The 70,350-nt window shown below is 43.0% G+C and overlaps 4 protein-coding genes across 8 annotated transcripts in view; 3 read left to right on the top strand and 1 right to left on the bottom strand.

The window, feature by feature from the left end:
• The window catches only part of LOC113014802 (glyceraldehyde-3-phosphate dehydrogenase-like), a 6,690-nt gene extending 5,130 nt beyond the window's left edge, over positions 1 to 1,560 (top strand). The window contains exons 8-12 of the mRNA XM_026156537.2: positions 163 to 314; positions 434 to 512; positions 606 to 689; positions 872 to 969; positions 1,273 to 1,560. Coding sequence (XP_026012322.1) covers positions 163 to 314; positions 434 to 512; positions 606 to 689; positions 872 to 969; positions 1,273 to 1,342 — 483 coding nt within the window. The 3' untranslated portion in view covers positions 1,343 to 1,560. The remainder of the gene's footprint in view (positions 1 to 162; positions 315 to 433; positions 513 to 605; positions 690 to 871; positions 970 to 1,272) is intronic.
• A 644-nt stretch (positions 1,561 to 2,204) lies between these two features.
• Positions 2,205 to 22,765, top strand: iffo1a (intermediate filament family orphan 1a). Of its 3 annotated transcripts, none has more exons than XM_026156493.2 (10): positions 2,205 to 2,377; positions 2,707 to 3,799; positions 13,089 to 13,149; positions 13,934 to 14,029; positions 14,318 to 14,458; positions 14,534 to 14,718; positions 14,839 to 14,956; positions 19,472 to 19,561; positions 19,822 to 19,952; positions 22,466 to 22,765. In XM_026156493.2, the coding sequence occupies exons 2-10, from the start codon at positions 2,835 to 2,837 to the stop codon at positions 22,617 to 22,619; spliced, it is 1,941 nt and encodes a 646-aa protein (XP_026012278.1). In that variant the 5' UTR covers positions 2,205 to 2,377; positions 2,707 to 2,834; the 3' UTR covers positions 22,620 to 22,765. The 3 variants fall into 3 exon arrangements, with proteins under 3 accessions (XP_026012278.1, XP_026012277.1, XP_026012274.2); XM_026156492.2 differs by having other exon boundaries at positions 14,531 to 14,718; XM_026156489.2 differs by having other exon boundaries at positions 14,318 to 14,718.
• A 4,752-nt stretch (positions 22,766 to 27,517) lies between these two features.
• Positions 27,518 to 35,246, top strand: vamp1a (vesicle associated membrane protein 1a). The gene is made up of 5 exons (XM_026157264.2): positions 27,518 to 27,711; positions 29,929 to 30,058; positions 30,131 to 30,289; positions 33,297 to 33,348; positions 33,841 to 35,246. Coding segments are annotated over exons 1-5 (360 nt in total). The 5' UTR covers positions 27,518 to 27,709; the 3' UTR covers positions 33,858 to 35,246.
• Positions 35,247 to 36,515: 1,269 nt separating this feature from the next.
• Positions 36,516 to 63,378, bottom strand: chd4a (chromodomain helicase DNA binding protein 4a). 3 transcript variants are annotated; one of them, XM_026155826.2, is made up of 41 exons: positions 62,988 to 63,378; positions 62,419 to 62,570; positions 58,963 to 59,072; positions 58,527 to 58,769; positions 54,620 to 54,738; positions 53,759 to 54,024; positions 53,516 to 53,646; positions 52,958 to 53,096; positions 51,092 to 51,261; positions 50,492 to 50,725; positions 49,617 to 49,820; positions 49,327 to 49,535; positions 48,401 to 48,532; positions 48,225 to 48,324; positions 46,199 to 46,390; positions 45,285 to 45,485; positions 45,033 to 45,170; positions 44,629 to 44,750; positions 44,353 to 44,526; positions 44,124 to 44,265; positions 43,864 to 43,995; positions 43,652 to 43,769; positions 43,228 to 43,352; positions 43,058 to 43,150; positions 42,828 to 42,966; positions 42,573 to 42,742; positions 42,307 to 42,484; positions 41,388 to 41,477; positions 40,906 to 40,997; positions 40,587 to 40,720; positions 40,308 to 40,452; positions 39,122 to 39,275; positions 38,909 to 39,000; positions 38,580 to 38,826; positions 38,379 to 38,444; positions 38,111 to 38,290; positions 37,926 to 38,034; positions 37,685 to 37,817; positions 37,296 to 37,491; positions 36,967 to 37,136; positions 36,516 to 36,890 (listed from the first exon to the last, which is right to left on the bottom strand). In XM_026155826.2, exons 2-41 carry the CDS (start codon positions 62,477 to 62,479, stop codon positions 36,876 to 36,878), a joined length of 5,865 nt encoding a protein of 1,954 aa, XP_026011611.1. In that variant the 5' UTR covers positions 62,480 to 62,570; positions 62,988 to 63,378; the 3' UTR covers positions 36,516 to 36,875. The 3 variants fall into 3 exon arrangements, with proteins under 3 accessions (XP_026011611.1, XP_026011612.1, XP_080152319.1); XM_026155827.2 differs by having other exon boundaries at positions 38,379 to 38,441; XM_080296193.1 differs by having other exon boundaries at positions 42,307 to 42,481.
• Positions 63,379 to 70,350: the final 6,972 nt, after the last annotated feature.

Genomic DNA, 70,350 nt, shown 5'->3' with positions numbered 1-70,350 from the left:
AAAGTGTTTCTGCTGCATCAAGTAAATGTGGTCCCTCTACAACATCAACAAAGCTACTTGCCTCTGAAATTCTGTTTAACTTGTCCGACAGCTGCTCAGATTAGCTCACATTGTTGGGACGATCTGATTCTGCCTCTGAATAACCTTTACCTGCTCTTTCAGAGCACAGTCCACGCTGTCACTGCCACACAGAAGACTGTTGACGGGCCCTCTGGTAAAATGTGGAGAGATGGCCGTGGTGCCTCCCAGAACATCATCCCTGCCTCCACTGGAGCCGCCAAGGCTGTTGGCAAGGTCATCCCTGAGCTGAACGGGTACTTTTCCTCTAATTCTCCATTTTAAAATGGCACATGTGTCTTCCTGAAAAGGATCAGGACGGTGTAATGACTAAAACTATCAGCAAAATGCCCTGAGCTTTGAATGTTTGTTACAGTAAACTGACAGGTATGGCTTTCCGTGTGCCCACCCCCAACGTGTCTGTCGTCGACCTTACTGTCCGACTGGAGAAGCCTGTAAGCGTCTCATAATTGACATAAAGCTGATTCATGTTCCCTTATCTAGAGTTTGCATTTGTCTAATCTGAGGATTATAATTTCTCATCTCAGGCAAAGTATGAAGACATAAAGAAAACGATCAAAGCTGCTGCTGAGGGACCCATGAAGGGAATTCTGGGATACACAGAGGACCAGGTACAAAACACCCACATCTGAAACACCAGGCTACATTATACTCTTAAAAGGGGAGAATGAGACTGTTTCACTTGTGTGGCCACACAGGAGTCACTAGGTGGCAGCATTTGTCTAACTAGCTTTACAGATGTGCTCGAGGACTGGCACACTAACAGAACTACACTTGCACTCTTTCTGTTCAGGTTGTGTCCACAGACTTCAACAGTGACCCTCACTCGTCAATCTTTGACGCTGGAGCTGGCATTGCACTCAACGACAACTTTGTCAAGCTGGTTTCATGGTGAGACTCGATGAACATGTCTCTAGTATGAAACTGCATTTATTAAACTCAGTTGACCAAAGCTTGTTTGCTGCATTTAAATGAATTGATTACTACAAATGGAAATCTGAATCTCATGTAGTATGAAATGAGTAAAAATGTAATAGACTGGTATTCCTAGTCACCGAGTTTACACCTAGTGCCCCAAGAAGACAAACTTCTGTGATTTAAACAGTTAGCCATTATGCACTAAAGCCTGCAGCTTTCCCATCTTCATTCACGTTTCCACTGTTGAACCTTCTGCTCTCATTTTTGTACCTGCAGGTACGATAATGAGTTTGGCTACAGCAACCGTGTGTGTGACCTGCTCGTGCACATGTTCTCTAAGGAGTGAAATCCTGATTCATCATTCCTTCACCTGGATGTCACAGCATCTGCAGAAAGGACAAACTGAATAACCTGACCAATGGGGAGAGAAAATGTATTGTCCTGCTTAAAATAAGCTTGTCCCCTGTTCTGTCAGAAGTGATGTTTGTACAGATTCTTTGCAGTATTGTTACTAATCTTGTGGCTCCTTTGCACTTGAAAATAAAGAACACAATTCATGAGAAATGTGTAGTTTCTTTTCCAAAAGGAAAAACGAAGCAGGGAGAAACTTTGCTGCCTATGCAAACTTCATGGATATTTGAAGCCTTATTTCAGATCATGTTTACATTCGGTGTAAGAGCTTTCAGCATTAACCCTGGTATAAGGCATTTAAAGCACATTGTGATATGCAATTTAAATTGTATATAGTTTAGAATGGACAGGTGTAGCATTAGACCTGTCCAGACTGGCTTCTTCATACAAATCCAGCCCTTCAATGACATCTAGTCTGTAAAAGTCACTTTTGTGACTATGGAAACACCTGACATGTGTAATGAGTGTAGTTGACAAACGCTGGTTGTAACTGAACGTGAGCTGGCTCTATAATGTGCTTAGTTTTCTCCATGTCACCAAAGTGGTTTTGCATAAAGTTGAAATGCATTTGTAGTCTGACTGCTGGAAGGTCGTTAATGCATCTGGAGTTGTTCAAACTGTCTAGTTTCTATAAGTGTCATCTCTGTAAACAAGTGCGCAGATTGGCGATAGCTTTCTCTCAGATTTGTGTGCTTAAACTATTTTAAAGGAATTTTGGCTAATTGAGGAGCTCTAAACTTCGGTTGTTGGTATTTATACCAAAATGCTTTCATTTACGTTTAAGTAGATTCTCCTTTAGTCCGGTTATTACTGTAGTTGAAACGTCTTGGTGTCCTGCTTTCAGAATGAGTACGGTAAGCTGCAGCCGCAGTCACTCGCTTGTTTATTCCTGGTCTGTGTCGCACCGCTGATTCACTGACTTCGCCTGATTACCTGGAGCCACAGTCGGCGTTTACACCTCGGACTGTAGGTACGTTGCATAAATGTTCATAAAGGCAAAGTAATATTTATTTAGCGTGATGGGGTTTTTTTTCTTTTTTTTTTCCCCTCCAGTGCTTGAATTAAGAGAAATCACGTTTTGGTAGTGCGCATCGCGGCTCTATCTCGCTTTAGAAATTAGTCCTGCCTAAAAGTTTACCGTAATTCTGCTGCAGGGTGCAGTGGTGTATCTGCTTTTACGAGTTTTATGCTCCATTGTGCGCGCACAGCTTTACTGCAGTGCTCGTTTTGGATTTGATCATTATACTGCCATTTTGGGCCCTTAAAGCATCATTTTAAAACGCATCCTCTGACTTTCAGCGCACAGCTCCTCCGCATAAAGAGGGTCATCGGGTGTAATCGAGAAGAGGCTGCTGGGCCAAGTTCCACTTTGGGATCATAAATATATTAAATTGCCTCTCCGAGTGAATCTATAAAAGTCTGGGTTCATGCCGGATTTCGAGCACTTCAGATTTTCCTACTCTAGTATGAATCCGGTCCTGGAGGAGAGCGGTTTCCTGGCACCGCAGCAGCAACATCCCCAAATGCCGAGCCAAACAGATTCCGCCATCCCAGACCCGGGCTACTTCCTGGGGGACCACGGCAGGTTCGGGCTTGATGGGTTGTCCGGGCTGGACCTGGGCGCTCTGCCACCGTCGGGCCTCGCCTACCTGCACCTGAGCAGCCCCTTGCACCGCGTCCCCCCGGCGGCCACGGCTCTGCGCAACGACCTGGGCTCCAACATCAGCGTGCTGAAGACCCTGAACCTGCGCTTCCGCTGCTTTCTGGCCAAAGTGCACGAGCTGGAGCGCAGGAACAAGGTGCTGGAGAAGCAGCTGCAGCAGGCTTTGGAGGGCAACAGCGGGGGCGATGGACACCAGAAGCCCCTCACCAAAGACATAGGAGTCCAGACCGGATTCATCGGGCCTATCCCTCCAAGGCCGGGTTTCATCCCGCTCCTCAACGCCAACAATTCTGCCTACCTGCCCGGAGGCCTCCTTTCCCCCACCTTGAACCCCCCTCCTCTGTTTGACAACAAATACCTGAGCACGGATTCAAACTCCAACCTCACCACCTCCGGCTTCTCCATCAGCCCGGCTCTGAGTCCCATGGACCCAACCAAAACCATCACCAACATCAACGAGAAGTACTCCACCCACACCGGGACAAACACCTCCAACGCTCCCCCACCTCCCCCTCCTCCGCCACCTCGCTTCCTCCCCGGGACGATCTGGTCTTTCAACCACACCCGCCGCTTTGGCACCGGGAGGGAGTCGTGCGTCACGGGGCCCGGGGTCTCCTGGACGCACCCGGACGGCGTTGGAGTCCAGATCGACACCATCACGCCGGAGATCAGGGCTCTGTACAACGTGCTGGCTAAAGTGAAGAGAGAAAGGGATGAATATAAAAGGAGGTAAGGGGCGCTGGGTGATAAGATGCTTTACCTGTGATGTGGAGTTTTCACCATGGTGTGTGTGTGTGTGTGTGTGTGCTCGCGTGAGTGTGCGTGCACAGGTGGCTGATTACAGGTGGTTTATGACATCATGGGTCTGATTTTTGTCTTGGAGATTAAGGATTCGGCTGCTTAGACATTCAGAGATTTCTTCTGCATCACTGAGCATATCGTCAGGTTCCAAACAGTCCAGTTGGGCCAGCAACTGCAGATCAACTTCTCTATTATACTTGTCTAATAGACCTTGGCCATGGGGTCAGTGGTTCTGTTGAACTCTTAGTTAAATAATAGCTGTAATTCACAAAATAATAAAAAATAAATAAAACTGTGTTATAAAACAATAGCTCATTTTTTAATGTATTTTTTAATCTTAATAAAATTAAAGAAAAATAACAATTTGCTTTAAATTTACAATTGCAGCAACAGATTTGTATAAAATAATAACGCAATTTGGTCACACAAAAGAAGCAGTGATTCAGGTAATAGAAATTATTTATGCAGCACCTTTGAAGCTGAGTTTACAAAGTACTTCAAACCATCAAAAGTGATATTCCCAGAAATAGCAGCGTAATAATGAAAGTTGCAGTTTGCTTCAAAACCTCAAACCTTTGGCTCCATGTCAGTGCGTGGTGCAAGTTTCAGTTTCAGTAGGTCTACACCCAAGAGCTACAGTGAAAGAACAAACTTACAGTGAAGCTGAGTGAAAATAACAAGAAAATAGGAATGCAAAATACACATTTTCCTTAACAAATAAAAGATATCAAACATTGCAATAACATCAGGCAGTTAGTAAAACAACAAAAAGCCCAGAAGACACAATATGAACAAAGAACTAGTTTATAAAAATATGTTTTCAGATGTGATTTAAATCAACTTTTTTCTTTTTCATGTTGCTGTGGTTCATGTGTGTCTTTCTTCACTGACAAATGCACTCACTGATATTCAGCATTCAGTAAAAGGTGACTCAGTTTCTACAACCACAGTTTCTAAAAAATGACACTGTGTAAAATGTAAATAAAAACAGTGCTTTGCAGATATCAAAAACACACATGAATGGAGAAAAATATCAAAGGTTTAAACTGAGAAAATTTAGCATATCAAGAAAAATATTAGATCATTTTGAATTTGATGGCAGCACAACGTCTCAAAAACGTTCAGGGAGGGTTGTGTTTACCCCTCTGCTGTCTGTGAACTGAGGAGACCAGCTGCTGGACGGTTTGGAGAGGAATGCTGTCCTGTTCTTGTCACAGGATTCTAGCTGCTCAACAGTCCTGGGTCGTCTTTATCCTATTTTCCATTTTATGATTGTCCACATGTTTTCATTGGTGAAGGTCGTTCAACCTCGGGCTTTTTTACCGCAGAGCCATGCTGTTGTATTTAATGCAGATTTAGTATTGTCTTCCTGAAATATCCAAGACCTTCCCTGGGGAAAAATGAATAGGGGCACATGTTACTCTAAAACCTGTATATACCTTTCAGCATCGATGGTGCCTTTCCAAAGGGGCAAGCTGCCAGTGCCTTATCGGCACTAATGCACCCCCATACTGTCAGAGATGCAGACAAAGATTCTGAGTGCCAGGCTGGATGGTCTCTCTTGTCTTTAGTTTGCAGACACAGCATCCATGCTTTCCAAATAGAATTCCACGTTTGGATTGTTTTGCTTTACTTCAGTCCATGTTAAATGAGCTTTGACCCAAAGACGGCAGCAGTGTTTCTGGATGTGTCTTTCTCTGTACATGACAGAGATTTAACCCAGATTGAACTGTGCTCACAGGTAGTGATTTCTGGGAGTGTACCTGAGCCCCTGCTGTGATTTCCATCACAGAATTAATGTCTGCTTTTAACGCAGTGCCACTCAATGACCCAAAGATCCAGCATCCAGTCCACATTTTAAGCTTTGCCCATTGTGCACGGAGATTTCCAAATGCTTTTGATGATATGATTTACTGTCACTTGATGTGAGATTTCCATATTAAAACAGAAACACAACAAAGTATAAGATAACATACGGTTTATTGAAAGTTGAGAAATTCCTGATAGTTTTTGTCTGTTTAGCTGAGGGTAAAAAAACAGAAGGATGTAGTAAAAGATGAAAGCATCACTCTGAGTGTTTCAGGGTCGTCTGACTCCTTTTCTCAGAATCATATCGACCTGAAACCACAAAATATTGATGACGGGCCGCAGCAGCAGCACCTGCCCTCTGATACCAAGAAAACACCAATGCTGCTCATCTTTAATTCAAAGTAAATAAGACATCATTTGAAGCCCTTTTGTTAGGAGGAAAAGAAACTCATCATCGATGTAAAACTGATTACATTTCTACTACTAAACAAAGCTAAGTATTGGTTTCCAAATACAGATAAAAGCACCACTGATATCTTAGATGAAAAATAGTGAAAAGGTACAGCTGAGTAAGAAAATGGCCGACCCGATCACCAAGCTGGCTCCTGTTCCTCTCTGCAGTGATTGATTGGTCAGAAAAACATGAAACCTGATAGTTATTATATTTAAGTGCAGTCATAAGTCACCCTGCGAGGATGGGCGCTGCCATTAATGTCTCTGGCTGTACGGGGTCAGCGAGGGCGATGCTGCTGATCAATGAGCAGGGCTGCTTTACAGGATGTTTTTAGTCGGTCGCTTTTTAAAAGTGCTGCAAAACTCCGCAGAAACACTGTTTGAGTCATAAAATCTGAAAGTGCTTTGCCTTCATTTGTCAGCTGTTTATTTCTCTGGATTAATCAGTGAACTCTGGTGCCAGTCACTGCTTTATTTTGAGGACTACTTGGATCTTTTTATGAGCTTTATCACAATTTACATGTAATTTTACGACATCTTATTTTTCATTACCCTGGGGAAATATGTAGTTGGTGCAGAGCAGGGTGCTTCAACGCTACCTGCGTTTTTGCTAATCTTCTGCAGTCGTGGTTTCTTTTAGGCAGTAGATTTGTTGTACAGCTCGCAGAAAAAAACAGTTTCACTGCTGACCTGTTCCCCTCTTAAAGACATTGAAACACTATTTTGCACCGCTGCTTTATGCTGAAAAAGCACTGACCTCACTGCTTTGTGCATCAGCCTGCTGAGGCAGGAGGCCTCGGCATGACAGACCTTCAGTCACATCGATTTCACTCAACAGCAGTGACTCCCTGACCTGTGATGTTCAGATACTGCTGAGCTTTTAGTTTTTGCACTGCACTAAATTACATTAAATTCTTGTCTTTTTAAGACCTTTGAGAGTGACGTGCAGATAGAAACGATTTAAAAATTTGCGGGCACCAGTTTGAATCATTTTAACATGTTTTCAGTCATTTTGTCATGACAGGATAGATGATTACTGCAGTGTCCTTAAGCATTCGCTACTCTGGAGCACAATAAAGTAAAAGGTTAGGTGAGAGCTCAAACGTTTAATGAAGTAAATGAAAGTGAAACTCAGAAAGCAGCAAGTTCATCAACAAAAATCTGACATGAATGGTTTATAGACATATTAAACACGACGTGCTTGGTTTGGGTATTAATGTGGGACTGCCACTCCTGAGATACTTGAAAAGACACTTTGTTGCCACATTTAAGTGCAGTGGAACTTAAATGCAACATTTTTCAGTGTGGTGGGTTAACGTTGCAAAGGGGAATAATTTAACCCAAACCACGGTTAGCTGTTTAAATTTAGCGAGTAGATTTTGGTGTTCAGAACTAAAAACCTCATTGTCAAAGATGTAACCTAACCTGATAGCTTTTGGTACCGGAGCCTCGCCAGTAAGGAAAAGCAAAAGTAAATCAATCAAAGAGAAACAAAATCCCAAACCCTTCCATCCTCCTAATCAGGACTTTTATTTGTGTGCAGGGAGCTAACGAGGGTTTTTATATATTATTTTACAAATGTTCTTTGCAAGTTTAATTATCTACCATGGAGAGCCCTTTAAAAGCCTGAATCGATGCAGCTCTGACGGACAAATGTGAAAGTCTTTCTTTTATTTATTTCCTTGCTGGCAAAACTGTGTCGCAGTTACATGGGTTGAGCATAGAAACACCAAAATTCACTCAAAAAGCAAAATTACAAATACATAACAATATTCTTCCTGAGCTGACTGATTTTCTTTCCAGTGAGGATAAAGGTCTTCAGTTTCCCTTTCATGTGACACGTTCAGCTTCATGTGTGTCTGCAGGGACACGCTGTCTGGGGACAAGTTGAAGATGAGCTGTTGTTTTTCTCTCTCATGAGTCATCCCCTCCTTTCTTTCTTTCCTCCTCCTGTTTGATCCTTTTTTTTCTATCCCTCCTCCTCCTCCCTGCCGGGTCTTGTTTTGGTACCTGCAATGCAGCACCGGCCTGTGACTGCCAGCAGTGATGTCACCCCACCTGACACCTCCCTCTCTTCCTTCTCTCCATTTTATCTTTTTACCCTCTGCTTCCCTCTCAGCGTCTGGCATCTTATTACATTTCTTCATTTCTAAATGCTCTCACTCTGCCCGGTCTTCCTCTTTGAGTCTCTCTGTCCTCGCTGACTCCTCATCCCTCTCTGCACTCCCCACCTCCCCACCCAGTGTGTCCGAGGCGAGCTTCTGCAGCGTCAGAGAGGCGCTGACATCAACATCTTTGTCGTCATCATTAGCTCGTCTCCAAACTACACAGCTGCAAAATGCTCGGGTTTCTTTCTCCGACGTTCTGCTTTTTGCAAACATTAATAATGATTAATAGAAGTTAAAAGTATGCAGACACGTATGGATGGCTGAGCGTGCCATTTAATAAGAACAGCATTAATTCTACTCCCCGTATCTGGGAAGTTATCCAATCAGATGTTGAGTAAACTCTAAGGGTTAAAACAATAAAGCTGACTGTGTGCAAGTGCCAATAACTGCACTTCCTCTACTGTCCACTTGAGGCTGACTGCAAGAGTGAAGTTCAAACAGGAAGTCTATGAATGCAGCTGTACAGTTTATGAATGGAGCTGGCAAATCATGCTTTAGCACTCCACCATCGTGTCCCAATCTCTGGCTCCAACAAACGAAATCCAACATGGTGGTAACCCAAATGGCAGTCTTGAGTCTTTAAAACGTGCGGTCCAGAAGCACTGGTGACATTATAGAGGCTGCATATGAGGGCAGTTTATTTGACACCGGGTTGGGAGGTTTTTCTCCCAAACAGCGTTACTGAGATGATGTGAGCTGATGTGCTTTCACTGGTCAGACCAGATCAAACATCTGCAGATTTTCAGCCACATATTGCACATAAATACACACTGACACTGTTGTGTTATCTCCTCTGGCATTAATCGCTCACTCTGTAACAGAGAGCAGGAAATGTCAGTGACTCATACTTTTTTGTGTGCTGGAGGAGAGCGAGATAGCATCACCTTGCATACAGACGCAGGTTTCCTGATAGTGTCATGTCTTCACTCTTTACTCCTTGAGAGCCTGTTAGGTTTAACCCTTGAAGCAGTTTTCTGCTCTAAGCAGTTTCTGTTTATTTCAGCCTGCTTATTGAACAACATGACTGGATGTGCATTCAAACTTTTTCAGGGTGGACGCTGCCTGTGCAGCCATCATTGTGCACATACTGTTCTCATGGCCGTCAAATCACGTCTTTGTTGACGTGTCAGAACCTCATCATTAAAGGTACAGGAAGGTCGTCACATGCATCTTTAAAGGGGAAAGATTTAAGGAAGAGTGTGTGTCACTGTTTATCTCCCTTTAACTGTTATAAGTTGCACTCACTGGTCACTTTATTAGGTATACTGGTACCTTTCCTAGTACTGGGTTGGACCCTGTTTTGCCTTCGTTTTCATGGCATAGATTCAACAAGGTGCTTGAAATATTCCTCAACGGTTTATAAACCGTAGTGGGAAATTCCCAGTGGGTCAGCCGTTTCTAAAATACTCAGACCAACTGGCACCGACAGCGATGCCACGTTCCAAGTCACTTAAATCACCTTTCCTCCTTATACTGCTTTTTCCTTTGAAATTCAGGGCATCGTCTTGATAATGTCTGCATGCCCAAATGCATTGGCTGATTAGAGCTGAACTAAAGAGGGTGCTGATGAGTTTATAACTGTATGTGAGGTGCAAACGTCCCGTTTTTTTCAGGAAAAGTTGCTCATTTAAATGTGTACTAGGTAGTTTTTTTAGGTTTTTGTGAACCTGTTGTAGGTGTTGTCACACTTTATAAGGAGATCCACTGTGTGATGATGAGATGGTAAAAAGAGGTCAGGAGATTGTAGGTCGAGCAGTTTGCTTTTCCACAGGCTGTAGGTCAGTTTAGCATAGTTTTTAGTTTTTAGATGTCAGCATGTTTAAGGTGGTCAGAGTAAATCCGATGTTTGCCACTTTTGACAAGGATGTTTTTGTGTTTTTTGTTTTTTTTTTTTTGTCACAAGCTTTGTGTAACTTCTCATTTTTCTCTTTGTCTCTTTGAAATTGGAACAGTTTTAAAATCACTTTGTTGGTGAGCTTGATTTTGCTCCAGGTGCCGTTCACCTTGATTAATATTTAGCAGCTTTGCTGTGTGATGCTGCAGCCATGGTGATTTTACTTTTTGGCTTCTGCATCTATAAATAAATGACAGAGGTGCAGTTTGCTGTTTACTGAGGTGTTTTCTGCCCGTGTGTCACTGATGCTCTCTCTAAGGACAGAACAACGACCTCTGCAGATGTAACTTCAGTGTGAGGATGGTGAAATTCACATTCACAGTATTGCCCAGCTCTGATGAAGGTCGGCAGCTAAAACCTCATTGGAGATAAAGATCACAGTCTCACTTAAAGGAAATCAGTATTAAATGGTTCTGAGCCTTTCAGTCGATATTGGCTCGCTCTGAGAACAAGTCGGTTTCAGGTGGTTTGATCAAACGAGCTGCGTCGTTACTGCAGAGGGCTTTTCAAATTCTTTGACGTCACATCTGAGTGCAGCGCAGTGGCCTGGGCTCATTCTTAAAAAGTAAACGGTAAACGGTTTACGAAGCGTCTGCATCACCCAGCAGTTAGGACGTCAGCGCAGGTACACCAGCTGCTGTGTCTTTAATCAGTCAAACACACCGACCACCAGCAGCCTCACTGCAGAGCTGCGTGTTAGGACTGGCAAACAGACGAGAGCGAGGACAGCAGCTCGCTCTCTCTGGTTTTCATATCTGAGCATCTCTGTCACACTGACTCGTGTCGTTGCAGCTGAAACACACCAGCTGCTTCATAGTTAACATTCAGGCTTTGAGTTGGCTTGTTGGTGCCTCTCCAGAGCACCTGTTGTCATTGTCATTGGCACCAAAGCAGATCGAATGGACTCACAATGGTTTATGCTTCCTGACAGTGCAGAATAATAACCCTGGAGTTTAACTGACTTTGTGTTGCACTGATGGTGTGTTCTCTTGATCAGCTGTTCAGGAAGTCATGTGATACATGTGACTGCAGAGATTTTACCCCAGTTTAAACTTTCATGATCTAAAACAGATTAGACCATATGTCCTGCTATCGTATATCAGCTTTATCTAATCCACTGATCGGTCCACATCCAGAAGGGTTTCTTGTCACAGTTATTTTTGAGGTCTTCAGAAGCTTCCTCTGATCTCATGTTACTTTACATATGTGAGGAATGAGTGCAAAGACATCCGATCAATACTATACATTAAGCTTTAGTGTCGTATCAGGAGAGATGGTTGAATATTATTGAATATACCCTCTAGCAGATCATTACGTGAAGGAACCTTTTAAAAACAAGCGCGTCCATGCTCACAGGTGTACACACAGGTGCTCACACACACAAACTACACCCTTTTTGGCTCCTACCTCAAAGCACACTGTGCGCTGTCATTATTACGTGCTGCACAATAATGTTTAATATTTAGTATTTCCTGTTATATTCACATAGATCATCGTGATGTTGTTTATTGTATTGCTCTCATTTTCTTCTGCTTGTTTTCTTTTTTCTTTCTCAACAGATGATCCAGGTGATTGATATATGTATATTTTTTATTTTATTTATTTATTTATTTTTTTGTCTGGTTATTTAGTTGGTTTTTGTTTCTTTGCCCTTTATCCCCGTCCCTCTTCTCTGATGTTTTTTCCCCTCTTCCTTTCTCCCTTTTCTTTTCCTCATTCAAGTCTGTCCCGTATCTAGCAAGTGAAAATAAAAAAATAAATAAAATAAACAAGAAAAGGTGAATCAAATGGACCATTACGGCAAGGCTGGGATGGTCAATTTGGTAAAGTAAATCTGTTGGGCATCTTTCTTCGCCTTTAGACAATAATTCTGATGGCAAAAGAACCAAACGGGACAGGCAAAAAAAGAAAGAAAGAAAAAAAAACAGAAAAAAAATATATATATATTATTGAATATAATCGGATTTTGTCTGACTTTATTACATGGTGGTGCTAATAGTAAGACAAACCATTTTTCTTTTAATATCATCCTGAGGTCGTATTTATATGAGGCAGAAGAGGCATCGCACCACAACACAGGAACCAGATATGAGCCGGTCGTCCTGCTCTCTGTTTGTAGTGACTGCAGCGTGCTCTTCATGCCTTCATGCTCCAAATGCACACTTCTTGGTTTCTCCTTATGTAACACATGCTGAGTAATGACAGCGGTGGAGCTGGGAGGGGCCATGATGCTGCACAGTGTGGGTCTGTGTCAGGTGATCATGAAGGTTTTTGCCTTAAAGCTGCAGACATGAAGATAAAGAAGCGAAAATTCATCGCCTGTTTCAATCCATCTGAAAAAATCTCCACGGTAACCTGACAGACTAATTATTGTGACGTCAGCTAACACACACACAAAATCAAACTGTATTTCCCAAAGAAGTCACCAGCTGCAGTTGAAGGTGGTGGAGGTGGAGTAAGTTGAGTCAGGAGATGAGAGACTGCGATCAGGGGCAGGCGAACGCCACCAAGGAGCCCAGTGTAAGAGTGAGCTGTCGACTGAGTGCTCAGTACTACTCATGAGGACGTTTAGTGCAAATGAGTTTTCTCCAAAGAGTGTCTGAGTTCAGTCTTAGAGATCAGGCGAGGAGCTCAGGTAGAGCTGCTCATCATCAGCTAAGGTGGCTCAGTCTTCTGACTGTGGGACACAGTAGGCGGAGTTAAACTCTGTAGGAAAGTGTTGCTTAAACTAAACAGCTGATGGCCGTGGTAATGCTTTGTGGAGTATGAATGCACTCACTTTTTTTTCTAGTGTTATTGCATTTTATTTTGTCACACGTAAACGTGTTTGTCTGCTTCAGAGAGTTTCTGTGCTTCACTCTGTGTGAGACGTCTGCTCTGCTTGTGTTTGCAGATGGGAGGAAGAGTACACAGCCAGAATGGACCTGCAGGAGAAGGTGGCTGAACTCGAGGAGGTAAAATTGACATAAAAATATTAGCTTGTGTTCAGATTAAATGTTTCTCATTTTAAAAGTGTTTGGTTTTACCGACACAGTCAGCTTCTCATCATGAACTCGGGTCTGATGATAGTCAGCTTTTTGAAGCTGAAGCATCAGCACATCAGTGCAAATTTAGCTCGTGTCATTTTCATGAAGCTGGTAAAACTGTTTTTACATACTTCTCTCTGATCCTTAAAGTAAGACGTGTGTCCTTCGGTAAACTTTGTCCTCTCAGTTGGGGATAGTTCAGTTTACCTGGAGCACACCTAATATTAGTGAGCAGCTCGAGAGCGGGGCCTGGGCTGTGTGAGTTGGAAATACAGCATCAAGCTGGACCACTATTTCTATTTCTGTTTTGAAAATGCACAGAGCAGAGAAAACAGCTGTTCCAGGGTTTTTACAAATCCTTAAAAAGTTCTTAGATATGTAACCTCAGATGTTTTAAATGTTCTAACACTTCATCAGATATACAGATATTTTTAGTGCTTAGAGTTTGCATTCACAGAACATATAACCTGCTCAAACTTTAAATAAAAAGAGGAGAACAAGGAGATAGGAGGAAATGTGGGTTTAAAACTTATGGGTCCAAGAAAAAGCACCAGGAATGGGATGGGATTGAGATGAGCTGAAAAAACATTTCAAGTTTTTGATTGAGGTTGAAGAAAACATCACGTGTGGACATAAAGACCTCACGGATGTCTTACACTTGCATACCTGTGCAGAGCTGATTGATCTGACCCACAGATGTTTGTGTTCGTAGGACCTGCAGGAGAGCGAGGTGTGTCAGGACGAGCTGGCTCTGAGGGTGAAGCGGCTGAAAGAGGAGCTCGTTCTCTTCAAAGGACTCGTCAGCAACGTGAGTCTGCTACAGCTTTATAAAAAGAAATGAGTCACAACTTCATCCATTTAGTTTTTAGGCATTAATTACATCTAATTACATGTGTCGGCCTGGGACTGTGCACATAAGCTCGATTGGTCCATATCCTGACAAAGGTTTTTTTTTTAAATGGTGAAATGCTCTTTTTTCCCTTTTATAGACAGAGAAAAAATACACAGAAAAAACATGATATTGTTAGCTTTGTGTTTATTTACCAGAACAAGAGGAAATATGACTAAAATGAAAACTTTTCTGTCTTTGGGTCAGAACCTGTCAGATCTGGACACTAAAATCCAGGAAAAGGCCATGAAGGTGGACATGGATATCTGCCGCCGGATTGACATCACCGCCCGCCTCTGTGACGTTGCCCAGCAGAGGAACTGCGAGGACATGAATCACATCTTCCAGGTAGATCCACAGCCACAAAATGTCCTGAACCACAGTCTGCTGCAACTTTCAAACCAACCCATCTCCACGCAGCAGGTGCCCACGCCGCCCTCCACTTTGAGCCGCCGGGTCAGAAAACACAGCGGGCAGTCATTGAAGGGCGGGGACGGAGACGAGCTCAGCGTGTCGGAGAGCGAGGGAGGTGGGGCCAAAAGCGAGGATTCATGCAGCACGTCGGCCAATCAGATTAATGAGCAGATGCAGAAGATGCTGAACCAGCTGTAGGTGTTTTTTGTTCTTTATTTAACGTCTGAAACTTTCAGAAATGATGCTTAAACAGCTTGTGTGTGTGTGTGTGTGTGTGTGTGTGTGTGTGTGTGTGTGTGTGTGTGTGTGTGTAGGAGGGAGTGTGAGTTTGAGGATGACTGTGACAGTCTGGCCTGGGAGGAAACTGAAGAAACTCTTCTCCTGTGGGAAGATTTTCCAGGATACACACTAGGAGTGGAACCACAAGGAGAGGTACGCACACACACACACGGGCATTGACAGGATTTAACTTGATTAAATGCTCCTTGCTTTCTACCCTTGACAGACAACCAAGCACAGTGTGATAATACTGTATGTAATACGGGATATAATACATGTTGTGTATCTGATAGTATTTAGCTTAAATGAGAAAACATCTGCACATTTCATGCTTTTCCATATAAAAGAGTTAAACCTGGAAGTGTTGAAACACTGCAGCAAACGTGTGTGCTGCGGGCGGTCTATCCTTCAAGCTCGGGTGCTCTACCAGAGGCCTGGAGGTCCTGCTGCAGTATCTTAGCTGTTCCTAGGATTGCGCTCTTCTAGACAGAGATCTCAGATGTAGTTCCTGGGATCTGCTGGAGCCACTCACCTAGCTGCACTGCATTTAGTGCACCAGTTACCACTGGGACCTTCCCCTCCACATCTTCTCTGAGCCCTTGGTACTTTTCTAGCTTCTCGTGTTCCTTGGTTTTGATGTTGCTGTCATTCGCTATCAGTATGGCCGTGTATCTTCTGCTTCTCCACCACCACTATGTCCGGTTGGTTAGCCACCACCATTTTGTCCGTCTGTATCTGGAAGTCCCACAGGATCTTAGCTCAGTCATTCTCCACCACCCTGGGGTGTCTCGCATTTTGACTTCAGTACTTTCAACCCATACTCAGCACAGATGTTTCTGTATACTATGCCAGCCACTTGGTTATGGCATTCCATATACGCCCTGCCTGGTAGCATCTCCAGTCTCCCTCTCCATGCTGATGGTGGTTAGTCTCGGCAGGTATCGTCTGTAGTGCTGCATTCACATCATCTAGTAGAGCTTCTGAGGGTACTTCATGTAGTCTTGGTCACCAGCTACTGGAGGATCCAGCTTTCAAGCTTCACACACTAAACAATCCTTCTTCCATCAGGGACCCAATCTCGGGTGGGGTGGGGGTGATGATATCTCCCCCTGACCCCTTGCCGTAACATGTGTGTTGTAGTCTCTAGCCATAAAAGCACCTACAGCTCAGTTCTCATCAGGGTGCCCTGGTTCCTCAACACCTGATGCGGACCTTGTTGATCCATTATGACTTCATAGTTATCTCTCTGCAGTAGGCTTGCTTAGCATGGGGGGACCCTTACTGGATACAGATGCCTCAGGTGGGAATTAGACTTGTAACTCCCGCTCCCAAGGCATGTAGTCATACTACTACTATGCTATCCAGCTGTCTGTGTGTGTTAGAATTTATCTAAAAATAAAACATTTTTTATAAAATATGAGCAGTAGCATCCTGAAAAGTTGGATTATGGATTAAAGACACTGCAGCATCATGCTGTCTAACAGAAGGTGTTCGGTGTTTCCTGTCAGCAGCAGTGTTATTTTGTCCCACTTGGATGACCTGACCTGGTGGACGAGCTGTTTTTAGTCTGCAGCCGCGTCAGAGTCCATCCTGCTGACCTGTAAGCTGCTTTTAACCAGATAAACTAAACAAGGTTAATGACCCGCTTAGTTAGGAAACAAGGAAACTAAACAGAGCTGCAGAGCTCATCTTCACACATTTAATTCAATGAATCCTCTTTAATTCAGTGTATTTATTAAGTGTGCCTATGCCAAAAGGCACACTTATTACTATTCGTCGGATTTATTATTATTATTATTTTCCTTTTTCCTTTTGTGCGGCTGGGTCTGGACTAGTATGCTATGACTTTTGGTGTTTATGACTGTTATAGTTTTTTAAATATTTAGATTTTAGTGCAAATTTTGGCCCATTTCTAGGCCCATGAGAAAGATTCAACTTTTGGCCCCATAGAAACAGATTTCAAACTTCATTTGTGGTGTGTTGGCTCTCTCTAGTGGTATGTCGGGAGTGGTACGGCCTGTCTACCCGTATTTGGATTACCGTAATGACGACAATATCAACGGCGCCCACAGCGTCGCTGCTTTCAGGAACCATTGGAATTTTTAAGGTTGCGCGAACCATTGAATAGTTACGGTAACCGCAAGGGTGTATGCTTGGTGGAACACTCCATATCCCACAATTCATAGCACGCCTCTACCGAGTCAAACAATGGCGGCCACCATTTCGTTTAATATATTCCTCTTATTTGTGTTTCTAGGTCACAAAATAAACTTTTAAGATATTTTCAGGTGAGAATGTAGGTGTGTAAACGTCAAATATCTGCTCGTTTTGTCAAAACATCCCATATTAGCAACAGTTTTCTCACGATGTTGCTGCTAGCCGGCTAGCTAGCGCGGCTAGCGCTGCTTCGCTCAAAAGCACCCGGGCTTGGCTTTCAGTGAGGTGGCTGACACTCGTTTCACCACCCGATCGCTCACCAAGAGACTGTTTTTCAGCTGGACTTATTTTTCGTTTATATGGGCCGATAATTCATTTATTCGTTTTAGTAACGGTATAAACAGTGAAAGGTGGTTGTCCAGATGCTGGTCGATGTGGGAAAAATAACTGAGTTGTTTGGTGGTGGCTAACGCGGAGCTCAGTCGTGGATAAGGGAAACCGAAGGCAGGAGCGTGAGGTGGTGGCTGACGCGGAGCTACAACTAGCCAGCTAGCCACCGGTGTATGTCTCTTTCCCCTCGTATGCGGGGAAAGAAACATGCGAGGCGGCCGCGGATCGACCGGTGGTGGCTAACGCGGAGCTCAATCGTGGATAAGGGAAACCGAAAGCAGGAGAAGCAGGCGGCTGCCGGTCCGAGCGTGAGGCTGAATTTCAGGTAAGAAGTTATGAACTGCACTCTATTTGGGTCAAATATAAACAGAGTTTAGGTGTGGTTTATTTTCGTTGTGCTGACAGTTACAATAACTGTACTGCGTGGGAAGTTATGAACTGTTTCTGAGAGACAAATAACACCAGGATCCTTTTTTTGTGTAGCTGACAGCTGGTAACTGTGCAGGGGCGGATCTAGCAAAGCTTTTGCCAGGGGGCCAGGTAGGGCATTAACAGGGAAAGGGGGACACAAAGATATACTTTTCTTTCTTGCTCTCATATAAAATATTTAGCTTTTATTAAATAGTTATCTGAATCTTACAACCAAAGTTTGTATAATAATACACAAGATTGGCTGTAGACCATTGTTAATCATTCAGAAAACTGTGTAAAAATAACAAAGTGAATGAAAAGTGCATAAATATTTATTTTACGTGTTTGATGTGTGTGGCAGGCCGTGGTCTGCAGTGCCGCTGCAGGGGAGGTGGACCCACCTCAGCGGCATCTGCAATCACGCCTCTCAGGCGTAAAGTCTGTGTCGGGCTGTGAGATGAAAAGCTACAGCCGGCTTTTTTGGGTACAGCAACTATGTGTGAAAAGTGGTCCATAACCCAATGCTTCAAAGCGTGTTCATGCAAACATTGTCGGGTCTGCTTATGAACCTCTGTGCACAGCGTCTGCAAATCGGGGCTGTACGAAGTCACCTCATCTTTACACAAAACTGTAAGCTGTCATCTGTGAGGCGCGAGCGGTGTTTGGTTTTACCATAGTTGATGGTGGAGAATGGCTGCTCTGCTGAGTTTTGCTCTCGGTATCCGTTTGAATGGCAAACTACACTGATTAGCGGCGGCATAGGCACACTTAAAATTTCTTCCGAAATTTTCGCTTTCTAGTTCTTTTATTATCCCTTTATTATTTTTATTATTTTTATTATTCTTTTTATTAGTCAATGAGGTTCTTTTTTGAGTGTCATTCTGTCTGTAAACATGAGAGCTCAAAAAGCTGTAGGTGGATTCAATAAAACTTCGGTGTCCAGAGGAGGGTCATGTTAAAAATCCATTCAAATCTGGCTTACGTCCTTCAAGCTCTTCAAGGTCAACTCATTGATTTATTGATTGAAAATGGACAAAAAGAAATTATTCTTACACGTGTAGCATTTACTGTCCACTTATACATTAGAAAGTAGTGTGTAAAGATTGTAAGTGTGACCTCTGACCTCTCCTTTAAGGATCTGATGGTCACAGCTAATAGAAGCTAATAAATTCAGTTTGCTTTTTTGTTTCAATATTGACTCAAATATATTTGTTGGTGATTTCAATCTTAATTATAATTAAAATAATGCAGAGCAGTGGTTCTAAAGAGTGCTCAGCCTTCACGCTGTGACTGGCTGATTATTAGAAGCAGAACTAATCTAATGCAGTTAAATCTCAAAGAGGGAAACACGTCTGGCTGAGCACTCACAGGAGGCTCAGCCATGAGCTTAATGTTTTGGGGTTCCTGCAGGGACAGTATTGATTTTGAAATAGTCATTAAGTTCTGAAAGAAAAGGTTTATTTATCTTTGTAATGATCTTTGTAATGTGTAATGACCTGCTAGTGCCACAGGGTGGCAGTATTGCACCTAGAAGCCGTTTGTCAAGGTTTCACACAGAAAAACAATATTTATTATTTTATATTATTATTATTTCTATTATCTTCTACTCCTTTATATATTGAGACTGTTGACTAGTTTTCACATTTGGACTTTGACCCTGAAAAATGTCAAACCTGAAGCAAACTTGGACTTTTTCGTTTTTCTCTGCAGGAGGAGTCCATTGAGGAAGTGATCAAAGACACGGAGTCTCTGTTCAAATCCAGAGAGAAGGAATACCAGGAGACCATCGACCAGATCGAGGTGAGAAGGTCAGGTGCTGTTGGACGTGTTAAATAAGGGAAGAAGGACAGTGAGCTGGAGGCAAATCTCATACCTATAATTGTCCCTGCTGCAGGGACCTGCCACACATCGCCTGCATGTGTCTCCCCCTCACTGTCCAAAAGCTAAAATAACCACAACTAAAACTTAAGAAAAGACAGAATAAGATCCCCTTAAAGTTAGCAGCAGTCATGAAACAGCAGTGGGAATGTCAGCATTTCTGCCTCTCTGTGCGTCATCAGCTGGAACTGGCCACAGCGAAGAGCGACATGAACCGCCACCTGCACGAGTACATGGAGATGTGTTCAATGAAGAGAGGCCTGGATGTCCAGATGGAGACCTGCAGGAGGCTCATCACACAGAGTGGAGACAGGTAACACACACACACACACACTCTATTAGATTCACTGGTCGTGCTTGTTTACATGACCTGTGCAAAACACCAGGCTAGAGCTCATGCTGAACAAAGACCTGGGTATTGTAGTTTTACTATGGCAGACGTCCAGTGTCATGGTGTTAGTGTGAGCTAGTTCAGATTCTCAGCACGCCGATCTTCTCTTTTCCAAAGTCATAAATTCCCTTTCCCACCTTTCTTTGGTGTTTCTATCAAGGGCAAAAAAAGAGATTAGGAGATTGGTGCTACGTTTGGAACGTATCCATAGAAATGACAGATGCTGACCTCTGGTTGGACAGCAGCAATACCAGACTTTTTATTGGGTATACATACAGTGGGGCAAAAAAGTATTTAGTCAGCCACCGATTGTGCAAGTTCCCCCACTTAAAATGATGACAGAGGTCAGTAATTTGCACCAGAGGTACACTGCAACTGTGAGAGACAGAATGTGAAAAAAAAAATCCATGAATTCACATGGTAGGATTTGTAAAGAATTTATTCGTAAATCAGGGTGGAAAATAAGTATTTGGTCACCTCAAACAAGGAAAATCTCTGGCTCTCACAGACCTGTAACGTCTTCTGTAAGAAGCTTTTCTGTCCCCCACTCGTTACCTGTATGAATGGCACCTGTTTGAACTCATCATCTGTATAAAAGACACCTGTCCACAGCCTCAAACAGTCAGACTCCAAACTCCGCCATGGCCAAGACCAAAGAGCTTTCGAAGGACACCAGGAAAAGTATTGTAGCCCTGCACCAGACTGGGAAGAGTGAATCTACAATAGGCAAGCAGCTTGGTGTGAAAAAATCAACTGTGGGAGCAATCATCAGAAAATGGAAGACATACAAGACCACTGATAATCTCCCTCGATCTGGGGCTCCACGCAAGATCTCATCCCGTGGGGTCACAATGATCATGAGAACGGTGAGCAAAGATCCCAGAACCACACGGGGGGACCTGGTGAATGACCTGCAGAGAGCTGGGACCAAAGTAACAAAGGTCACCATCAGTAACACACTACAACGACAGGGAATCAAATCCTGCAGTGCCAGACGTGTTCCGCTGCTGAAGCCAGTGCATGTCCAGGCCCGTCTGAAGTTTGCCAGAGAGCACATGGATGATACAGCAGAGGATTGGGAGAATGTCATGTGGTCAGATGAAACCAAAGTAGAACTTTTTGGTATAAACTCAACTCGTCGTGTTTGGAGGAAGAAGAATACTGAGTTGCATCCCAAGAACACCATACCTACTGTGAAGCATGGGGGTGGAAACATCATGCTATGGGGCTGTTTTTCTGCCAAGGGGACAGGACGACTGATCCGTGTTAAGGACAGAATGAATGGGGCCATGTATCGTGAGATTTTGAGTCAAAACCTCCTTCCATCAGTGAGAACTTTGAAGATGAAACGAGGCTGGGTCTTCCAACATGACAATGATCCAAAACACACCGCCCGGGCAACAAAGGAGTGGCTCCGTAAGAAGCATTTGAAAGTCCTGGAGTGGCCTAGCCAGTCTCCAGACCTCAACCCCATAGAAAATCTGTGGCGGGAGTTGAAAGTCCGTGTTGCTCGGCGACAGCCCCAAAACATCACTGCTCTCGAGAAGATCTGCATGGAGGAATGGGCCAAAATACCAGCTACTGTGTGTGCAAACCTGGTAAAGACCTATAGTAAACGTTTGACCTCTGTTATTGCCAACAAAGGTTATGTTACAAAGTATTGAGTTGTATTTTTGTTATTGACCAAATACTTATTTTCCACCCTGATTTACGAATAAATTCTTTACAAATCCTACCATGTGGATTCATGGATTTTTTTTTTCACATTCTGTCTCTCACAGTTGAAGTGTACCTCTGGTGCAAATTACTGACCTCTGTCATCATTTTAAGTGGGGGAACTTGCACAATCGGTGGCTGACTAAATACTTTTTTGCCCCACTGTATTTAGGGAGGATGTTGGTATTGCACTGCAGTCTTTTTAGCATTGTGCTGCTAATAAACTGGGAACTAAGCGTGTCTTGAACTTTTTTCCCCTCATATATTTAAGCTTTGAAATCTGTGACGCCTTCACGATGATTTAAAGAATATTATGTACTGTGTTTATGAGAAGCTGTAAGTAAATATCAGCCCTCTTCCTGCAAAACTATGGTTTCTACAGGCCTGTTAATCTGCTGTCCTGGGATGAGATATCAAAATATTTTCAAGGAACTCAATAATCTGTCATTGTGTTTGATTCAGCTCCACTCCTGAGGGTTTATATTCAGAGAGCAATAATACCACTTGGCTTGAAGGACCTGGTCTCTACCTTCATCCTGAAATTGTGCTGGTAAGGTTTGCTCGGGCAAACCTGCGACGGTCAGGTTGGGTTTTTGATGAGCTGACAAGGAAACGCACAAAAAACATCTACCAAGGGTCACAGGGAGGGCAGGGTGAAAAGGTGTCGCAGGTGCAGCTTTTTGTAATTTACCTGCATTAACTTCATATCCTCATCACAGGAAGTCCACCTCGCTCATCTCGCTGACGGTGGATGACTCTGACAGCGAGGAGAAGGACAGGAAGAAGCCGGCGCTCCCCGCCGACTCTGAGATCAGCGACTCCTGCTGCGGCGTCAACGCCGCCATCCCACCTCTGACCTGGAGGAAACCCTAATACACGCTTCCTCTGAGGAAGAACAATGCAGAGCTTCCACACGTCTAAAATCATGTCTCTGTGATTTCTGTCACATTTTAAGTCTCCAGTGTGATTTTTACTGATCGTAAAGTCAGGCCAACATGGCAGCCGGAGATTCAGAGCCAAGCGTGGAGGTTTTTACTGCTTTGAGGAAGAAGAGCTTCTCCTTACTGATGAACCTGTAGTTTCTTTGCAATATTAGTTATAGTATATGAAGTCATTTTAATTAAAAAAGCAGCAATAGTAATAGAGTGTGCGAGTGCTGCCCTCACATGGTTACCAGCTGTAACTGCACATCTGGAGGTCAAAACTTTACCGCACTTTAAAGAAAAGATGAGATGCCTGTGAGCTACATTATTGTATTTGCACACAGAGCTCACCAAAACAGTTGTTTGTAAAATGTCTCTAACGCTGCAGGATTAAAAGGACGCACATACAGGCTGTAATGCAGAAAGAAAGCAGTTTGCACAGCTCACTGTTCCAGCTCCATATTAAAGTGCAGTGGTTTTATATTACACTGACATTAGCAGCAGCTTCAAAATGTTAAAGCTCACGTTTAATTTGATTCTTTCTAACTGTAGTCAAGACAAAAATCCAGTGAAAGACCAGCTCGCCTTAAACCGATTTCCAGGACTTTTTTTGGTGTGGGGGCATTTTGAAGGTTTAACCTTCACAATATTTACCTTACAGAAATCTTACATAAGTTTATTGATATGTACTTCTTCTTGAATTTGAAGTTTATTAAAAGCTCTGCTCCTGGTTTGTCTGTAAAAACTGATCCTTACTACAGTTTGGAGTTAAAATACTTCATTTTCCTCTCGGCGTAACATCAGCCGTGATATTTGAACAGATTTTGATACTGTGTAGTGATATACATGTAGTAATATAGATAATTTGGGGGTTTTGTAAGCTTTTGTACAGTTGTGGTTTCAGACCTCTCTCTCGCCTCCAGATCCATCTCAGTTTGAAAACATCAAAACGGTGCAAACAGGATCGGTTTGACAGTAAATGCCATTTAGATTTCTCACATTTTCTACAGATGATGTGATGCTAAAAGGTAAACTCTTATACTATGACAGTAATACTGTTTTTAAAAACCAGGTTAAATCACAGTTAAACTGATTTATTGTGGAAATGCCATTTTTAAACCTTGGTCTTGAAGAAATATTTTTTAAGTTAAATAATGTGGCAAAATGTACATTTCCACGTATTTTGGTGTCTGTGTTAAGATTCTATCTGGAATTAGTTCAGTATTTTTAGGATAATGTTAAAATGGACCTAAACAAATGCTCACATGAAACATGTTTTTAAATCAGGGCGTCCACGTAATCCCCGCAGGACTAAAGTTTAGACTGACAGTTTTTTTTTTTCTACTCGTGGATCTGTATGATGTCATAGAGAGAGGATATCCTGATATCTCCTACAGAAGCCTATCACACAGTTCACAGTTTAACTTGTATGTCTTTTTATGAGGGGCAGCCAATCAGAAGACGGTTGGCTAATAGGGGGAGGAGCTACAAGAGACAAATAAGGATTATTATCAACTGAATTATGCAGAGCTACTCTGACATAGCCCAAGAATAACAAATACAGAGCTGGAAATGATTGAAAAAGGCCCCCTTTAATCTTACACTTTAGGTAACACTCCCTTTTTTTATGTTATTTATTCTTAATACTGTTAATTAACAAGGCAATAATAGGTGTAATACAAATGTTATTTTTGCCTTTGATTTTCTGGGATCGGGAGGTATTTTGTCTTAAAGATGAAGATGCCACATTAGGTGGGACATACATGAGGATCAGTCACTCTGGTTTATTTGTTTATCTGTGTACAGTTTGTAAAGGACAAACACTGTAATTAATGTACATACCAATGCTGAAGTTGTACTGCTGCTGGAAGCTTCATGGTGTAAATTTGGCTGAAACGATTCATATTTTTTACTTTATTTTTGTGGGTTTTTGTGGCCTTGCTGTTGCTCTCAGCTAAATCAGACCTAATGTTAGTGTCTCAGCAATAAAGCCTGCATCGGTGTAAAGTAAGAAAAGTCGAGCAAAAAGGCCTCCAGATGTGATTCAAAGCAAAAAGAAACTAACGTGTACAGGATGCTGCAGGAAAAGAGTCCTCATCACGACTTTAAATATGAGCGTGCTTCGGTCTTTGCTGATGCTTTGAATGTTTTCACTCCTTCAAATGTCATCACATCTTTGATTACTTGAATGTCTGCTTGTTAAGTAACCGGCCATATTCACCAGAGAAAAAACAGACCCATTAAAGGAACAGCCTGACCTCCAGTTTTCTTCACTGAGCACATCAAAAACATCCAATTTAAAATCTTTGTTCTTTTATGTGATCTCAGTGCAGGGAGAGAAATGGGCAAAGAGTCATTTTGTTCCTTTAATGATGAGAAAACAAAGCAACAAACTGCTATCGTTCAAAGCAAAGCTATCACTCACCATAGGAAACAGTGCAGACGCTCCGTTAGCCGAGTGCTTCATATCTATATTATCTGAATGTAAGTGGAATCTGTGGAGAGAGAAACGTGAATTTAAACATTTCAGGAAACACAGGAATGAAAGTGTGACTCGGATGAAAAAGAAAAAGCAAATAATCGAGCTGAAGGATGAAGCCATTTGTAGGAAAACCTATGAACGGAGTGTTTGAGCTGTCAGGGGTTCAGGTTTGAGTGTGTGGTGCACAGAGCTGTATGTATGTTTGATGAAATGAAAAGATGAGCAGAATAAAATACTTTGAAGAAACATAATTCTTTGGTTTTGTTCCCATGTAGCTACTCTGTTCACTCATCAATGAAAGGTTTTGTTTTAATAAACTTCTACACAAACAAACTTTACATATTCATATAAAAAAACTTCATCAATTCAAAAAGCTTGAGAATTTTTTTAAACTTCCTCTTTTGTTCTGATCGACTCTCAGTACGAAACTTTTCCAAGTTATCTTTGTCTTTCACGCCGTTTGTTCTTCCATTTAGAGGAAGTTTTGTCGTCACTTTATTATCCACTGTGCAACATTTGGTGTTTTTTCTGGCTGTTCGTGTTAGTGAACAGAGGAGGTGGGCTACAACACCTGCTATCATCATCCACAGAGCCTTTTACAGATGAAAGTCACATCCTGACACCCTGATCTACACGATGACAGCAGCTGTGCGGATGTCCAAGGTCACAACCTCACCAGAAAATACCTGGTTTCTCCTTCAGGTTTTAGATCTGAAGAAGCGTTTTGGATGAGAGGACTGCTTTTGATATAATTTGCTTACACAAGTCTGATCTCAGTGTCTGATCTCAGTGGATTAACTGGGCTGAAATTACATGTATTCAAATTAAACACTAATCAGTTGTACTGTTAGTCTGAAATGTGTATAGAGAAGCACACGCTTAAAAAATAAATGCTTTGTATTCAGATTAGACGTTTCACTCCTTCAGAGACATCGCAGTTTGTCTTTACAAGCCCAAAGTTCAAAAGCAGGATCCACTCATGACTTGCTCTTTTTCTTGGTGTTTGCCATTGCAGAACTTTTCCATTCAAAAAAGAAATCAATCAAGTGGAAATTATTCTAATAGCTATGCACTACAATGCTGTGCAGTGTGCACAAAGTCCAGGAGGGAAAGCACAGAAACCAGTGGAGATGAAGGTAAAAATGAACCATTTTAAAGTTAAGAAATCACGCAATTTTGCTGAAGAGTGACAAAAAAACAGCCACCTGAAAATCTAAACCCAACATTTTCGACTTTAAAAAAATGTGGAAAAAAAAATCGGAAAATCCAGAAAAAGAGCGCAGTTATGCCGCACAGTGTGAGTAAAAGGAAAAGCAGAAAAAGACATTTAAATACTCACATAAAGACGCCGAGGACAGAAAACACCGGATACCTCGCTGCAGTCAAACCAAACAGAAGCAGCAGGAAACAGTTACCCCACCTGTACGTCTGATTAACGGAGGGGCGTTTGATTTTCACCTCACTTTGCTCAGTATTGGTCAGGTGACAACCCACGCTACCTTCAGCTAACATACCACAGACATGAAAACTTTACTGTTTTGCACACAGCTTGAATTCTGTAAAACATTTAATTCTTCAAATATATTTGTACAAAGGGAACATAACTGTGTTTCAGTCAGTGTAGAAGGAACCTAACACCGCTCCAATCTGTGGTGACATGCAAATGAGTTATGGAAAAACTATTTACAAAATGCTTAAATTTTGTCAACACAAACTCATGAGGGAAAAACAACATGAGAAAGGCTAAAATTGTGGTAAAAAAAAAATCTGGGAAGAGGATGTGGCAACTTCAAAAAGTACAAAGAAGAAGAAATCCAGGAAAAATAACAATAACGTGTATTAATTTTAAAAAAAAACTCAAAGTCAAAAATTCATAAGAAAAAGTTGTGGGCTTATGAAAAAAGTCACAAAATAACAAAAAAAATAATTATTGTAACATAAAGAGAGAAAGAGAAAGAAATTTTTAAATATATGAAATAAGCTGTAATTTACACACACAAATTATTTTTTTATGCACGAGAAAAAATGTTCTTAGAATCTTCCCAGCCTGATCAAACATGAAATATCAGGTATTTTATAGTATTTATTGCCACCACACAAAGTCTGTTATTCAGAGTCACGTTCAGTCCCGAGTTTTTACTGAAAAAACATGAATTAGGATTTGTTGGAGTGGCTGAGGTGGAGCTGATGGACCGCAGGCTGATGATGTGACGTTTAAATTTACTCCTGAAAAAGTCAAATTAAAATAATAACAATAATAAAAATCCAGAAATGCATGTTTCAAATGCTCAAACGTAACCCATGATGTCAGGTTTGTGTTGGGATTAACTGAGAGACAGAGGAAGCGGGCATGCGTGCGTGTGCGCGCATAGGGGCGGGACTTGTGTTTGACGCGAAAGGTTTTTTCGGTCTGTGCGCAGCTGCTTCAGTTGTAGTTTTTCTACGTGTTTTAAGAGAAAAAGTGAATGAAGACATCAGACAGAGAACAGAAGTCCTCCTCCTCGGTTTAGGTCCAGCCTCACCCTCTGTCAGATCATCTCCATCATCCTCCAGCTCAGATGTGAGTACTCCGACTCATTTTTATTTATTTCAGGCTTTTTAAAACCTCTAAAATCTTTCAATCCATGTCTGCTTTAAAAAAACAAAAAACAAAGTGTAGTTAACAGACTAAAGAGATTCCTCATTAAATTCCGTGGTGGGTACAGCTACAGCACAATTCAAACTCCTTTTTTCTTATTAATTAAATTTTTAAAATCAATTTTTATCTCTAAATTTATGGATCAAAAGTGAAACTTGTCTGGAAATGTCAGTGCTGAGACTGCAGAAGTACGACCGTGACTCACCGGGTGACTCACCTACAAAACTATCATCAAACAGTGTGATCGGCTGAGCTGTGATGCTTTAATTTCCTGTCACACACACACACACACACACACACACACACACACACACACACACACACACACACACAGAGAGAGAGAGAGAGAGAGAAACAAAGACTTAAACATATCACACAAAGCTACAAACACCTGGGAGTTTTTAGAGTGAAGAGAACCCACTGTGGGAATGTTTTTGGTGTGTTTTGTCCCGCGGGGGGAGGGGAGTGATTACTTAGTGCATGTTGATCTCCATCAGTCAGTCAGACTCCTGCTGCTGCTGCTGCTGCACTAATCTTTCTCCATTTTGCGGGTGGAAAACAAGCCTGCTGGCAGTAACACTGTGTGTGTGTGTGTGTGTGTGTGTGTGTGTGTGTGTGTGTGTGTGTGTGTGTGTGTGTGTGTGTGTGTGCGTGTGTGTGTGTGTGTGTATAAACTGTTTATTTTTTATTCTTTTAATTTGTCCTTTACCTCTTCTGAGCTGCTGAGGCTGTTTCATCCTCTGAGACTCTGATTTTGTGGACGGAGGCCAAACTTTGATGAGTCATGTTTCTATTACTGAATTAGAGTTTGTGTTTAGAATTCAGGCGGCGTTCCTGCTTTTAAGGTCTAACAAATTACAAGCTTCACTCTGTGAAAATCATCTGAGATCTTACTTCAGAGTTTAAAACATAATATTAGTAGCACACAAAGGTTTATTATATTTATTAATTATATTGTATTTATTGTCTGAGCCAAACTAAAGACTGCTGTGCTCCTCCCAAACCTGCAATCACGATCCTGATTCATTCATCAGCTGTGCTCATCGAGGCTGGCGCTGCTGCCTCGGCCGATGAGCAAGGATCAAAAGTAAAAAGGAGAAAATCAAGAGTGCTGCACACCCTTTAAATCTGTTGTTTTTCTTTTTTCTTTCTTAAAACAAATATTTGGCCATTTTAAACCAAGTTCATCTCATTATTATTATTATCATTACTATATGTGCAGTTCCTTCACACAGGGGCGTTTAGAGGGGCGGCACCAAAGGAAATCAGACTATATAGTCAGAAATATTTCATCAGTGTAGAAAACTGAATGTCTTTCATGCTCTTGTGCAGCCATGCGTCTGATTGCTGATTTAACATTTGAGATTTGGAGCTGCACAAGAATGAAAAGTTTTGCTGTTTTAAACCTGAAACCTTTCTGGAACTCTAACTACACCTCGTATCATTGTTCTACACCACAGAACAACCCTGATTGGTCCATTCAGCACCGTGTTTCCTCCTATGTATTTCCAGCTGCTACTTTTTGTTAAACTGAAAGAAAAAGAAGGAATCAACAAGTATGTTGGTGGTGAAATCACTTCTTCTTCTTAATAAAGTCTCTTCTGCTGCCTTTGCATACACATAGACACTTTGCTACATGACAGTTTCCTTCCTATTGTTGAGTTCTTAGTTCCTAAATGCTTTTTGAGCTTTAAGTAAACTTTTGCAGCTAAAACATGTTATTTTCTAGAGAGATCCACGTAGAACCTTTAGCTATAGATCTGACCTACATACACACTATCTGTTTATATACAGTATTTCAAAAGTCAAGGCAGCAGTCGGCTTTGAAAAGTCAAGGAGCTGCAGTGCCTTTAAGCAGCATTCTTTAAATGGCCTTCAAGCTGTTTTTCCCCTCTGACATGTCAGTGCTGCTGTTGCCCTGCATCACTGTCTGCTCTCTCAGTGCCCCCACAACCCATACATCCACCTCTGGACGCCACAGGGATGTTTAGTCACCACTCCATCTTTATATATATTGCACATAAGCCTGAAGTTATGCGCTCAAAGCCTAGATGCCTACCTCTAACTGTATTCTACTGCTGGGATAAATGAGTCATTTTTGACTGAATTCTTGTTACAAAACTCACATTTTCCCTGCAGGTCGACTCCAGATGCAGCAGGGACTCCAGGAGCTCCCGGGGCCCCGGAAGGTGAGGGGGGTCCTCCAGCTCAGGCCCCAAACCTGACGAGCAACAGACGACTCCAGCAGACACAGGCACAGGTGGACGAGGTGAGGACTGCAGCTCACTACGAGCAAATGGAAAACGTATCAGAGATGCTGATGGGTGTTTTCATCCCTCAGGTGGTGGACATCATGCGTGTGAATGTGGACAAAGTCCTGGAGAGAGATCAGAAGCTGTCGGAGCTGGACGACCGCGCCGACGCCCTGCAGGCCGGAGCCTCGCAGTTCGAGAGCAGCGCTGCCAAACTCAAGAACAAGTACTGGTGGAAAAATTGCAAGGTGGGTGTGACACAAGGAGATTTTTCCACGTTGAGATCCGGTGACTGCGGAGGCTGTTCAAATACACTGAGCTCACTGTCATGTTCAAGAAATCAGCTTGAGATCATTTTAGTTCGTGGCATGAGGTGTGCTATCTTGCTGGAAGCAGAATATGGATGTACTGTGGCCATAAAAGGATTGGCATGGTCAGCGACTATGGTCAGACAGGCTGTGGTGGAGAGATGCTCTTCTGCATACTTTAGTTGGAATGAGCAGTTATTAAGTTACCGCTGGCTTGCTATCAGCTCAAAGCAGTCTGGCAATGCTCCCCTGATTTATGACATCATCAGCAACCATTACTGCTCGCTGGATATTCTCTGTTTCATGTCATTCTTAAACTCTAGAGATGCTTGTGCAGGAAAATCCCTGTGGATCATTTTACACATCTACATGCTTCAATGCATTCAGCTGCTGCCGATTAGATATTTGTGGTAACAGGTGTTTAAACAGGTTACATCCCTTGTTGTGGAAAAGATTTCAGAAAACTTTGAAATTATCTTTACATAATCAATGTGTTGTTTTCATGTTAATCTGTGATCATAACAGGTAGAAATGAAGCTGCACGAACAGTTTCAGTTTAATGTACCGATTAAGTGCATTTAACTTATCCATCACTACCTCACAGCATCTCCTCTTCATCCATCCAGCCTCAGATGCCAGGTCTTTTTTTATCTCAGCGTCAGTCCATCAAGCCCCGCCTCCCCTCTGTACAGTTCAGACCGTCCAATCGCTGGATAGCCTGAGGAGGAAGAGGATTACATTAGAGGAGAGGAGGAGAGACTGTTTGACTGACAGCAAATCAGAGAGAGGAAGAGGAAAATCTCAATCTGGATTAGAGTGACAGTCAGGGATTAAAAAGCCAGCTGTGATGTGTGACGTAACTCCTCCTATCCAACACACACACACACACACACACACACACACGTTTGTACATGGATACATCCGAACAATCATATGTGATGCATTTTATTCTGCTTTAATGACCCACACTGTCACCATAAACACACTCCTGCTCTCACAGTGGGCAGAGTACAAATGTGGATTCATACGCCGCTGAAAATAGACCCAAACAAAATGCTCTAAAAACACACAAAAACATTTTCTTTTAGCTTTTTCAATGACAGTTAGGAGATTTTCTTTCTTTATATGTAAACACTGAACAGCTCTGAATACACACACACATTTCAAACACACACAGTCACCACCAATCGCTCTCTCTCTCTCTAAACCTCTTGTTCTTGTTAATCTCTCTCGCCCTCCCCCCATCAGAGGTGATTTCCTGCCTGTTTCACTCTAATGTCATCATGTGGATTTTATTTATGGGGAATTTAGATCAACACACACGCACACTGTGCAACATGACATATATTAAAATCTGCAGGGCGTCGTCTGCTTTATATTTCTAGTTGGCCACGCCTACTCGGCTCATTTAAACTCTTTTTATTTTTATTCTTGGCCTCTGCTTGCAAACTTCAAAAGCTTCCTTTAATGGCAGTTATTGTAATTTCTTGTATTTAAAAGAAGTTCAAAACCTCCCAAAAAACTTACTGAAGCTTTAAAAAATAAAAAAGTCAACGAGATATCAGCTGAAGTTGAAGTATGGACAGGCAGTGCCACAAGGACAATGTCTTTATTTAATGATGGAAATAATTAAAAAAAAATGCATTCTATTTCAAACGACAGCCTGGGAAAGGACATGGGTGACAAAGAAAAGTCCAAAGTTAAAAGAACAGCAGTGCACATCTAAAATCTATAAATGCTGCCCCCTGGCGGTGAACTTCTTAGTCCAAAGTTAACTTTAAAAAAGTACCTTTTAAAATGAAACCACACATTTCAAAGAGAAACAAGCACTAGCTCAACAAAGAATGACTCAGTATTATCAAAGTTATATGAATCTCTATCTCAGACTCACACAAGAGTGCAGAAACAGCTTGTTTAGCATCAAGGGAAATGCAATTAGTCCATCTTGTTATACAGAAATAGAAAGAAAATTCAGACTTTGAGAAGAAAGGAAGAAACATATGGGACCACCTCGCAGCTACAGACAGATCATCGCCCAGCTGTAAAATCCAGTTCTCACTGAACTAATTCAACAAATTTGGGGGAATAATTACAAAAAAGAGCGTTTAAGGCCACCCTCAGCTTACACCATCGTTCTCCTGATTGACTGCTCCCTTTAAACTAAAGGTTTGAACAGCAACACAGCAACAACTGTGTGTCTCAGATTATCATATGAAGACCATCAGATCAAGAGCTGAAACAACACTTTAGGCTTACTGGGATTGTTTGTACCGCTGAGACTGAATACATGACCGAGAATAAGTAAAAGAATAATCGCTCTCTTTTGCAATTACCTTCTGCAAATTTTAATAATGACCTTCACCACCAGGGGGCGGTGTTTGGCCAGTTGAAGTTGAGCTGATTTCTCTTCAGCACAGTCCACAGATGTTCACATGAAGTCATTGCTGTGGTTCCTTCACATTTTGTTGAAAGCTGAAACGTAATATGAGAAGGTTTATACCTATTTTAAACACAGTAATGTATATTAAGGACCTTAAAATGTATATTTGCAGGTAAATAAACTGAGGCTATAATTAATTGTAACTTCTACTTGTGCACTGTTTCTACTTAAAATTAAAGTGAAAGATTATTTCTAGCTAGGACCACAGTGCTCCGGAAAGCGCTCAAACAGGAGCCAGCGCTTCTCAACAAACAAGCCAGGTTTGGTGGACACATGTCTGGGTTAGAAGAGACCCCGAGCAGACTGAAGACAAGCTGGAGAGATGATGTCTCTGCTGACCCGGGAACACCTCAGTATCCCCTCTGAGGAGCTGGAGGAGGGGGTTGGAGGCTGATAAGCAGCAGACGATGGAGTGATTTATTGTCTCGGTGGAATTAAACGGCTGTTTCATCTTCTTAAGTTCATCTTTTGTTTCTGATGGCTCTGTTTGTTTTGTCTTTCTTCCAGATGATGATCATCATGGCCATTGTAGGTGTTATATTTGTTGGCGTCATTTTCTGTGAGTAAAATAAAGCCTTCTCTTATTTTTGCATGTGGTTTCTTGGCCTCCTTATGTGCACCTGTGGAGCATTTTCATTATGGAGGTTCAGCTTCCTGGAAGCCCTGTTCTGCTTCTTCTGCAGAAACATTAAAACCCATTTTAAGGAAAGTTTGCAGACACACTCTGCCGATTAGGTTTTTCAAAGGCTAGCAAATTTTACTTTACTTTACTTTCAGAGCCGGTAGCTGCACCCATCACTGACTGCTGTCTGCACTCAGAGCTGCAGATCCTCGTGTAAAATCAGAGCAGTTTGATGCAGAAGTTGATGTTTGAAAGTACAGAGCAATCAGAGCAGCCTAAAAAAAGCAGACAAGCAGAAGATGATCCAGAGCTGCACCAGGAGACGTCCTAGGAGGATTTTACAGTCTGTTGCACTCTAAGGGTTATAAAAGCTTCTTTTTACTTTTTAAATATCACTCAGAGACAAATATCTGTGTTTGCTGTCCTCAGTGTATTTCTTCTACTGAGCTGCTCTTCAGGGATGGACGAACAAGTCACAGGACGAGTCTGCACCACCGAACGCCAAATCCAGCCTCTCCTCAGTGCTCCTCCACCCCAGCGATGCCTTCCTCCAAAGCCTCCATGCATGCTCACATAATGTGCTCCACTACCTCCTTATTGTGCCTCTGCATGAGGCCGGTTTCCTGACTTTGTTACCGGGTTGGGTTTACTGCAGGTGTAAAATCTGTTGACCCAGGTTTGTCCTTTAAACACTGAAACAAAAAGAAAAAACCTCCTGCTGCGCCTGGTTTTTCTGCAGCTCAGTGCATGCAAGATTCATGGACAGGAAGCAGTGTGAGGTTTACTGGACACCAGTAAGAGCTGAAGTCGAATAGTCAGCTGTCTTCTCTTCAGAGGGCTTCTGAGTGACCCAGAGGGATGTGAGCAGCATCCAAAAGAGCTGTTTGAGTTCCTTAAATACAAAGGAAAGGAGCAGCATTGCAGACTAATCTTGAAATCAAATGAGGTTTCCGTGTTATACTAAAAATCTCTACAAAGTTAGGCTTTGTGCTTTAAATATAAAATCATCTATCCAAGTAAATTTAAACGTACGATAATTCAGTTCACATAATGCAGCCTTTAGGATTCTCATCGTCAGTCATGGAAATCTTAATAAAGGCAGGAGTGACACTGGATCGCCAGATCAGCAGGAAGGGAAATTAGAGATATTCATCTTTTCTGTAAAGTTACAGCTTTGTAATCGAACTTTGTTATCAGGCTTGAAACCCATCGTCTCTGTCAGGCTTTGAGGTTTCGATGATCCAGCAGCAGAGGAAGCCCGACTATGATGAACCTGCTCACCTCTCAGAACAGTTTGTTGCCTAAATCGACCAATTCTGACTTTCTCGCTCTTCATCCTAACGCTCACGCCACGAATCCTCATGAGTGACACTGAAATCAGGTTTCCTACTCGAGCTTGAAACATTTAAGCACAGCTGCTCTTTCTGTGTTAAACCTGGGTTTACAGATTCCTGCTTGGCTCTTCTCTCGGTGCAGACCATTACTGAGCAGAAATCTGACTTCCTGCGTGATTAACCCACCTGCTCGCGTGCCCAGCTCCGTCCGGCTGTCCTGCATTTGTTTCATCGTGTTGTGAACCAGCCTGAGTTTTGTTATCTGTGGTTTGAATGTTCAACATGTTTCTTTGTTCAGCCTGGATCGGTCCCCTGTGTGTGAAGGAGCTTTGAGGCTGAAGTGATTATTTAACCTTTGAAATATATTAGTCCATCTTAGACCGAATGGTGGAAGGTGGGAGTCGCTCATCATCATCATCGTCAGTGTTTCTTCTGTACTTCTTTGACACGCTCAGAGAGAACAGCCTGGACTTTCTAATAAAGTCATGTTTGCTACACACACACAGCGTCTTTGTGCCCTTGTTTGTTTGGCATCTTTAATATTCTTCAGCCTAAATACAAACTATAGGTTTTAAAGGGCTTGTGTTTTAAATGAGTCCACGTTGAATGTGCAGCAGTCGCCCACCTGAGCAGGCACATTTTTAATAGAGCAGAAGATTTTGCCTTTCAGGTGAAGTCTCATACAGTGAGAAACATTAAACCAAACTAAAAATACGAACACCGCGTGGGTCATTGAGGACTTGGTGACATTTAAAGGAGTTTAAAATACAGTTACCTGATAAATATACTTTCGTGGTCACACCTTACTCGTACTGGATTCAACCCTCCTTCAGTGCTGCTTCGGCTCTTCGTGGTACAAAGGTACTGGATACACTCCTGAGATTTTGGTCCATATGAATACGATGGCATCACACGGTGGAGGCCTCGAGTACAGTGAACTCAGTCATGAGAAACCAGTTTGATGACGTGTGGACAGAGACGTACCTGAGGACTGCTTTTCTTCAGTCTTTGGGCTGTGACTCGTTTCCTGATGGGAGAGATGCATGCGTGCATTTGTTTCCAGGCTGCACTCGGTTGTATCTGGTGGTCATTTGAGGTCACTGTTGCATTCCTGTCAGCTTGAACAGGCCAGCTCCTCTGACATCAACAAGTACTCTGCTGCACTCTGGACATTTTCTCCATTTTGGACTCTGATTTACCCACGTAGCCTCTCCAAAGCAGATCAGCAATTTCTTTAAAAATAATCAGAACAGCCCATCTCACGCCATTCCACATTCACCTCTCTTCCCCACGCGTACATGCCCGAATGCACCAACCAATAACATGGCAGCCATTTAATTTGATATTTGTGTTAATGAGGAGTTGAACAGGTACAGCCAACAATGCGGCCAGTGGCTTGCCGTCAAGTACCTGGAGCTAAGCTTGCTGGCTGGTGGAGACTCCTGTGAGGTGAAGCGCTAAAAATGCAAATCACAACAAGCCGGAGGAACTTTAACCGCGAGAAAGTGAACAAAAACAGTAAAGTCATAATGTGTGTAAAGCTTCAACAGCAGTAAACACCTTTCATCCTTCCATTTTCTTTCACTCGACCAATTAATTTTTTAAACTCTCAAAAACAAATCACATCTTTAAGTCACAAAGCTGCCACATGTGCAGGACTCACACCTCCTCCTTTAACATCATTGCTGCTACAACACAGAGAAAAACAATTATACCGGATATAAAAAGTTGGCAGAGTTTTTATGAGGATCACTTAAGCTCCAACAAAACTTCATTTAATTTTTTTATTTTGTTTAGGTCCCAAAAAAAACCATCATAATAACATTATATCAATAATATTAATACAGAAGTTGAAAAAAATGGAGGAAAAAATAAAACAGCTTTTCTGTCCACAGCCTCGTTCTCAGTGGGGAGGGGAGGGGGATTTGATCCTCCGGGGGGGGGGAAAAATCTGTAAAGTCCTTTTTTTCAGGGGTGGGGGTAATCAAAACAAACAAACAAAACCAAAAAATGTGAAGTGGGCGTGGCTTCAAGCTTGAGGCGCGAAGTCTGTCTTACTCCTGTGCACCAATCAGGAATGTCGAGGTGAGGCAGGGGGTGGTTTTCGAGGTAAAGAGCCGACGTTCAGTCTCACTGCTGCGACATCTGCCGGGGGAGGAACGGAGAGGTGGGGTCAGAGAGATGTCGTGTGTGTGTGTGTGTGTGTGTGTGTGTTAGTTACCTGCTGTGTCTGCGGCTGTGGTTCAGGTGCTCGGCTTGCCAAGCGGCTCAGGATGTTCCTCTCAGACATCTGGAGTCGGACTGCAACCGGCGGTATCCGGGCGATGGTTGCAGGCAGCCGGGTGACGTCCGCCTTCATGTCACTCAGCAGCTCCTCCAACTGCTTCAGCACTGAGGGAGGACAGACACATACATTAGAGTTATTTTCGAGGTTCTTCACAACTTATTTTAATGTTCTCAAGGTGCTTTTATCTTAAAAATCAGACAAAGTTGACATTTTTAGCAGCGCGACTCTAAAAACAAACAGCTAAGCCTGCTCGCCGACGTTACCTTTGTGCAGGACGGCGTTGGCCGGTTTGTTCCCGGACATGGACTCCTTGCTGAGGTGCTGGTGAGACTCGGCCAGACACTCCACCTCGCTGAAGCGGGTGTTGAGGGCCATGGAGGGGTGGGAGGGGTCCTCCGACATGTTGAGGTAGGCGGCGCGTCGCAGCTGCTCCTCGATCACCAGCGCCTGTTCCAACAGCTGCAGCGGAGGCGAACAAAGAGTCATTTTATTTTAAATGTTCTGCTCAGTTCAAAGATCCATCTCCTCTGTAACATCGAATATCAGATGAGTGGAAGAAAACGATCAGAAACACAAACAGTGTTGATGTCGTCCTTTACCTGAAACAAGTCTTTATCAGAAAAAAATATCTTTAAAGTCAAATCTTTCATACCTTGAATCTTCTGGCGAGGAACTTGTTCTTGATTTCCAGGAAGTTTCCTCTGTTCATCTCTCCTTTAAAAGGCTCGTTGAGGATGGCGAACTTGACGTCATTCTGGATGTCCTGCCAGCGGGCGTAACCGTGTCTGAAGGAGGTAGAGGTCAAAGGAAACAACAGACTCTGATCTCACATTAAGTGCTATTGTTTTAGTCTCCAGGGAAGCCAAACAGACAGACAGGTGTGCAAAGGATACTGTATGATGCCGGCCAGCAGCCAGTAGTCGTGGCGGCGATGCCAGATCTCGTTGGTTTTCTTGGTTACCGTGGCAGCGCGCTCCTCGTTCTGCCACAGTGAGTGGAGCTCTGAGAGAAACACGTGAGTCAGCGTTGAATTGAAAACATTCGAATGAGTTGTGCTCGAGTCTGAGCCAGCGTGTACCTGTGAATCCTCCGTCTGCGATGTTGAACATGAACCGAGTCTTGGCTTTCTTCTTCTCCTCGCTGGCCCCGCTCGCCGTGGCAGCGGCGGTCGATGCCGTTCCCTCCTTGTTGCCGTCTCCGTTCTGCAGTTTGGCCGCCGATTCCACTGGTTTCTGAGTCTCCTTCTCCTCCTTCACATCTGCGGGAGGATGGAAAAAGGAATCACAATTAACGACAGCAGAGCGTCAGAGAGCGCCGAGAAACCCTGCAGGAAACGTCATCGGCACCTTTCTTTTCATCTGCGGGAGGCGTGGTGTCCATCTTTTCTGTCTTCTCTTCCTTCTTTTCTTCTGCTGAAATCAAGATTTTTTAAAAAAAAGGAAGAACTTAGTAACCAAATAACAAGGTGTATCTCTCTATCACTTACTCTCTAAAGTTTTATTTAAAAATATATTAAAACAGGAAGAATCCCGAGTGACTAGTTTTACCTTTGACCTCTGCATCCTCAGGTTTGACCTCTGACCCCTCTGTCTTTGCCTCTGAGGGGGGCTTCGTTTCCTCCGCTCCCTCTGGACTCTTCTTCTCACCCTCTCCTTCCTCCATCTTCTCGCCTTCTTTCTCTTTCACGCCCTCCGTTTCGCCATTGCTCGGTTTGTCCGTCTCCATTGGCTCCCCGTTCTTCTTCTCCTGCTCGGCTGACGGACTCTTCTCGTCATCGTCTGGGATGGCGATCACCTGCCGCAGACGTGGAAGATTAAAAATCTTTCCTCCTTCCGACTCCATAAACCCGATTTCATTCACAGCACTCAGTCTTTACCTCGTTGCTGGTTTTTCCGGCCTCTTTACCGTTCTTCTCTGCCTCGCCCTCTTTCTTCACGTCCTTCTCACAGTCCTTCGAGGAGTCGTCGACTACAAACAAAATATCTCGTGATATTGTTCTATTTTTATACGCTTTATTTTTCATCACAAACACATCGAGTATCCTGTATGACTTGTGTATTTGTTGGTTTAGCTCCAGTGTGAGTGTTACCTGGCACAGGCGTGTTGGGCTGCGTGTCGGCGGGGGTGCCGGTGGACGGCGTTTTTGCAGGAGAATCGGGCTGAGCCGCGGCCCTCTTGTTCTCCTCCAGCTCGGCCATCCAGGGCATCGACCACTGGCCGTTTACGTGCTCGAACTCCTGAACCTGGAAAACAGGCGAGCGCGTCAGCAAGACGTCTCTACATGTTGCTCAAACTAAATAGAAACAAAATAAAATAAAAATCTCAAATCAAGCATTTCTGGGGAACATGACATTACCAAGTTTATTTTCATCCTTGTTTTTCTAAATAACTTTTGTATATTTTAACCAAAGCTTTCACCACCAGGGGGCAGCATGAAATTGTTCAGTTTTGACTTTTCGCCTACCAGCTTCTAAATGAAGTAGTGTTTACTTCAAACACATTAGAAATGCTGCATTTATAAAACAAAACCAGAGTTTCCCCCCTGAGACCAGATTTAACTCATTTAAGCTTCAACTCCACTCGTTCACTAAAGACGGTCTCTGGAGCCCAGCCTGCAGCTAACAAGTACAACAGATCTCCTACAAGCTCTGGAGTTCAAAACAGTGAAGATGTTACAGGCGCAGAGTTTTATTTAACTCTAAAAGGTTGTTAATGATTTTTAAAGAAAATAATTAAGAAAAAACTGAGAAATATTCAGACAAAGTTTCTTTTAAGCATAATTTGTTTTTCTTTTTCAGTTATTTGTGTGTTTAAAAGCAAAAATTGCAAAACCCTGTTGAATAAAATGTTATACTGCTATACTCCAACAAACCCAGTCATCCCAGTTTAGTAAGAAAAAATAGGAAAGCTTGACTGAGTTTACAGAGAGAATAAAAAGAAAACATACACTCATCCTCAAATACCTCTCATTATTTGAAGATGGAAAAAAGTTTTGTTTTTGGTCCGATGAGCCAAAGTGTCGGAGGTTAACTGTACTTTTAAGTGACTGGTAACAGTTTTTACACATAGAAAGAGCCTGAAAGCACAAGTGGAACTATGAAGACAGCAGAGAATCAAATTCCTGCTGCAGACTGCTGGTTCATTTCTAGCTTCAAATGCATTTCCAACAAAACAAACAAACCAAGTTCTTCAAAACAAGCGTATGAACCAACCCTAAGGCGATCTACAGCTGTTAGCCTCTTATTACAAAATGAAAGAAAGAGTGCCTTCATTACCTTTTTGCGAATAAGTGACATGACTCCGATGCGGGTGAGGACGTGCTGCCGAGACAGCCCTTCTCTGGGGACGCCGTCCGCAAAGGTCTCGGCCCCGTCGGCTCCGGGCTCACAGAGGTGACGCATAAACAAAGACACGTAGGCCCTGAGGGAGTTTAAAAGATGAAGCAATAAAAAGATTTATTACATCAGTTTAAAATGTGGCAGAAGACCACCTTGATGAGCACTTCACTGTCTTCAGTGGAAGCCACGTGTTTGTATTTAAGCTGCGATCCTCACTTGAATTCTTTCTCAGATTTCCCTCGCAGGTCTCGGACCAGCCACTGGGTGGTGAAGGCGTCTTGTGGGGGCATCCCATAACGCATCACTGCGTTCAGGAAGGCCTTCCTCTGCCGAGAGTTGAAGCCCAAAACCTGGGAAACGTCAGAGGGGTAAACATCAGAGTTTACATACAGAGAACAAACAGTCATAAGATCCACGATAGTTGAGTTTTGAGATATACCACCATTATACCTTAAAGACTATTCAAAGAACAAGGTCACCACTGATACACTTATAATCTGAGATGTTTGAAGCTTTGAGTCTCTGAGACGCTCACCTCGATGTTGCCCCCCACCCTGGCCAGCAGGGGAGGCAGCGGTTTGTCTTTGTCGTTCCTCAGGCCCTTCCTGCTCGGCCTGCGAGAGTTGGCTGCAGAGAGGAAACAACGCTGGTGATTTTACAGATGATAAGAAACACTCTGCAGGGAGGCAGACCGTGCTGCAACACTCAAAATTAATGTTTCCCTTTTCCGTCTACAGAATGACATTCAGAGTTTATTGAGTTACAAGCTTAGAATACATTCAGTTTCTCTTGTCTGTCGTTTAAACCTTTAGTTATTCTGTTCTGCAGGTTTAACATGAGTCACTTTTCCAAAAAATATTTTTTAAAACCGAACAATTTTGTGAGTAAGTGAAGCTGGAGATCCTGTTTTTATGTACTTGTGAAGTAACCAGCACTAATTAGACTGCTTTAAATGTAGAGAGCAAATATTAAACATTTCATCCTGGACCTCAGGAAACAAGTTAACCAAGTTTTTACCTTCTGATCTCTCGTCAAAGTCCTCATCGCCCTCCTCAGATGCCACCGAGTAATCTGATTGGCCATCTGACTGGTCATCCTGCCAATCAGCTTTGAGACAAAAGTAAAAAGGAAGATTTAAATTTCATTATTTCTCTATCTGCACGTACGCACACCAACCACAGCTTGTTTCATGTAATCTACAGTTTTTCTTATAAATCAGGCTGAGATTCTTTGAGCACTGCTCCCCTTCACCAGAAGTCCCATTCAAAGGGGGAGGAGCAGGAGAAATGAGGGAGGTGGGAAGGAGAAAGAAGCAGTAGAGCAAAACCCTGGGGAGAGGGAGTGATCAGTCTCCTAGTAGATGTTATAAATTTGAAAATCCTACAAGTTTTTCAGAAAAGTTCTTTTTTTTTTTTTAACCAAAGGTCAAAGGTGAAGTCAAAGGGGGGGGGGGGGGACTCATCATAGAAATGGGTAATGGGGAGGGGTGTTAGAAGAAGAAGAAAAAGGGGAAATGGAAAAAGAAGGTGAAAAGTGAGGAGGAGGAGAAAAGGGGGGAGGGGCATGTGAGGAGGCAGCACAGGAGGATGGATGTTCCCGTTTTTATTTTTCATTAAATGTTCAAAATCCATTTCATCAGGTGGTTTTTTTTTCAGTGAGCCATGAAGAGAAGCGAAAACCCTTCTTCCTTATGTAAAGCGACCAACGACATCATTAGAGACACTTGAAGAGAGAAGTGACCTTAAACTCAAGCTTCCCCCTCAGCAGAGGAGAAACTCCTCACTGAAAACTCTGAACTCTAATACACCCGTGCGTTTTCCTCAAATATTTTGAGCACAAAATACTAAATCTGTTCTTAGACCATTTTATTTTATACATATAAAACACTGTTTTCCCCTCTCTAAAAAGTAAGGAGTAGAAGAAGACGCCCTCTCACCTCTGTCTTCTTGAGAGCCGTCGTTGTAGTTGACCTGCTTGCGGATACGTTTGCCTTTGCCCAGGTTTCGGGCCAGATCCTCCTGCTGCTGCTCGTAATGGTGACGCAGCAGCTTCTCCCAGTAGTCTGGATCCACGCTCTCCTCCTGCTTAATGATCTCCCGCTGCACCTCCTCCTCCTGAGCAACAAGAAGGACGAAGGTGGTTAAAAGGACAAAAGGGGAGCTGGGTGTATGAAGGTCACTCCTGATGGGCTCAGGCGCTCACCTCCTCCTCCTCATCTTTCACCACATATTGAGCCACTTTGAAGGAGCTCAGGTATTCATTCATGCTCTGCAGCTCCGTGTCGTCAGTGGCGTCCTGGTTCCTGTCCAGTAGTCGCTCTATGGCTTTGTCATCGTAGTGAATGATGCTGCTGTCCTCCTCTTTGTTCTCACCTGCAGACGCACAGACTTCAGTTCACATAATTTTCCCTCCTTCTCTCTTTCTGTTGTCTTCTCCCAAGCTTCCCTCCACCCTCACCTTCTCCCTCATCCTTGAACAGCTCTTCTGTTCCAAACTTGAGGATGTCATCCAGCTCCTGCTTGGACATGGAGCCCGTCTTGGATCCGAGGCCAGGCCGGACCACCAGGTGAGTCAGCATCATCTTCTTCTTGGCAACCTGGAGAGAGCAGAGCAGGTAAGGAGAGAGGGAAATTTTATAAGAGCAACCAGCCAAGATTTCAACTCTGTGGGACTCTGCTTATATTTACCTGAGTAATCCTCTCCTCCACTGAGGCCTTGGTGACGAATCGGTAGATCATCACCTTCTTGTTTTGACCGATACGATGAGCTCTGCTGAAGGCCTGAAAGCAAAAATACACGTATGAATAAGCAGTTTGGGTGAATGTGTGAGTGATGACTAATGTCTCTGCGACTGTACCTGGATGTCATTGTGCGGATTCCAGTCCGAGTCGTAGATGATGACGGTGTCGGCAGTAGCCAGATTGATTCCCAACCCTCCGGCTCTCGTCGACAGCAGGAAGGCAAATTGCTGAGCACCAGGAGCTGAAGGATGAAGTAGGAAAGAGAATAAAGTTGCTTCAAGAATCAGATTTAGTGAATCAACTGGAACAATCCTAAAGCCGGTGATGTTTACATTCTGCCCCCTATAAAAGGACCCAATTCGACCCCCTGGACAGCGTTCCAAAAAAAAAACCTGCAAAGCTTTCATTCGTTATTCCAGTTTTTCCAATAGGAAAGCAGTTTTTTCCAGGTGTGATGAATCCAGCGTTGATACACAGGAGTGGAAAAGATATGAAAGGTGAAGGAAGAGAAGAGAGCAGGTGAGATAAGGATCAACTCACCATTGAATCTGTCAATGGCCTCCTGTCTCATCCCTCCTGTGATTCCTCCGTCAATCCTCTCGTACTTGTAGCCTTCGTTCTCCAGGAAGTCTTCTAGCAAGTCCAACATTTTAGTCATCTACAGAAAAAAAATAGAAAGGTTAGTTTAAGATAAAGACTTCCAAGTTGATTTATCTTTAGTATCAGATTGTTTGAGACGTCCGGCGTTGTACCTGAGAGAAAACTAGCACTCTGTGTCCTCCCTCCTTCAGCTTCCTCATCATCTTTTGCAGTAACATCAGTTTCCCTGAAGACTTGATGAGAGCATTTCCATCATACATCCCGTTGGGCATCTTTGGAGCTTCCTGTTGGGACCAATCAAATGTTAAGGTTTCATAAATTGCATAAAAGGTTTGTCCAAAGGTAGAACAGTAGGAGCCGTCCACAGCCTCCTTCTTAAATAAATGGTCTCTCCCTGGTGTTTGGGTCGTACCATAGCAGCCCCGGGGAAGAGGTAGGGGTGGTTGCAGCATTTTTTGAGGTCCATGACGACGTTGAGCAGTGAAACCTGGTTTCCTCCTCCTTTGGTGTTCAAAGCCTCAAAGTTTTTCGTCAGGATAAATTTGTAATATTTCCTGCAAACAGACCACAAACATTCAGCCTCATGTCCACTCCTCTGACCTCTCTTCTACAGCTGCTGCTGTACCAACCACCCCACTCACTTCTGCAGCTGGCTGAGCTCCACTCTGACGATGAGCTCGGTCTTGGAGGGCATGTGCTTGAAGACGTCAGCCTTCAGCCTCCTGAGCATGTGCGGACCCAGCATGTCGTGTAGCTTCTTGATCTGGTCCTCCTTGGCAATGTCGGCAAACTCCTCCAAGAAGATCTCCAACTTACTGCAGAAAAAGAAATGACAGAGAAACCAGATCACACGTGAGGTATTCCTTTACTTATCTGACAGTAAAGCGATACATTTTTACAACAGAGCTCAGGCTCACCTGAACCTCTCGGGCGTGAGGAAGTTGAGCAGGTGGAAAAGCTCCTCGAGGTTGTTCTGCAGAGGAGTTCCAGTCAGCAGCAGTTTGTGCTGCAGGGAGTAGTTGTTCAACACCCGGAAAAACTACAGCAGGGGGAAACAAAAATGTTTATAACAGGATCAGGCTGAGTGAGAATTCACAGGCAGCTGCACATGTTTTCAATTCAGACGCACTCACAACAGATTTATTACAGCTGTTTCAAGTAACCATGCCGACAAGCAGACCAATGATTCAGATAAACTTCTGATTCAACCACAGAACAGCTTTTCTTTGTTTTGTTATTACAGTCTGGGATTTTTATTGCCCGCGTTGTTGCTGAAAAATGATTCGCTTGTGCGAAAGCGCCCATCCCCTGTGTGTTGTACCTTTGATTGGTTGTTTTTTAGCCTGTGGGCCTCGTCCACCACCAGACAGGCCCAATCTATGGAGCCCAGGACGGCCATGTCGATGGTGATCAACTCGTAGGACGTCAGCAGAACGTGGAACTTGATGGATACATCTTTCTGTTGGAGGAAATCGCCAAAACTCAAACTCAAGTTTGAACACACTTTTTTCCTGCGGTTTCTTTTTTTTGCTATTTGTTTTACGGATTTCCACTCACGCCGCCATCTCCTTACCTTCATCCTGGAGGCCTTCTTGCCTCCTCGGACGGCGTTATCCTCGAAGGAGAACTCGTTCTCCCGGATGACGGCTCTGCTGTCCTTGTCTCCGATGTATGTCACTACGTACATGTCAGGCGCCCACATCTCAAACTCTCTCTCCCAGTTGATGATGGTGGAGAGGGGCGCGCTGACCAGGAACGGCCCTTTGGAGTGACCCTGGATGAGGAGACGAGAAGTGAGTGTAAAGCATCATACAGATGAAGGTCACCAGCGCTTCACTTAATGACCAACGACCTTTGCCCCAGACCCACTGGTCTTAACTCCACCTGATAAATAAAAGTGTTCAAACTCTTGGGATTCCCAAATTTAACTAATCTGTAAAATATTCTGTGCATTACAGCATATTTAAGCTGCTTTTCCCACAAATCAATAAAGAAACTAAAAATATTGTCAATAAAATCCTAGTAAGTTCAGTTGGAGGAAGTTTGCAGGAAGTGCATTCTGGCCTCCCACCTTCAGGTGGCAGCAGCCGCACATATGATGAGTGGTGGTTTACAGTTTCTGATCCAGCTTAATGTCGTCAGATTTCACCTGGTTTATACAAAATGGCTGGATGGCTGCTAGCCAATAGGATGACAGCCACCTACAGACATAACGTAGCCACACAGAGCACCGCTGAGTTGTAGCACTGAACGAAAAATTCATTTCATTAATTCATCTCAAACTAAATTCAACAAAAAAAAGAAATAAAAATCACATAAGTAAAACTGTTTAAGTCTAGTTCGAGTAGAAGCTCAAATTTCCAACAAAAAGGCGGAGAAGAGCTAGACCCAAAGCTTTCTAACCACAGAAGAAGATATACAGTTACAGCTTCAGCATGTGCGGCGCCACAGGGGTATAACAGAATCCAGCTTCTCACAGCCACTCACCTCTTTATACAGCGAGTAAAGGAAGACGGCGGTCTGCACCGTCTTGCCCAGACCCATCTCATCGGCCAGGATGGTGTCGGTGCCCTGAGCCCACGAGAACCGCAGCCAGTTGAGACCCTCCAGCTGGTAGGGGTGCAGCGTCCCCCCCGTGCTGTCCAGATATTCTGGCTGACGCTCAAATTTGATGGTGGGCTGGAAACGGAAGAATTACAATTTATAAACAAGGGCAGACGCAATCAAGGCGCCCTACAATCAGGAATATCAGGAATTTTTTTTATTTTATTTAAAGAAAATATAAATTTATAACTACAGGAAGTCTGACATCAAGACCACCCAGAAACTCTACGTGGGCACAGCAGGGACCCACAGTAGTGTAGGAGCTGAGGGACAATGAACAGACCCACAGCCCAGAACTGAAACCAGCTGGCACCATTGGGGTGCCAGGACACAGCCGCGGTGGCACAGGACAGCCCAGCTCCAAAGAGCTGATGCCCGACCCCCACAACAGAGGAAAAGAAGCCCACCTCACCAAAGACAGCCAGGCCTCAGGAATGTCAGGAAGAGTTTGAGGGCACATAACCTCATTTAAACATTTTCTTCCCTCTGGTTCTTGTAGGGATTTATTCATCTGCATTTTGGCTTTCTCATGAATCATATGGAACTAAATGGCAATTGACCTCAAAGTTGCTAAAAACCAACCACGAAGATGTCAGTTGATGGATGTCAATGGTAGAAAGAAAACACTTCCTAGTTGAGTGCCATTTAGTTTTACTGTATTAAAAAAACAGTCCATTTTAGAGGCAAACAGAACAGTTTTGGAGGATGTTCATGCATCAGGGTTATTTTTGTGCTTTTAGATAATTGTTGTTGAATTTGAATTCCCAAATGTTCCAGTAAATGGTAACCAGAACTTAGAAAGACCAACTAAATTCTTTCACCTTTTAAAAAACGATCAGCATTGCTGGTTTACCAGGTGTAACTATGAAGTTTAACATCCAGGCATCCATGGAAACAGCATTTATTACATTTAACGGAGTTAGAAGTTAGCAGGAAGTTAGCTCGCTTGTTTTGTTAGTTACCTAAACATGATATAGCATGTTCTGACAGAGAGATTTCTGAAAAAATTAAAAGGTACAGCTCTGCTATCACTTCCAACATAAATGAAGACAGAAAACTAAACAGCAGTGACGTTTGTAGGGTTACTGAAGTTGGGCTAGCTGGTATATAATGATGTGCTACGTGATCGCTAGCGACACAGCTATGTTAGCATAACATAAACAGTGAAGCTGGAGGATGAACACTAACTTTTTTCCACTCAATAAAAGTTAACGTGAAGGTTCCTGATGGTTAGAGACAAATACAATCGCATGGCAGGATGCTGTAAACGGACCAAACTTCAGTCAGGAGAACAACTGAGATAATCCATCCACAATACGAGGTTAGTCATTAATATACTGCAACAACATGGGAATAGAGCAGCTGTGATAGAATACAGCATCAATGAATCAATGGTACAGAAGTGGAGGAAGCAAGAAGAATGAGTTTAATAAAGTTTAATAAAGATTTATCTGACTGCTTTGTTTCTCTTAATGTGTCTTATAATCCCGTGCAGCTTATGGTCCGACAAATATGTATTGGACTTTTTTTTTTTTTTATTTGGCACACTGCAGTTTATTGTTGCAAAGCACCTTGTTTTAACTTCAGTGGATATTATATACGATTATGCTCAGGATATGTCAGCCCATTTCTACTTTTTATAGAGCTTTAATGCACATAAAAACAGCTGCTTGTTTAAGTGAAAATAAATGGATGGGAGGGGGGGGGGGGGGGTTTGCGCTAGTAAAGTTGTGGAGTTGTATTTTGTCTCGCATCAATTATATAAGTCAGTTATATCGTTATCGCAAATTTTCAAATCTATATCGTGATAAATCTTTTTGGCCATATCACCCTGCTCTAGTTGTGACCAGTGCAGCGAGCATAAAGTCACCTAAAACCCACTGACTCTTGGTCATTAATTCCAACTTACATCGATCACCGGGTTCTCAGGAGGCCTTTCAGGCCGCTTCACTCTTCCTTTCACCTTTATCTTCTTCCCAGGTCTTCCCTCCTCTCCCATCATCAGCTCTCTGGAACAAACACGCACTATGAGTAAAAAGCGGCAAGTTTCAGGTTGTTAACACAGCTGTGCAGAACTTAACTCACCTGTGGTTCCAGTACTGCTGTTTGTACGGGTCATACTCGGGTATGTCCATGTCCTCGGCCTCCCAGGTCGCCTGGTCGTACGGCAGCTCTCTCCACTTGATCAGGTAGTGGACGTTATTTTTTCTGTCCACACTGGGTGGGGAAGAGCCGGCACAGAAGATTTAATCAAAGTTACTTGTTGTCTTTAGTACATTGTTCACTCCAGAACAGTGAGAATGACAAAAATTAAGATTGAATAGAATAAGTTTAGAGATAGTGTGATTACTTCATTAGTGTTTACACAATCTCTACTTTTAAGATTAGGCTTCAAACTTAACTATATGCTTTAGCAAAAAGGAAAGGCTGGACCAGGTGATCCTGAATCCTCCCTTAGTTATGCTGCAATAGACGTAGGCTGCCGGGGGATTCCCATGATGCATTGAGTTTTTCCTTTCCAGTCACCTTCCTCACTCACTATGTGTTAACAGACTTCTCTGCATTGAATCATATCTGTTATTAACCTCTGTCTCTCTTCCACAGCATGTCTTTTATCCTGTCTTCCTTCTCTCACCCCAACCGATCGCCGCAGATGGCCCCACCCCTCCCTGAGCCTGGTTCTGCCGGAGGTTTCTTCCTGTTAAAAAGGGAGTTTTTCCTTCCCACTATCGCCAAAGTGCTTGCTCATAGGGGGTCATATGATTGTTGGGTTTTTCTCTGTATCTATGAAGCGCCTTGAGGCGACTTTTGTTGTGATTTGGCGCTATATAAATAAAATTGAATTGAACTGAATTGAATTAAAAATCTAAAATCTAAAAAAGTTTATAATTAAATCAAAATAATTTATTCTGATAGAAAAAGTGACTCTTTTTGATGGTTTATGAATAGTACAGAATCAGAGCTGAAGTCTAATCTGTGTAACATTGTGTCTGTAAGAAGGTCAGACTGACCTGTGGTTAAGGATTCGATGAACCATCAGCCACTCCATCTTAATCCCAAAGCGGAGGTATTTCTCCTCCAGATGTTTATACATGGGGTCCTTGCTCTTCCTCTTGACACACTTGTCCTCCTCTCCTTCCCCAAAGTCGATGGGGGGCGGCTCCTCCATGTCGTTCTTCCTCTGGTAGTTCCTGAACATCACTTGGCAGTGCAGCTCCAGCTACACAACATGCACGAGAAAAAGTTTAGGATGAGGTTCAGCTATCAGAGAGATTTAAAGCTTTCCTGAAGCTGTACACACCTGGAGCTCCGTGACCCACGAGCAGTGCCAGTAGGACATGTTGCACCATTTGGCGAAGAACTCCCTCTCGGGCCGCCCTGCCAGCGGGGCGGGGTCGGGGGCATCGGCTGGGAGGTCTGGGGGACGGGGAACCGGTGTGGGAGGAGGGGGGTCTCCCCAGCGCCATGTCAAGATTTTCTGGACCTTCCCCTTCATGGGTGGACACTGGAGGGGAGGGGGACAGTAAAGGTTTAAGTCTTTATGGATGCTTTTAATTAAAACTGGTGAAAAAGAAAAAAAATTCAGTTGAGCCACTAAAATTTAAAAACAGTTTCAGCTTTAAAAATAAGTTATCGCTACAAAAAACTTCAAACTTCAAAGAACTTTTGAGAGGACAGATGTTTTTTTAATGCCTATGACAACAACATGATCGGTTTACTAGTGGACAATCCCCTCAATCACTGCTAACCAGCTAACACCACTTCATCCCATCTAGTGTTTTCCTACTGGCAGGTTAGTCAGGTCACTATTGTTGTGGTCCCTGATGTCACTCATTGGCTTTGAGTATCCAACAAACAAACTCCACCTCTGCCGTTTTGGGCCACCGCTGTAGTTCTTGTTCCCTTGTGTTCTGGAAGATCTCCCCAACCAAAACCTGCACTGGTGGAGAACTTGTGCCACTATGCCAAAACTCAACAAGGGTACTGACAGGAAACTAGTATATTAACATAATGCACAAGGTATTATATATTATCAAATCCTTCCTCCTTCTCTCTCTTTTATTTTTAAAACCACTGTGACTTAAAGAATCCCATAACTGACCACATGATCAATAAATAATAATAACGCATGTTAGTACAATCACCACGTTTAACCCTGACCGTCCTGTCGCTCACCATGCAGCGGGGGCAGATCCACTCCCCGTTGGGGATCTCGGGGAGCGGTGGGTTGAGGCAGTGGATGTGGTACGACGAGGGGCACGAGTCGCAGCAGAGCAGCTCTCCGCCATCTTTACAAACTCTGCAGAACTCCATGTGGTGGTCGTCCTCCTCCATGTCACCCGCGTCTCCGTTGTCCTCCTCACCATCGGAGCCGTCTTCTCTGGCTTCCCACTGGATGCCCTCCTTTTCCTGCAATCGCAGGACAGTTTATGCTTTATGACCTTTAATCACAACAGTTTCCAACTATTTTAACTGGTGTCTAATGATTTAAAAAAATGAAACTGTGTTACCAGTGACATTTTAAAGAAAAATGGTAACCGTTCCACACTGAAAATCTGGGTATTTTTTAAGTCGCTTAAATGTTTGAACCCAGACTTTGTGATCGAACAGATGCACTTTTATTTAAACATCAGAAAGCTAGAACCTCCTGATGTTACCACTATAAAATAAAATGTCCATTATTAAGCAACTGAAGCCACTTTATGTGCTTTGTCTGACCTTCAGAAGGGTAATTTTTTTTTTTAAGGTGGAGTAAGTTGTCAAGAAGTTTCTTACACAGTGCGGGCAGCTCCAGGTGCCCTCCGGTGCTTTCTCCATGTCAGGGTCCAGGCAGACCATGTGGTACGCTCTGGGACAGGTGTCGCACAGGATGATCTCCCCACCCTGCTGGCACACCTCACAGTAGTCCTGGTGGTCCGTCTCATAGCCGTCACCATCTTCTACGTCTGATGAGGAAGGACAAAAAGTATTACACCCACTAACGTCTCACGTTAACAGAGAGTCAGGAAGTGATACGCGCTGTGATCCGTGATCGGTGTTTATGACACTGAGCTGTGTGTTTATGTTGCTTGTCAGAGAAAAAACTACTCAGTGAGTCACTCTTTCCCCTCAAGCTCAGATTCTCTCAATGACACCAACAGACTGAAACTGACGGGCTTCACTAGGATGAAGTAACTATCTGTTTTAGACAGAGATCCCACCGAAACACCTAAACACAGCCAGAAACAAAAACACTCAGATTTTCAGCCTGCTGACCAAAGTCAACAGTAACATGAAGTTTGGGTTAGTGGGGAGGAAAGAAAAAAAAAAAAAGAGCTAAAAGTGTTTGATCAAAATCTAAAGTGTCACCAAAAACAAAACATTTGCGCAAACTACAGGAGTGTGTTAAACCTCACTCGCCTGAATCTGGCTGAACAAAAGCCAAAGAAAAGTTGCAGTGCCTTCGACGGACAACAGTGAAATTAAATAAAATAAATAAACTGACCATTTGTATTTCAGTACACTTAGGGTAGGGCTGCTCAAATATGGTAGAACCCCAATGATCATTATTTTGATAAATAACTAATCTTGATATAAAACATAGTTAAACAGTTATAAATCAGTAGGGAGAAACGGTCTACAGGAGGTTGATTTGATTGATTCGATTCCTGGCTACTCCAGTCAGCACGCCGAAGTTATCCTTGGACATTCAAATGAAATACATAGTACACATAGTAGGAGACAAAGTCTCCCAGTTTAAGATTGAAGGTTCAAATAAGGATGTTTTTGACAGGAAGGTGTCTCGCTGGTCTCCACCGGGGCATCTGTGGATGGAGATGAGCCGACAAGAGGCCTAGATAACACAGGACCAACCATAGAGCACGGTGGTTTCTGAGGATCTTTAGACATCCAGATGGGGGGAAAAAAAGGAGCCACAGGCAGCCTTTGTAATTTGTCCACAGGTTCTTCTACAGGAGTCTTACGTCCCCTACAGAAACAGGCTCTCCTTCTCATCTGGCAAATGTCCTCAAGATGATCAAAAGTGCTCACAAGTCTGAGTTTCTACAGCCAGAACCACACAGCTCTACAAGAAATCTGTGCATTAGATTTATAAGGAAAAAACAAAAACAAAACTGCTTTTTAGTGAAAATGAAAGGTTGTAATAATTATATTCCGACTATCTTACCTTCATAATCACTCGCGGCCAAAAACTGTAATCCAATAATCTCCCAGTGCAAATTTTACTTTCCATCTGCAGCTAAAACCTTAACCAGTTAAAAGCGTTTCCACGCCTACGCAGCAGGGTGTCTGCGAGGACTCCGTCCTCTTTCAGTTCATGTGACTCCATCCACTACGTCATCCGACCGGTGACAACAGCTACAGAAGAGGCATCAGCAGGCGACAGGCCTGATGAAGACATCGTCCTTCTAAATATACCAAACTCCTCTGACTCAGTCGCAGTGATTAATGTGTGTGTGTGTGCACACTCCTCCTCATGTCGTCAAGAAGGCCACACGCTTCTAATACTTCACCCCGAACGCAGTCATTACCGCACAGCTAACCAGCAATCTTCAATCGCTACGCCCCATCAGCAACTGTTTAAGCAAGCACAGGAGCACTGGCTCATCACACCTGAGCTTAGTTTCAGTCTTAAAGACGCACCTTTCTTCTTCTTGGGTTTGCTCTTGGATGGCTTCTTTTTGCTGCGGCTGCTGCGACTGTTTGACCCCTCGGAGACCGCCACACTGTTGATGCTGCCGTTATCAAAATCACTGTCCACGTCGGGCTCATCCTCCTCGCTCTGTGCACACGGGACAAAAGATTTTAAGATACGTTTAGGATACAACAGGGTTCCCTCAGCTTAAGAGAATAAGATTTACGATTTCTTCTGAAGCTACGTGGAGTAACGTGTAACACAAAGTTAATTAAAACGAATAAACGCAAAAGCAAAATAAATTCCTCATGGTTAGAGGCACAGACAGCTTTGTTCTTGGCTTCAGGGTATCATTAAACAAGCTGATGTAACCTGACTCGTCGGAAATGCTTGAATGAACTTTGACCTGTGCCTCTTACTGCACTACCTTATTGAACAGCTAATTTTCCAACTAATACCCATTCCCCACTTTTTTAATAAACTGGTTAAAAACACTATTCTATACTGGGCACAGTGGTGGGCTTAATAACAAAAAACGCAGATGATGATGATATTTTGATACTTACTGATGAGCGTTTCCTCTTGCTGTTGAGGCCCCCCAGTTTGATTTTGAGAGGAGCCACTTTCTTTGTTTTCGTATTATTCTTCTTCTCTTGTGGTTTTGGTGCAGGTTTTGACTTCCTGCGGGCGTTGGGACCTGCCGGGGGGAGAAAAAAAAAAAAGAAGAGAAGAAAAACTCAGTTTAGCGTCACACAGATACAGGAGGCTGATATTTTAGCCTTTCATATGACCTCTCCTGCTCAGGATACCTTTGCCTTCCTTGGTCTTGGCCTTGCGGAGCGGGGGAGCAGGAGCCTGAGGAGGCTCCGCCGGAGGTGGCTGTGCTGCGGCGGGCGGCGTGACCTCTGCTACCATGGTGTCAACAGCAGCCGGCACGTTGGCGGTAGCCAGGGCAGCGTTGGCAGCAGCAGCTCCCCTCAGAGGGTTGTTGGTGCTGAACTCGCGCCACTTTGCGCCCAGAACCATCATCATCTTAGACACGGCGATCTTTGGGTTCTTGGCAGCGATGAGGGGCCTGAGACGGGTGTCAGGAAATAAAATTTTAAGAATGGGTACGAGTTCATTTAGCATCAAACGAATGGTACACATACAGCTGATTGCACGCTGATTACTGATCATGATGGGTTTCTTTAACAGAGTTTATTTTAGTCAAAGTTCAATGTTTTGGTGGTTTTGATGCTGCTGTGGGTCACATGTGTTCACTAGGTATCAGCTGCTGTGCAGACAAGTCTGCACGGTTACATCCTGAACAGTGAGTAACAGAAGCAATGCTGGGAGTTAGAGATGGTTTCTGTTGTTTCTGTGCATTTACGGTGTAAATTAGCAGGAAACTGAATTATCATTATTTATATTTTTGCTGTTCCTTCTTTCCCTGCAACTGGACGAGTCCATGCAGGTGATCCTGGACTGATTAACAGAGGACAGTGGAAGTGGCAACTTTCCGTGAGATGGTAAAATTAACTTTGCCACCTTTTTGTTGCACTCTTCTCCAACATCCCTTTAAAACCCTAAGTCAACAAACAGTTACACCTGCACCGTGTACGAGCTCTCGATACCACACACTTGAACTTTTATTTATCTAGCACTTTATATCACATCCGTCCATGTACCTGACAAACTGGCTGAAGGCTTTGTAGTTAGTCAGAGAGCGGTAGTCTTCCTCGGTGAAGACGTGGTCAATATCCTCCATGCCCCAGTCATCCAGCAGCTGAGATGACGACTTTGGCTCCTGCAGAAACAAAAATACAAAAACAAATTGTTAAAATCAAATAAAAAACAAATGGACACAAATGAAAACACAAGATAATGTATTAATGCCTCTCACATGTTTTGTTTTAATGTCCCACACTCGCCACAAAATGAATCCAACTGTGGGAAACGCTAAAGTCTATTCAAAAGAAAAGATCTCCCCACACAGTAAAGGCCTGTTCCCTGTTAGTGTATCACACAAGGAAATGCTTAATGTGCACTTTAATAACACCACACAATAAAAACAAAAAAATAAAACAAAAAAACAAAATGGTTGTATCCATCCTGCGAATTGGGTTTGGGTCGTAGACGACACCACCTGTGCTCTTTATTTAATATGACAAATACCTTGAGTGGGAATGGGCCATTACTCTGACAGGTAAAACTATGAAAACGTAATCATTTTGATATGCAAACAACAATGAGTCAGGTCCACTTGGTGCCTTTATTGAAACAAAATTCATTCTTCATTACAAAAAAATAAAATAAAAAAAAAGAACAAAACATTATTGCTAACATCCTGTGACGCAGGTAAAAAAGCCCACAGTGTCTCAAAACCTGGCATAATGCAAAGACCAGAACTTCCTGTTTTCTCAAAACCACGTTAGCGCTGTAAAGTGTTATCAATATGGATCTGATCAGATAACAGAGCGCGCAGATCAAGCACCCGCTGAATAGAGCGACCACAATTCAGTACATGCCACAGACACAACACAACGGGAGGCGTGTTTATTTCGGAACATCATTATTCCCAAAAAAAGAAGCTTTACGCAATAAACTCCTGCTGAACGAGGACGGCATCAACTGATCACACACAGACCGAGTGACCAACATGTGGGACCATCTGTGACTTATGAATCTGAAGCATAAAACCAACCAGCAGGGTTTCAATTTGATTTTTAAAAAAGGTGCTGCTGTGCCCTTAAGCATCATAAAAAGCCCCCCTCCTACAAAAAAGCACTTTTGTTCCCTTTCTGCACATCAGAAAGAGTCCAGTAGGTGGTTTGTGGCTTTATTTTACCCCACAACATACAAAATTATTATTCCACAGACTTTTACATTATCCATGGAATAACATCCTTTTCACAGCAACTGAAATAACAACTCCACTGACCCGAGGGGTTTGAGTGGCCCGTGAAGAAGCTCCAAAATGAGCATCGAGCAAGCAACCGAAATGCTGAAACAAAAGTGACACTGACCATTAAACTTAATTACATCAGACTGTTTGTTAATTAAGCTGATAATTCAGTGTGAGTAGAGTCAATCCATTAGATCACCACCAACCTGATGAGAATCTTTACAATTTACTCATTTATTAGTTGTTCTGCTGGTTTTTTTCCTCACTTTCCTGTCCTTGTTAAACAAACCTCAATCATAACTTGTGTACGCGATTTAAGAGTTTGATGGAAATTTGTCCTTACTTTGATTCTTTGATGACTAAATGATAAATGAAAAATAATCATTAGTTGCAGTGTGATGCTGTGGTTACAGCTGACTCACTGATCACTCCACATCATTACAGCCCTGTTGAACTTATTAAAATATTCTGATTCTGATACTTAGTCTCCTCAGTCTTCTTTTAAATGATGTGTGATTAAATGTATTAAAAGACAAATCCCTTCATTGCAGAAATATGAATAAAAGAATTCAAAACTGCAAAGTTTTCTTTAAGGTTTTCTCCTCCCATTCAAATACCTGCAGATCAACCATTTGTCTTGGAAAGGTTACAAAAATCAGGAGGTGCACAGCAAACCAAAACAACATCAAAGGGAACCACATGGTGGGAGTCCTAAGTCCCTTTTGGCCTGTGCCACTGTTCGGAAGGATGACAACAGTAAACACTGTCACTGAAGTTTTGCCCCTGCTGTCCAACTCTTATCCTACCAAGAGCCTGTTTTATCAAAATAAACAAACTATTACTAGAGAGTTTCAGCATCAAACATGATTTTTCCCTGAAAAAGGCCTCTGGGCAAATAGATCAGGCTTTTTCTGGACCACAGAAATGGACATTTTAATAAATTTGTACGCAATTTGTATACTTCAAGGAAAACAAGTAACTAAAGCCTTGAAATAAGCACAGTGGAGTAAACACTGCCTCCTGTATGCTGCAGCTGGATACTCCAAAGTTTCTAAGAAATTTGAAGCAGTTCATCTGCATTCAAACAGCTTTTATGGTGGGTGAAAACTGAAAACATCAACAGTGGATGGGAGCAAAAAACAACAAACAATACTTTTCAGATTTAAACTACCCGCACAGGTGGTTTAATGAAAGACGTTCAGTGGTATTTTAATGTGAGAACACCAGGTGGGAGAAGAAGTTACTTGGAGAGGCTTCATTTCAGTGAGTTTGCTGCACAGGATCACTGTACTTCTTTACTGGCCCAGGGCAATGAGGCCATTCATGAGGTGACGTTGATCCCTTTGATTGCTTAAAATACAAACTGTTTAATGGTGCAAATCTAAGAGTTCAGGCGTCTATCATATAAGACGACGAAAAGCAGAACTTTTCACAATTTAGAAGCTGGAATCACAAAATGTTTGGCTCATTTTTCCAGAAAAGGGACTGGAAATCACTCATCACAGTAGGTAAACCATTTCATCTCTACAGCAAGCAGACTTCAGGCAATTATGGCAAAAATGCTAATCAAGTATTTAATCCAATTATTAGAGTGGTGGGGGACACAGGGCAGCCCCATAGGGAGCTGGGCTTTATGTTCAGCTTCCACCAAGTTATGGGGAGGCCACAAGGCTTGTGCAGCACAGTACTCCCACACCTCAGGAAACCAGTACTGAATATCACCAGATCTTTAATGTTTTTTCCCCTCTTAAGGTTGATAGAAATTCAGTTAATTCAGACAACTGATTTTTCTCCATTTTGTCTTCCCTGCCTGCTGGATGGCTCCTTTCCATCAGCAGAGGTCGAAGTTTAGATCTGCTGAACTTTGAACAAGATGTCCGAAAAGCTCCGAAGCTGCACACTGTGGTCGCTGCAAAGCGCAAACCAATAAAAATAACTCCATCTGCAGGCAGCTGCTAATGATCCCTCCAAAAGTTTAAAGCCTTTTCTTCTGTTGTCTAAAGATGTTCTCTTTCTTTAAAGCCAGAATCATAAGTGAAATTTAACTTCTAAACTGCTGTCTTCTAAAGCCAGTTTCTTTTGAAGTTTAAATGCTAATAAAAAGGTGAACAGTTTGATAAAAACACCTGGCTCCGTTCGCTTCCCATCTCACAGCCTGAGCTGCAGACCTGATGCAGGGCAGCGCTCCCAATGAATCAAATTGTGTTTATCTAACCACAAAGAAGCAGGGTCAAGTGCGTAGTGCAGCGTTAGGTGATGTTGCCATAGTAACAGCATATGTCTTCACACACCCCAATCCACCCTCTCTTATGTTGCACTGAGTGTCATTAACTACAAGGACCCCGATTGGCTGGCGGCCTCAGAACTGGCCAGAATCGGCTCTTTGTTTGAGCACGTCTTACATCAAATCTGTTTGTTAAACAGCTGCTGACTCCATTACAGGTACAACTATCAATACCTGCTCCTCGCAGAGGAGAGAAGGGTACTTTAAACCAATAACAAACCTTTTAACTGTACAGAGAAACTATAGCAAGTTTTGTTTTTTACTCTGTTACTCATAACAGCGATGAATAACAGAGCTGTTGTCAGCAGCATTATTTTTGTAACAAAGTATTTCAAAGTGACCAAAAATTTCAACAAGCACTAAATGTGTTATAAGTGCATGGACCTTCTTTGCTCGCCTTTCTTACCATGCCGTCATCATCATCGTCATCCTCATCCTCCTCTGGTTCTGGTTCTTTCTTCTTGGAGGCGCTCCTCTCCGCTGCGGCGCTGTTCCTCTTCTTGTCCTTGCCGCTGCTGGCTCTCTTCTTCTTCTTGCGCCCGGGAGTGTAGTCGCTGCCCTCGCTCTCTGAGCGCTGGCCAGGGCCGCCATCTTCACCATCATCTACGCCGCCCAAGTCCATGGGCTCTGGGGAGCTAATGGGCAGCTCCTGGAAAAAGGAGAAAGGCAGTGAGCAAACAGAGACCCAAAATGACCGGAAAACAAATCGTCAACTTTTAGTAGGTTTCTGTTCTAGAGTTACTCAGCATCACATGTTTATCTTTCTAATCCAGAACTGAAACTAGATCTCCAGAGACCCCCATATATACAAACACCCCAGATTAATTGGATAATCCCCTCACCTCTCTGCGCGACCGCCGCTTGCTGCCCTTGCTCTCTCTGCTCTTCTTTGCCTTCTTTTTCTTCCTCACCTTCGGAGTCTCATTCTCAGAGATCTCTCCTTCCTCGTCATCTGCAGATCAGGCCAACAGAGAAATTTCATTGTTAAGGTGTACAAAGGAGCAACTGTGTGTCAGTGTTTGTGCCGAGAGATAACAACAATGAACAGCTGGCCGTGAAGATGACATGCGTATCGGAGGACACTTGCATATCCTGCTGGAAACTCAACACCAGCTGTAGGCTGCTAAATACTTGCATCGACTGTTTAATTCTTGATTCAGCTATTTCACAGGTAAACGGCACGTGTTACAGATCACAGTGGAACTATGAAATGACAGAATTTGTAAAGAAGCTTTGTTTCCGGATGTCGACTTTTATGATCCCAGGGCCTGAAATTCAAATATCTTAAAACTAGAGGGAATTCCCCTTTAACTGCTTCCCACAAGGCAGATTTATATTCTCTGGAACATGTTTGAGTCTGCTACGCTACTCTTAGTTTATGCTCGCTTATGCCACCTTCATTCTGGCAAGTTCCCTTGTTGGTGCCGTTTGGTGTGTTTTTTTGTGCAACTCTTGATTTTTGTAACCAGGTGACAGATGCAGGTGTCTGCGCAGTTTGATCTTTGCGTACAGTTGTGTCAATCAATGCAGAAGCAAAGAGATTTGTAACTGATAGAGGAGGGCTAATACAACAATTTACTTTGGAGAAAAATAAAACAATAAACAAACAATCATTGGGTTTTCTGTTTCAACATTTTCTACAACAACACTGATCAGCTACAGTTTTCAGAGAAGCAACACCTATCGATCAGCAGCAGATTGTCACAACTGAATCTCTGGCACCAGCTCATCTAAACGATGATCTCAAGCTTCAGGGTGCAGAAACATCTGAGGTTTGAGTAGCCAATGAGTAACCTGCAACTTGCTGTAACAGTTCAAATTATTTCTGGGGTGCTAGTGAGATTTAAGGTCATTTTCATCTGGGTCTTGTTTTGTTTACTTATCACCCTGTACACTGAACACTTGACCCTTGGCTCAACAGTCGTGTTAACAAAAGGACAAAAGTGTTGAGAAGACTTGATTGTTTCTATTTGTACAATAAAATAGAAAGTAACCAAATTTCTCCTTTTTGCAGTAATCAAAAACAAAAAATAAAGTCTGGGTTTTCATCTGTCTCACTCAGTGTCAGAACGCATTTAAGTTATCCACAGTTAGATGTCTGGAATTAAAGACCTGTGATGTTAGCAGTTAAACTAGTAATCTGAGTTACTTTCCAGTTACACAAGTTGCCCTCAGAGGGGGAGTGACTAATGAGTTTGGCTCTAGAGGTTAAAAACATCATTTACAACTGATTCATCAGGATGATTTAACCACACCCCTGCAGGCCTCACAAACAGCAAAAATCTCGATCCAGTATCTGGCACTGAGCGCTTATTAATGTAATGGACTACAGTAAGAAGCAAATGGCAAGTCGCCATCAAAGATGCACCTGGAAAGGAAGACAATTTAATGAGATGGGACTTTTTGGGTCAATAGAGGTAACTGAGCTTTGTGTAGGTAGGTGGAAACACAGCTGTAGCTGATAAGAAAAATTATTCGAATCTGATTCAAGTGTTTAACACAAAGAGCTCCTTATGAGCACAGTGATAGAATTTTCTATTTGATGCAAAGCGTGAGAAAAGCATGTTTTATGGACAAAGACCAGATTTTGCGTCACAGATGATTTTACTCCACAGATATAAAGACCTAATTTTGTGTACGGTACTCTGATTTATCCCTGTGGGATCTGTGCTTGTGAAGACCTAATATGACTCCTGATGGAAAACAAATTTTAAATTAGAAGATTTTCACTTAATAGAAACTCAGAAGTTTGAAAAACTAAAGACTGCATATGACATTCATTCTGAGCTGTGCAAAAAAGGACACTAACAAAGACACAGATTGAATTTAAGTTCTTGACACAGTTTTTTTTTAATCTATAAATTGCACCAAACTCTACTGCAGTCAATAGAAAATAACTCACCAGCTATTCAGCTACATTATTATACATCCTATATACAATTCCAGTGCAAAATTAATAACTGGCTGTTGATTGTGCATGAGTAATTCAAAGGCATATTTCTGGACTCTGTTTTTGTCCTCCCTTTGTTGATTATCTGTCATTTTTCTTTACAGCTGCAGAGATTTTACTTTTACTCTCATGAATCAAGATGTGTTTATCAGAAAAACATTTTTGAACCACATTATTTTGTTTTTGTCATTTTTGAAAGCTTCAACTAATGGTAATTTTCGATTAATTGCACTGGTGATTTTTTCCCCACTTGTCTTTTACTTGTTTGGCACCTTTGCTGACAATCAATTAGAAACCATGGTTGATCACTATATCTTATAAGCTGTGCAATTTTTAACCGTCTTTTCAGCTGCAGCATCTATTAATAAAAGCTGAATGCTGACATGTTTTTTTACTAAAATGGAAACGATTTTCCACAGTTTTAGCTTATGCAGTATTAGACCCAAAAAAAATAGTTAAAACGTGTTGCGGTACTTCAGAACCAGTTAGCAGGTACTGACACTAGAAACAACAAAATATGAATTAAAAGACAAAATTATTAGAAAATGTTTGACCTTTGTAAGACATCTGAGCATAAAGGCTAGCCTGAATAATTGGTTTCTGTATGGCTATTAATGAAAAGAAGAATGATTTTACAGTGTGTTGTCTTTTGCACCGTTTGTTTTATTGCTGTTATAAAGCTTTAAAACACGTGAACAAAAAGTGGACCGTTTTTGATCGATTTTTAGCATTTGCGGCTAACTTGCTGAATGTTTGTTCTCAACGGTTCTATCGCGGACGGTGCGCCTGCTCGTCGGAATTAAGCACACTGTAAACATCGGCCACACCTGCACGTAAAAACTAAAAGGTGATCGGGGATAAATAACGGTTAAATAAGAAGCTGGGTGTTGTTTTTTCCTTTCCGTATGATTATTATTATTACTTTTCCCCCCTTGCACACTCAAACCGAAGGCGCCGGCCATGAGGAGGGGGACGCCGCTGAACGTCATCCGCCAGCTTTCAAGCTAACTGGCTGCCTCCATCTTGTCATCGACACGTAAAAATACCGGTAGCTGGCTAACGCTAGGCCCCAGGAACATGCCGGTTTGTCGGCGTGACTTCACTCCGATGCAACCACCAGCCATGCCGTCTCAGGTTGTGGTAAAAACTGGACTTCTTTCTAAAACGATACTCAGCCGCGAATGAAGCCGGTTTGCTACTGTTAGCAACCCGGTAGTTAGCCGCATTGTGCAGTTAGCATTATGCTAACAAACATGATTGATGTGAATGTCAAAAACATCTGCTCATGCTAGCGCATAACCCAGCGTGAACATTAGCATTCTCTGCTAACAAATGAGCCTCGCCTTACCGTGCATTAACCGGTCCTCGGGGGCTCCGTATTCATCCCTCTCATCGTCGCTTGCAGACATAGCGGACAACAGAAAACTTTCTTTCTTTAGTTAGCTAGCAGTTTAGCTAACTAAATAAAGTTTCCAGGGTAATCCAGAGTTCTGACCCAGGCTTGAGTCCGTCCAAGTCGAGGAGGTGTTGTAGTGTAGGGGGGGTGGGGGGCAGAGAAGAACAAAAAAAAGAGAGCGGAAGGAAGTGAATATACATAAGACAGCAATCAGGACAATAAACAATCCCCACACGAGGTTTCTTTTTGGACAATAACTCTAACTTTGGACAGCTCGTAAAGATTAGCCCACACTCCATCTCCGCTAACATGCCATCTTGCCATTATCGTTAGTTTCCGTCTCATTAGCATGCGTGCTAGCCGAGCTTGACCGGCGGCCAGGTTCAGATCAAACACAAGACCCCCTCACACGCTCATATCTACCCCATAAAATACCTCACGGTGGGTTCTTTTATAACCACCCGGCATCCCAACCAGCCTGACTCAAGTAAAACCCACAAACAATAAAAACTGATACTCACAACTTGAGTCCCACACCGGCTCCAAAAACAGTAACTCCGGGCTCAGTTTGTTCGCCGGTCAGCACTTAGAGGCTCTTTTTTCTTGTATGTACACCGTTATCTTAACAATTTAAATATATTTCCGTGGTTTTTTGTGTGTAGCAGCAGCGTGTGCGCACGACGCCGTCTCCTCTTTCTCTTCCTTGCACACTACACACACCCCGCTCGCGCGCGCGCGCACACATACACAAAGAGATCAGGGGGCAGGCATCCCATAATATGCCCCCCCTCCTCCACCACTACCACACATACACACACACTTCACTGACCCCTCCCCCACTCTGCATAGTTACCTTGCAACGTACAGACCATAATAGTCAATCCACCCCCCCCCCCTCTTCCCCATTCCTCTATGCATACACGAACACACACCCCCCTCCTTCCACACACACACCTACACCCCTCCCTTAGCAACCGGGGTTACCATGGAGACGTCCCCCTCCCACCCCCGTGTGGCATCCCATAATAGTAATGAGCACAGTCACTGACATCCCACAATAAGCATAACTCCAAAAAGAGAAAAAAAAGGAAAAGGCGTCACATGGCAACTGTGTGTGCCACATGACTTGCTGCTTAACTTGAGCGTGCACGTTTGCATGTATGCGCACGCGCTGTACTGTATATGAGCCAGTGCACAGGTTGTAGGTGCAGCAGGGGGGGAGGCTGGTATAAAGCAGCAAAAAAATAAAAAATAAAAGTAGGGGTGACACCAGGTGAGTCCAGGTGTTACCCCCCTCCCCGCCTTTATAACAGCTGTAGTATTACACTTGTTTAACTTCTTTATATACACAAAGAAGGCCACATTACTTTTTAACACATGCAGACCAAAGAATAAAAACTTGTGAGCAGGTCAGTGTGGGGTTAAAAAGTCAGCCATTAGAAGAAGGTCAGAGGGGTCAAACTGTAGTCAAAACTTTGACGTTTGCAGCTTAAAACTGAGAAGAAGGCACTCAGGAGTGCAGTGGTGAAGGCAGCAGCTGCTCTCACACACACAGGCTGGAAATGCATTACAGTCAATGGTGGGAAAAATGTCTGGGTCCTAGACAGATTTTTCCCACCATTGACTGCCTGTGTTTCATTTAGAGGTGCTTGTGCATCCACACGAGCTTGTGCATGATGGTTTTCCACATGGGAAATAAAATGTGCAGATGTGGGCTAATGAGGAGCTGTTTTTTGTTTTTTTTTGTTGGTTTGTTTATTTTGGGGGTTTTTTTGGGGGGGGGGGGGGGCGGGGGGGGTCCCTTGTGAAGCATGAAGATAAGAGATGTGCTGTTATTTATTGTAGAACCATGGGTATGGGTCCCAGAGGCTAATAACTAGGGTTGTAACAATATTAGATTTTTACTGCATGATCATCATGGAGCCTCTGCCAAGGCCAATGGCCTGTTATACAATTTCAAATAAAGTTATTCCGATCCTTACTAAAATTTCACAGATTCTTCCTTTTTCATTGCTCTGTCTCTTTACCAAGTTTCAAGAAATACAGCTGTGTAGTTTGAACTCAAAGCTTTCTGGAAGGCATGCTTTCTAAGATGAAGTTAGTGTTTTAAAAAGTGTTTTCATCCAAATCGGATTTTCCCTAAATCTCATCAAGTTGTCTTGTTGCCTGAAGGGGTGTCCACAGAGGGAGACACTAGAGACTGATAACTTCGTCTTAAACTTATCTCAACACTGAGCTGAGTGATTTAGACAGCTATCAATGGGAGTGGGAAATACCTTAGAGAGTTACCTACCAGCAAGAGACCAGTGTCCTCGAGCAAACAACCGTCAGCTACAAACTCGGTTGGCAGGGAACCCTTTATGTGTGATTTCTTCTTCTGCATTGAATCTCAGTAGAGTCTGAGAAAGCTGAAAATGCATACGAGGACACAATGGTACTGAGTGTGCCGATCACAGTCACTGTGAGCTTCACCGATGCAATGTGTAGTTGTTACATAATAGGCTCGAGATAGATTCAGTGCTGAAGTATAAAGGTGCACATCAAGTTACATCATGAGTTATAGCTTACAGTTTTAGAGAGGTCTGCAATTATAGTCTACCTAAAGCACACCCAGCATAAATGATGATGTTAGACCCCAAACCCTCATTGAATACAGATACCTGCAATCTATTGATTCTTAAGAGATAAATAGTAAGTATAAAAAACAGACATAGCTTCCAAATCTGAAAAGTCAAGCTTACCTAAAACCTGTATTTTTTCAGTGGCCTCCAGAGGGCAGTACTTGTGGATGCAGAAACACTTACAGTCCTATATAAGTCTATTGGAGAAGCAAGCCTCTGGCTGAACCCCTGTAAGCACTTTCCTGGTGAGTTTATGAGCTCAGTCAGTCATTTTGGGTCATATTGAATAAGGTGAGGTCAATTTTGGTCATTCCAAGTGTTAGAAAAGAGGATTATCCTGGATATCCTCCCGGCTGCTAATGTAATCAAGCCAATGAGCGTGCAGTTCCACAGTCAGATCCACCACCAACAAGATGGTAACGGTAAAATCCATCTCTTTGAGTCTTCAAAACAAGAATTTGAAACCAGAGGGTGACATCATGGTTGCTACATCATATATAGGTGCAAATAAAACCGTTCAGCACAGTGTTTCAGTACAGGTAGGGTTGGATAGGGATGTAAAAGCACCTAAATAGTACAACATAACATTTTACTACCTAATACAACAGACTACCTGCTTCCACAGTTTGTACAAAGTATGAACTTTATGTGAGGCAATTACAAACCACTGGTCCAGTGCATAAGAAGTTGGCCTTTCTGTGTGTTAAAATTTCTGAAAAAAATAAAATGAGATAAATAAAAGAGCAAGATCCGGCCACTTTGAACCGAATAAGCAGTTAAGAAAAGGGATTGATGGACAAAGTTGCTTAGTTCAAATTCTAAAAAACATTCTCAGACCCAGAGATTCCCCCAAACCTTTGATTACTAAGTACGTTTTAAAATATAAAAGACAAAAATCTTGTTTGGCGCAAAGCTGCTAAACATTAGCTGATATTTTCCAAAGGTAAGCGTGAATTATTCATCCGTTAGGAACAACATCTTGTCGTTGAGCGGTCACTGCTTCAGCGGGATAAAGAAGGATTCATCGTAATGTTGCAAGGCATGAAAAAAAAAATGTCTGCATAATTTTTCCCCGTGAAATTGGAAAATTGGTGCTATTATGTGACAGATTCAATCAATGGAGGATTTATGAATGGCTTCACACATGATTCATGTCAGCATATTGTTGCAGTGCCCTAACCCTTTGGCTTTTCACCCACTTCAAGCTGTCCCTGTTTCTTTAGATTCAGCTGGAGGGCTCTCTCTCTCCCCTGGTTTTTTGTTTTTTTTTTGTCTTACAGTTGCATCTGACTCAGCACACCTTTATTTTGACTCTTCTTTCCTTTCCTTTGTCCCTTACGCCTCTGGCCTAAACAAAGAGCAACTTTATTTCCGTCCATTTCTGCCTCGTTTTCTCTCCCCCATGCTTTGCATCTTCCCCCCTCCCCCACACTTTTCCCTTCCTTGACTGTGGACACAGTGTTCATGTGTGCATTTGGAGGGTGTAGGATTTTTTTTTTTTTTTTTTTTGGGGGGGGGCATATCCCATAATCACCAATCAGAAGGTTCCTGGGGGCAGTTGTCATAGAAACCTCGTGCACGGCTCTTGACGCTCCTCCCACCCCTTAACGCCGCCATCACACTGGCAGAATTGCATATCTCATAATGATAATAATATCATATCTGAGGCAAAAGGAAAAAAGAAAAGGAGGAGGGAGGGAGGGTACAGACCATAATAGTGTTCCTGTTCGGCTGGTCGCCATGGAGATAAGCAAAGAGGGTGGTGGTGGTGGTGGAGGGGAGGAGGGTAACAGGCGGGGTCAGATTACCATGTATGTCAAAATACATACCATACTACTTCTTGACCCCCCCCCCCCCCCCCCCCCCCCCACGCCATTCCCTCCGTTAGACACCATCTCTGCTCCACCCGTCCTGCTCCTCCGAAGCACCAGAAAGAAAAGTGGAAATGGATTTGATCAGCCCCAACATGTCAGCCATATGAGATAACACACACCACTACAGAGAGGCTGACACATGGAGAAACAACGATGATGAGATTTGTAGGACGGGGCAGTCTGTGATGGTCTGGAGTTCACATCTTTTTATCTGCCATATTTCAGCCAATCGTGTGACTTAAAACAGGAAGTTCACTGATAGAAACTCATTGATCGCTTTAATATATTACTGACAGATCTGTTAGACCTGTCTCATCACATATAAAGTGTGCAACTATGCATAGTATTTAGAAGTAATTACTGTGAGCCACAAGCTCAGGGTTCAAACTGCCCTAAATCCTGTTTCAGGCTCTTTTTTTCTGCTCTCAGATATGTCATGGGGGTGCATATCCCTAATATGGTTGTATAGAACAAAAAGCTTTGACTGTGAGGGGCAACCAATCAAAAAAAGGTTGGCTTAAAAGGGAGTTTGGTATAAAATAGGATTATTTTGAACTATGAATCATGCAAAGCTGCTCCAGTTAAATCCAAGAATTAAAAGATAGAGCTAAAATATGGAGTGTAATAGATCCCCTGTGAATAAATTAGCTATTAACAGGAACATAGCTGTTGTAAGAGAGACATTGAAGAATCCTGAATTGAAATCTATGAGAGAAATTTAACACAGCCAAGGTTTTTGTAGAAGTATATCTTCTTTGGGACAAAGTCAGCAAACTTTCTGATAATTCTGTAGATGCAGTGTTTATGTCCCAGTCGTCTGCGTCATGTTTCAACAGCACGTCCTCCTCCTGGGCCTTCCCAACATCCACATCCTGACTGGCTACCAGTGCTGTAAGTGAGAAGCTACACTGGAAACACTCACTCTCTCAATCCTCAATGACTACTCCCCTTAAAACTTTCTTCTCGATCAGGGATGTCAAACTCATTTTACATCGTGATCCCACTTTAATCTTAAGTGGGCCAGACCAGTGAAACTTTTCTTTCTGTCACTGTACAGAAGTTTAATTGCACATTTAATCCTGGAGAAATCTTAATAAAAGAAAAAGAAGCATAATTACTATGTCATTTTTCTACATGACAGAGAAATGCTCCTGTAGTAAATTAAAGAAATCTGTCAAAATTACTAAAAGTTCTGGTAGGTTATTGTTGCAACCTTCCTGTAATTCTAAAACTAATAGATAAACCTGATAGATAGTGAAAAAAATGGAACTTTTGTGTCATATAATTGCTTATCTATTATTATGTAGTATCAATGGCCATGGAAGAGGTCTTTATCAGTAGGAAAAGGTGTAAAACTTATGAAAATACAGTTAAAAGTCCATTCCTGGGTCCTTCACATTTTCCAAAGCAGTCCAGCGGTCAGAGTCTTTGTCAGGCCCCCAGGCTTTATGTTTGATGCCCCTGATGTAGACTCATGTCTTAGATTCAGAATTTCTCTGTGCTGACTTACCAAACCATATCACATTGAGCACTGACCGTTCTTACAGACTGGATATGTTTGTGCCATTGTAAACAGGAAACAGAGGATTGGCTGCTTGTAGAAAATACAGAGGGACAGCAGTGGCAAAAATATAAAACCAGAGACTTTTTTGTCTGCGCTGATGATGAGGTGGAGTATTTGGCGGACTGAGACACAAAAAAGGAATGTAAGCTGGAGTCTATCCCAACTGATGTTGCAAGAAATAGGATACACCCCGGACAGACCATCACAGAGGTTATAACATTTCATCCTGAGGAGAACATGCACCAAATATTGTGACAGTGCATCCATCAATTGTTGAGACATCTCAGTTAGAAATGCAAATGTCAAACTGCTGTTGGCGCAAGAGAAAACACGAGAGGATGACCAAAGTAAGGACAGTCTGGGCGACCGACCAGCTGGCATTGCCTTTCGAATGGCTAGGCTACTAGCATGGCTAAGGGCCAGGTTGTGCTAGAAAAAGGGAAGGTTCAAATGCCATTTTGTCTGACCATGTTGGAAAAGAGGTGTTTACAGATGGTTCAAAATGCCACACTTCAAAGTGGAGTGATATGCCAGCTGTGTGGAAAACTCTTTTTTTTTTTTTTTGCAGATATAGTGGTGCAAACATTAGCAAAAGAGCTTGAGAGCCTTTACCAAACTGGCAGATGGCATTGTAAAGTGAGCTAAGAGATGCCAGGTTCTTGAATGATTTCTCAGATTTATAAAGCTGTAAACTACAAAAAAGTCTGCAGAGCGCATCTTCAGGAATTTGTCACACAATTACACAAAGATGAAAATCTTCCAGTTCATCTCTCTGTTCCCACTTGTCCCTTCTTGTCACAGTCGGCCTGCTTCCAGTGGCGAAGGAGGGAACAATAGTGAGCAGGGCCGAGAGCCAAAATCCAGTTGTGACAAATAATTTTTGTGCAGTTTTGAGTTCATGCTGACCAAGAAAAACGCCAACAACTCCTGTGTGATGTTACAGACAAGTGCCGTCACTTAATTGGTCTGACAGCCTGCTGCTGTATATATAAATAATATATTTCCCGAGCAGAAGGACAATGCAAATCTGCAAGAGTTTAGGCAGTAAACACAGCAAATCGCTGCACATAAACACGGTGCGTGCTCCACTGCTGCCTCAGTAATTTTCATTATGGTGGACAGGGAGTGTATTGTGCTGCTCAGATACTTTGCCAATGAAGTTTTTTGATGAATTCCCAGCTGCTGCTACTTCGCCTCACTGCCTTTGTGCTGCCTCCTCTCTCGGGTCTCACTCCCTTCTTGAGTCACCTGAAGATAGATGCCCCCTCCACCCTCACTTGCCCACCCACCACCGCCACCACCAGTAAATATGCAAAGTCTGTGCACGTCGGGCTGTGATGTCAACACGCGCCTGGAGGGGTTTGGCGGGATTGCACTGCTCACAAAAACAGGCCTAGGCCACAACATAATACCCCCTCCCCCCATCTGACAACACAGACATCCCATAATAAGCATTTGACTGCCCCCCCACCCTCCTCGCCACCACCACTTCCTCCTCCTCCTCCTTTCTTCAGCGCTTGGCCTGCCAGTCCATAATAATCACATGGCTAATTCTCCTCCTCTCTCTCTCTCTTTCTCTCACTCTCAGCCCCTTCCTCCTCCCCCTCCACTAACACCATCATCACTTCCTGTCTTATAGCTTATAGGTTCCTCAAGCGCACAGTATATTATGTCTCTCTAAACGGCAGCCACCGCTGCTCAAAATACCCAGCCTTCCCATCTGTGACGTCTTTGTCGCACTTCGTCAGGCCGGGGTTCCTCTCGCTCTCTTCCTTTCTCCCCCACAGCCTCACGGAGCTGCAGATCATCACAAACAGATATGATA

The sequence above is a fragment of the Astatotilapia calliptera genome, chromosome 22, assembly GCF_964374335.1.
Source record: "Astatotilapia calliptera chromosome 22, fAstCal68.1, whole genome shotgun sequence".
Lineage (NCBI taxonomy): Eukaryota > Metazoa > Chordata > Actinopteri > Cichliformes > Cichlidae > Astatotilapia > Astatotilapia calliptera.
Note: the sequence above shows the minus strand (reverse complement) of the source record. Positions and strands in the feature narration are given on the sequence as shown.

Coding starts and splice junctions, on each gene's coding strand:
- iffo1a (XM_026156489.2), top strand. CDS start 2,835: ATGCCGGATTTCGAGCACTTCAGATTTTCCTACTCTAGTATGAATCCG. Junction 14,719..14,838: donor CAGAAGATGCTGAACCAGCT/GTAGGTGTTTTT, acceptor GTGTGTGTGTAG/GAGGGAGTGTGAGTTTGAGG. Junction 19,953..22,465: donor ATCACACAGAGTGGAGACAG/GTAACACACACA, acceptor TCCTCATCACAG/GAAGTCCACCTCGCTCATCT.
- vamp1a (XM_026157264.2), top strand. Junction 30,059..30,130: donor CACAGGCACAGGTGGACGAG/GTGAGGACTGCA, acceptor TTCATCCCTCAG/GTGGTGGACATCATGCGTGT. Junction 30,290..33,296: donor ACTGGTGGAAAAATTGCAAG/GTGGGTGTGACA, acceptor TCTTTCTTCCAG/ATGATGATCATCATGGCCAT.
- chd4a (XM_026155826.2), bottom strand. CDS start 62,479: ATGTCTGCAAGCGACGATGAGAGGGATGAATACGGAGCCCCCGAGGAC. Junction 44,527..44,628: donor CTCACGCCCGAGAGGTTCAG/GTGAGCCTGAGC, acceptor CTTTTTCTGCAG/TAAGTTGGAGATCTTCTTGG. Junction 39,001..39,121: donor GCCCAACACGCCTGTGCCAG/GTAACACTCACA, acceptor TTTTGTTTGTAG/TCGACGACTCCTCGAAGGAC.